This window comes from Ctenopharyngodon idella, chromosome 5 (genome assembly GCF_019924925.1).
Source record: "Ctenopharyngodon idella isolate HZGC_01 chromosome 5, HZGC01, whole genome shotgun sequence".
NCBI lineage: Eukaryota > Metazoa > Chordata > Actinopteri > Cypriniformes > Xenocyprididae > Ctenopharyngodon > Ctenopharyngodon idella.
In genome coordinates, this window is record NC_067224.1 from 38,211,312 (window position 1) to 38,283,400 (window position 72,089).

The following is a 72,089-nucleotide window of genomic DNA, read 5'->3' on the forward strand; positions in this document are numbered from 1 at the left end:
TTTTTTTTTTTTTTTTTAATGTGCCATTGCTACCATTAGCACACATCTGTGTATCAGACCACTTAAATAGGCCTAGCTCATGAACGATTAGAATCGCTTTGTCTGTTTGCCCAAAGTTTCTTTTTCCAAAATAAAAATGCAAATGGTGATTATAGCCTAGGTTAATGGCTGCTACGCACCTGTGGACAGTTGCATAAACTGACAAGTCTTAAAAGTTTTTTCAAGACTGGTCCTGACTTTTTTTTTTTTTTAAATGTCAGTTACATAAAAAAGTAGATTGGAAAAGTAACTGATTACTACCTCTTGTCAAACTAGCCTACTTAAGACACAGTCTTAACACAGTGACTAACTTTTTGCAACTGGCCCCTGATTGTACACAAGCTCTTTATCAAAGTTGTGTTGTGTGTAACTTTATCTGTACATTTATCCAATAGGAAGATCGGTCCTTTTACTGTATTAATTGATCTTTGAATCTTTCAGTAAATTATCTTTTTGTGTGTGTGTAGTAATTCCATTCATTTGAGTGGAGTTAAACTGAATGGGCAATTAAGACAAATATAAATTATGAGGAACATGATTGATTTTTGTGAAAGTAATTAGCTCACCTCCAGAGCCTTTCGTTCATTTGTCACGTGATAATTGCACGTTTATGAACGACCAACACACATAGTTATAATGCTTTACCGCTGCAAAAAGTTTAAATTTAAATAGTAGGAATGTCGACGGTCGTTTTATTATTATTATTATTATTATTATTAGTAGTAGTAGTAGTAGTAGTAGTAATAATTGTGCAGCCCTAACATGGATGGTTCCGTAACCATAGTAAAAATCAAAGATGGCGACGACCGTTATACTGAAGAAGAGAAGAGAACAACAGGAGTCGTCGCGGCTTTTTTACCTGAGCAGAAAACTGAAAGACAGACTAAAACCGTAAGTTGACGAACAGTTCATATCTCATTCACTATAAGTTACAGAAATCACACATGAAAACGTGCAAAACACACGAGACACGCATGACAACAAGTTGTCAAAAGTTCTCACTCGCTGTTCAGTTCAAATAGAAGGATTCGCCGAAAATGTGCTTGTGATTTCTGGGAGAAAAAAAAAAAAACGAGTATGAGTTGAGTTGTAAATCTGTGTGTGAATGTAGCCTGCATTTCAGTAGCTTTACAAATTTGCACAAGGTTGCAACTTCTTAAGTCTTAAAGTTCAATATTAAGAATCATCGTGTGTTTCATTAAATGACGAAGAGCATAACGTTTTGATGACAGTTGCATTCATAAATGAGACCCAGATTTAAATGTACGTTTAAACCAAGTAAATGTGTTAAGTCGTTTAATAAATTACATAGTGTTAAACATATTTAATTATTCTCATTAATCAAAGATGTGAATGCCATTAATTAAATATTCTATGAGCGTTTAAATGGGCACATATTTATATTATGCATTCTGTGTTCAAAAGGCACGTTTGCTAGAATTTCACTTAATCACATTGGCAATGCATTTAAGGTGACAAATGATGCATCTTTTCTTGTTGAAGTGCTGCATTTGCATTTCTTTCATTGATGATAGTGTTTAATGCATCACATATTTAATGCATTGATTTGGCTAAGCAATTGAGTTGTGTGCAGAATAATAACAGCAGTGTACCCAGGGGGGTCTGAAGTCTGTTTCTAAAGGACAGATACAACTGCTGGTCAGACCTGAGTGCTTTCTAACTATAGCATTTTATCAGTGCTTTCTTTTCCAGCGAGCACTTGTTTGAGTTTGCTGTTCCCGGCATTGACTCTGAGCAATGGACTGCAAAGATCCCATTTTAAAAATAGAGGAAGAAAAAAGGTTTAAATGGAAAAGAAATCATTGTGACACATTAGTTGGTTTTACAGCATGCTTTGCTGTGTTTGTGCCTTTTCTAGAAGCTTATTGGCTCTTGGAAGAAAAAAACAACAAACCTTATTGAAAGAAGAAAAGCCTTGCACCAGGCAGATGTTCACACAATCATGTGTTACTGTATCAAAGAGAAGGAATTCTAGTGTTGTTTTTTAGTCAAACTTGCTTGGGCAAATTGTATATTTTTAAGTTGTGAAAACAAGACAGAAAAAAGGAATACATGGCCTTTCTGTGCTTCCGCATGTTTGGAAGCAGTTATTGGTTTAGAATGTTGACAGTTCAAAAGTCTGGGACCACTTTGAAAATCAGGGATTCAAAATCTTATTTAAACCAAATCATTATTAACCTGAAGTTAAACAAAGTAATGTTATGACATTGATGGTTAAATGATATTTCAGATACTGCACTATTTGTTGGGTGACATACCGAATATTAAAGGGGACCTATTACGCCCCTTTTCACAAGATGTAATATAAGTCTCTGGTGTCCCCAGAATGTGTCTATGAAGTTTCAGCTCAAAATACCCCACAGATCATTTATTATAGCTTGTCAAATTTGCCCCTATTTGGATGTGGGCAAAACACGCCATTTTTGTGTGTGTCCCTTTAAATTCAAATGAGCTGCTGCTCCCGGACCCTTTTCCAGAAGAGGGCGGAGCTTTAACAGCTCGCACTTCGGTTGCTCAACATCAACAAAGCTGGAGAATCTCACGCAGCCAAAATGACAATTCTCAGTCACAGTGTTTAGCCTTACATTGTTCAAACCAGAGTCGCACACTGATAGAGAGACTCAGGAAGAAGTTACAACTTTTAGAATGCAACTGGATGTTTCTGAATGGCTAGTGGATACATTTATGTAGTTGCTGTGGAGTTGATTCAACTCATTGACTAGCATGTGCCGTCATGTTAATCTTTTGTGTAAATCCAGAGTTGAACTGACCCTCGTTTGTGAAGCAGTCTGGCGTAAAATGACGGTATGGTAACAACACTCTACTACAACTCTTCCTCTTCTCTAAAGCAGCCCAACATGGCCTCACCCTCTTAATAATAATAATAATAATAATAATAATAAAATGCATTTTCACATTGATCTCAGACTTTTGGACCCCTCAGTATCTCTGTACAACTTTCCATGCAGTACTGATCTGTTGAGACACGGCTGGTAGTTTATGTCTGCTGTGGATTATTTTATTGATAGGCTCATATCTGCAGATAGTGTATGATACTTTTAATCTTTTGAACTGGCTTTCTTGTCTTTGTTGTGTAATACTTTTACTGTTTGCGGTTGACCTAAATGTGCAAGGAGCTAATTGAAAATGAACGTTTTGAAAATGCGTGAAGAGGTAAACAGATTTTAAATCAGTTTACCTCATCAAGCAAAATAAAATGAAAACGCAAAAGACAGATATTTCTTTATTTGCAGTAACTGGATTAACTGGAGCACCATGGAAGCAGGATAAGTATTTTTGTTTTTGCTAAAATATGAAGAATGTCAATATGCAGACTGTCAGGAACCTTTCCTTCAAACAATTTGTATTGTTTGCAAAATTGGCAGGCTTGTTCTTCCTACCCACTAAGGAACAATCTTACTCATATAAGCCCCCGTAACATTTGCCTGCTTGCAAACAGTAATTATTTGCTTGGATTATTCTTAGCGCATATTGTTTTCCAAACAGTTTAAGTTTATTTGGCCCTCCCTGTCCAGAGAAAGAGGAGCAGCTTTGACTGGCTTTGGCACCAGATAGATCACACTGGGTGACTGAAGGTAAAAGCAGCTTCAAGGAAAGTTCACAATGTTACGGATTATACAGATAATCCTCCAGAATCATCCAAACAGAGAGGCAGATTTGATAAACGAACATCAACCCAGAAAGCACTTAAGGACAACTTTGTCGATCTCACAGTTCAAAGTGAATGTGATCCATTATTACACCACCAACTGTTGGGCCAGTTAGATGTTTTCCAGAAGAGATTAGCTAGACATTTTCCAGGATTGGGATTACGGAATATGGTGTCATTAACACTGAAACAGTGAGACAGATATACAATGGAACAGTGAGAATCAGTGAATGGCCTTAAACGTAGTGTGACGTCTGTGTGTGAGGTTAAAAGGAAGGGGGGGGGCGCAATCACTTTTTTTTCCTTTCAAAAAAGATGAGCTCTGGGCGGTCTTTCATTAGGAACATGGCTGCTGCGTGATTTAATCTGGCTTTAATCTCTGGCGCATATGGTCCCCTCCATCAAGGACAACATGGAGATAGATGGCGGTGCAACCATCAGCATGTGTGAGTCTACTAAAGATGACAAACATGTGTTGTATTTTGTTTTTATACTCTTTGATACAGCACTGTGCTTAAAGAAAATTTGCTTTCACGATTTAATAATAAAAATTGGCCACTATTAAAAACTATAATGAGTATTTTGTGATGTATTCAGTATTCACAATCTGCATAAAAAAACAACAACACATTTTTGGATATAGGATTGCTAGTAAATTTTACGAAGAAATGGCAAATATTGAATTAAACATGAAATTTGGAAGTAGAAAGACTGAAATAGTATTTTCTTGTACAACATACTCAATCAATGTTTTATATAGTTTGTGTATATCATTATTGAATAGTTTCTGATTCAAAATAACTGAAGATTTAAACATGCATTGCAGTATTAGTTTTAGTTGGTAGGTTCAATTAGTTTCGACTAATTCAAATTCAATGAATCAATTCATTTTAGTAAATTCAGACTCTTAATGGAACAATTTTTTTTTTCTTCTAAAATATAGGTACATATTTGTTGTATTGGTGTGTATGTAGGCTAGTGCCTGATAGGGATGTGAAGCCGAATACCTTATAGATTGGTGCAGGTATGACGACAAAACCTGGAAGACTAATTCACCACTGGTTCCCTCTAGATTTCCCTATGGGGTTTTATAAAGGGAGTTTTCAATTTATGAGTAAAATAAAGCCTGTGGTAAACATAACTTGATGATACTTTGACGTTCGTTCTACAACGTAAACTGCACCAGTGTCTCTTTAAGGCAAGTCATTTCACTCGGTGGCCATCTTTGAAACATCAGGCAGCTATTTGAGTCATGCAAGTACAGCTCGTATCTCTTTGAATAGGGAAACATCAAATTCTCCAAAGCTGTTTACCAAGCTACGATTAAATTTCATATTTGAAATCACCAATGAAATCTGACAATTGTCTCATAAATTTGGTTTCTAAATGCTCAAATCATGACACACAATTTTACTTATTCTGTGCTCGTGAGCACGCATTCGATTTCAATACCCAGCATATTGAAAGCAGCTCCCTGATGCCTGCAAATATACAATATATTTACCCAACTATATAAGTGTGAGAGAATGTGAAAGCATTAAAAATACTTTTTTTTCCTCCCATCTCATATATTTTCCATCACCATGTCCCTTTAGGGGCTCCGTAGAATGTGTTTTTTTTTTTTTCCGGAATAAGGTATGAAATCAACATTGGTGTAGTTAGCTTTGAGGTCATTTACAGTAGCTAGTGTACTCGATACATTGACAGTTCACTTTTACAATTTAAAATGTCCTCTTCCAAGAGGAAATACATAGCAAAGAAAATGGTCCCTGAGAAATGATTTAATGAGATATTTAAATATCATCCTTTTTTGTGTTCATTTAGTGAAAAACTATGTGGAAAAATGCCTTGATCATTATTTAAAGTGTGCTTAGGTTGGACCAAACAATGTTTCCTCTTAGCAGTTAAGAGCAAATATAATATCAAGACTAAAAGGCTGGAAAATATTGAGATTATTAATAATTTTTGAGCTGAACAGCCATATTAAGAGTTGATTGTGCTAGATACTTAATGTTTAATATTAATGTCAAGAAAAAATTAGATTTTGTTCTGTTGAGAAACGCTAAATTTCAGATACAGTATTAGAGAGAAATTGATCAGGTGAGAAAGTTTAAGGGAGAGACAATAGTGTATAATTTACGCCAAGTCATTTAGCGTTGTCTAATTGTATATAACACTTGTTGTTCTTTCAGGCAATGACTATTCCACCACATTTTACTGGCAGAGAGACAACTGTCATCCATAATAACCAAATAATTCATGAATTATTGGCTATTGGTCATTGACTAGATTCCCCTGCCATCACAATGATTGACAGCAGAATCAATAAACTAAATTACCAGGTCAGAAAGACAAAATAGCAGCTTTTGTACCTTTGAAGACATCATAACTTTATACTTCATAAATTTAAACTGCACTGAAGTTCATTTGATGTGTAATTCGTGGAATCCTGTCATTTGTCAGACTGTTTATGCCAAATCAGTTTGATGTTGTGTCCCGTGGCATTTTATAAAACATGGAGGAGATTTTCATTACTTTGATGCAATCTGTGATTACTGAAATTCTTAATGGAAAAAAAAAAAAAAAATGTATTAGTCTCAGACAGAAGCTGTCTGAAGTTGGCGCTAGCAATGAAGCGTGAGCGTTAAAGCAGCTTGAAACTTTGCTTTCAGACTGTTGTATTTGCAGAACTGGCAGTTGTTTTAATGTTCACCGGCACACAACTACAGTGGCAGAAAAAGGGTTGCAGAAAATGTCAAAGGTGGACTGTTGTGCTTTGAAATGAGCAAGATTCGGTTTAGCAGTGCAATCAGCACCTGTAAGGACGTCTGCAAGAGCATCATTGATCCTGTTGTTGCTGAGGCTCCTGTTTCAATTAACTGCCTTGAAAAGAGCCACACATCTATTTTATTATGTGTTTGTGCCCTGTAATGACTGTTTCAGTGTGCTAGGGTGCCTAGTTACATAACACAAGCATGTAATCATAAAGAGGGTTATCATCTGAAAGAACTTTCCAAAATCCCACCAGCCTACTGGCATTACAGTGCCGATCTTCTTGAATAACTCACAGGCAGAGCACGTCAAAAACAAATTTCTTGGAATCACCAATTCCAAGATGTTTCTCTGTAGCCTCAGAAATGTTTTATGATATTATGATGCATAACTATGGGTAGTCTGGGGTGGGGGGTCTTACAGTACTCAATTTTATATAATGTGATTGTGAAGTATCTGAGAGAAGTCAGTTTTCAAATTTGCCTATAAACCCAACCAAATGCAAAATCCTGCTTTATGCACATACTGTACAACACCACTTGGTGAATGATTATTGGTGCGTCCTAAGAGAAACGTCACAATTACTATCGCTAATACTTTATTAAGCAATCAGACTTACATTTTTTTTTTTTTTTTTTTTTTTTTCCTGGTGACTGAAAATACAGGCAAAAAAAAAAAAAAAAAAAAAATCCATTAAACTTGTATTATAGGAGGAATCCAAGCCATATTTAGAAACTAGAATTAGACATGATGATAGGCTCTTAACTTTGGTCAGTGATCAGCCACTTAGCAGCCATCCAGAATGTGCTAAAACCACTTTAGATCATGGGTCTGTAGATCTTTTTTTTTTTTCAGAATGTGTCTGTGAAGTTTCAGCTCAAAATACCCCACAGATCATTTATTATAGCTTGTCAAATTTGCCCCTATTTGGGTGTGAGCAAAAACACACCGTTTTTGTGTGTGTCCCTTTAAATGCAAATGAGCTGCTGCTCCCTGTGCTTTCCAGAAGAGGGCGGAGCTTTAACAGCTCGCGCTTCGGTTGCTCAACAACAACAAAGCTGGAGAATCTCACGCATCCAGAGATTGTCAGTAACGGTGTTCAGCCTTGCATTGTTCAAACCGAGTCGGACACTGATGGAGAGACTCAGGCATTGTCCACACGTACATGGGTATTTTTGGAGTTTTTTTCTCCTTAATTTAAAAAAAAAAAGGGCGGCACGGTTTTAAAAAATTCTTCATCCACATGAAAACGCAAAAACTCGCTACGAAGCGGTGTCAAAAGCCATGTTGGCCAATCAGAAGCCTGGAAAAAAGTTTATTACCGGTTCCAATAGGCTAACAACATTGTAATTTTATTAGGCATTTTATTAATATTATTATTATTATTATTATTAATTCCATAAACCAAAACAATACAATGAGACACATTCATTCAAAGTAAAAAACAAAACAAAAACATTGTCATAAGCAGTGATCTGCGTAGTATTGCATTCTGACACCTCCACATCCCACTTGTTGTTCTTAATATTTTTATCAGGCTAAATTATATTTTTATTGAAGCACCACCCATCTTGCTCAGAAATGTCCTAAAACTTCAGCACTAACTGACAGTTTGGTTTCCCTCCTCCATTAAGTGTGCCGTGTCACTGATGTCAGAGCTTTCATAACTGCCAGCAAAACTGCCACCAAACCACTTGTTTGTTCAGTCAGCTATGATTTCAGATGTTCAGCGCGGTCTGTCTACGATGGTGTTCCTAGACATGTTGACCTTTTCAAATGCTTGTTTGTTTGTTTGACAGGCTTGGTCTAACGATTACGGATCTGGGCTGGTGACGAGAAAAAAAAGGTGCCAGTCTTTGAACCAGGTTTGGACGAGTGGCGAGCTGCACAGGTACTGAGGTCTCCATAGATACAACTCAAGGTTACTTGACATTTTTTTGCAAAAATAGTGAGTGTACATCAGATTCTTTTATCACTGTGACAAAGTGATTACGTTTCTTTGCAAACAAGACACATTTTCTCACTCAAGACTGATTTCTGCTCAGTCTTCCATCTCATTTAATGCTTTTCCCCCCTTTTGCATCAGTAGTTTTTTGAACGTTTTTTTTTTGCTGAGTAAAGTTAAGTAACCTGTCTGGCTTTTGTAGTTCCTTTATATTGTATTTTCTATTAAAGTTGTCTTGTTTATTTATATAAGCAAATATTTTATTTTTAAATTTAAAAAAAGCATTCTGTGTGAACGACTCCTTACCCGAAATTGCTGCTGTTCCAATTTCATGTGAATACTATAACTTTGATAGCTTGTCCAAAAAGATCACTTTGCATATATAAAACTCAACAATGATCAAAAAGGATATTGGATATTTACTTTTATGAAGAAAATGTGAGTCGTGCTTGCCTGTGCAAAACTCTTCTAAATGTGTTTTGAATGGTTGCTTGGATACATTTTTACTTTTTGTACACTTTTTGCTTTTGGAAATATTAAAGGTGCAGTAAGCGATTTCTGAGAAACACAGTTGATATTTAAAATCAACCCAAACAAACACACTCTTTTCTTCATTGCTCCGCCCCCAAAATGCTCAAACACGCAATGCAAGAGTGAATATCTCTTTATTATAGCTGAAACGAAGCAAAATAATGCTTTGCAAAAAATAAAGTGAAGACAATGAACGAACAACAAAGAAAAACAAAAAATGAACATACAGTACACGAGAGTATATACAAGCAATAGTTGGTTAGTCACCAGCAGCACACCAGCTCCAGACAAACAATGATACACAAAACTGTTACTATAGCTAACATTACAACAACAGCATATCTTGGTTGCTGGAAAGCATATCAGCATATCAGCGCTGGAAAGCTTTTTCTAAACTCTCGCAGTTCAAAACGCTTACGCTACGTCCTACGGCTTCTGTATTCAACTTACGAAACAAAAGTTTAATTTTTCTTTTCTTAAGTTGAATACGGAAGGCGGTCTGGTGGAAGCTAGTTATTTTACTTTATAACGTGTTAAATTGGGATATTTTCCTTACACAAACGCATTGTTTCACTTCAGAAGGCCTTTATTAAAAGATTAGTTCACTTTCAAATGAAAATTTGAAATAAATATGTGCTCCACACGGCTCCAGGGGGTTAATAAAGGCCTTCTGAAGTGAAGCGATGCGATGCGTTTGTGTAAAAAAAATATCCATATTTAAACAAGTTATGAAGTAAAATATCTAGCTTCCGCCAGACCACCTTCCGTATTGAAGTTATGAAGAATGGATGTGGATGGAGACACTTTCTTCAGCTCATACTCATTGATCCCGCTCACTGCCATTATAAAGCTCGGATGCGTCAGGATATTTATTAATATTTCTGCGATTATGTTCATCAGAAACAAGAAAGTCATATACACCTAGGATGGCTTGAGGGTGAGTAAAGCTTGGGCTAATTTTCATTTCAAAGTGAACTAATTGTGGAGTATGTTTATGATGAATGGATGCACTTTTTTTAAGCTTCAAACAGGTGGTTTCTGTGCACTGCCATTATAAAGATTAGGAGCATCAGGATGATTATTAATATAATTCTGATTGTGTTCGTCTGAAAGAAGAAAGTCATATACACCTAGGATGGCTTGAGGATGAGTAAATCATGGGGTAATTTTAATTTTAAAGTGAACTAATCTAAGTTGAGGGGTATGGCTCAGTGATTTTCAAGAAAATAGCACTTTATATCAAACAGGTTGTCTACCCCTGGTTTAAAGAAAAGCTTTCAGAAAAGAGGCTTGGAAGTGTACAGTTAAATGCCAGCACAGGTCACTTTCTCCTTGGTTTTGTGTTACACCATTTTTTTTTTTTTACTTTAGTGAAATACCATAAACCATCCCGGGGCTTCACTGAGCATATATAGGAGTTTGTGTTACATTTCCACTGGGCTTCTTTGTTGTGGTTTGCAAAATGGGAAAAGAATGAGGTTAAGACTGTAATTCTGTTTCTGCCTCATCTCTTGTGCATTAAGAGCACAGCATGTCCGGCTTTATCCGGGTCTGGTATGGTTGTGGCAAGACTGTGCTCACTGAGTCAGGGTGTTTCAGTTCAAGGTTGCTCATTGAAACCAGATAACATTCCAATTTGTTGCAATTTCTGTCCAGAATCCTGAGTAGTTTTCTTATTCTGTTACAGTAGGTGTTCAAATCACCAGTTTTGCCATAGAGTTTATCTATCTCTCTGCAGCTATTGACTATTTCAGTAACTAGTAAGGGATAGTTCTATCTATCTATCTATCTATCTATCTATCTATCTATCTATCTATCTATCTATCTGCTATCTGTCTGTATGTCTGATATCTGTCTGTCTGTCTGGTATCTATCTATCTGTCTATCTGTCTAGGAACTGGTATCTATGTCTGTCTGTCTGTCTGTCTGGTATCTATCTATCTGTCTGTCTGGTATCTATCTGTCTGTCTGGTATCTATCTATCTGTCTGTCTGGTATCTATCTATCTGTCTGTCTGTCTGTCTGTGTCTGTCTGTCTGTCTGTCTGTGTCTGTCTGTCTGTCTGTCTGGTATCTATCTATCTGTCTATCTGTCTGTCTGGTATCTCTCTATCTGTCTATCTGTTTGTCTGGTATCTATCTGTCTGTCTGTCTGTCTAGGAACTGGTATCTATCTATCTGTCTGTCTGGTATCTGCCTGTCTGTCTGTCTGTCTGTCTGTCTGGTATCTATCTATCTGTCTATCTGTCTGTCTGGTATCTATCTGTCTGTCTGGTATCTATCTATCTGTCTATCTGTCTGTCTGGTATCTATCTGTCTGTCTGGTATCTATCTATCTGTCTATCTGTCTGTCTGGTATCTATCTATCTGTCTATCTGTCTGTCTGGTATCTATCTGTCTGTCTGGTATCTATTTGTCTATCTGTCTGTCTGGTATCTATCTATCTGTCTGTCTGTCTGTCTGTCTGTCTGTGTCTAGGAACTGGTATCTATCTATCTGTCTGTCAAAGGGCAATCGCTCACATATACGTGTCTATATATTGTCCTCTTCTGTTCAGTAAAGTCTGGAGGATTTTATAGTTGTCAATAACTGTTAAAATAATCTTTATGTATCATATACATACTGAAATGAGTTTTTGGTTAATATGTCTTTATTTCCGATATTGTTAACATTATTGTTTTTCAATTTCAGTTAACTCATCCTACACGATTCCAGCGGGGGCTTAGAGACGTGTTCATAGCAGGATGTATTTGTCCTCTTTTATCTCTCTGTTGGTCAGGAAGGCAGCAATTACAGGTTTTTCATATATTGTGTGGGCAGCGCAGACAATCTCTCGTCTCTTCCTCTCAGTAAATGATGTTATCCTGAACCAGCGTAGCACCCCACTGTTCCTGATACGGCCAGTAAATTTCATTAGAAAACAGAGGAAGGATCAAAACACCTCGGAGTCTGGTTGAAGAACAGGCTAATATCAGACCGTGTGTGTGGACTCATAGAGCCGTGTCCTCAACAGGCTTGATGTGACAAGCAATTTGTCTGTCCACACTGAAAGAGGAATATGGCATCCAACAAAATCACAGCCAATCAGAACAGCCAATCACTCACAACCCACTGCAGCTGAAGAGCATAACTTACATGACTTCAATGAGGATTCTCTATAATTTTAAAAAACGCCCACGCACTAAAGTTGAACTTAGTCCAAAGAGTTTCCGATGTGGGTGGGGCTACTTGGTATGACATTGCATAAAAAGAACCTGAAAAACATCAAGCCATAAAAGCTCTCTCTTGATCAGCAGTTGCCAACTGACGAAGTGTATCATTGTAGCCAATCAAGAGGGAGCTTTTATCGCTTGATGTTTTTCTTGTTGTACAATGTGATATGTTTTAGAAATGCACCAATTTTATCATCCTTCAGGCAAAAATCACAAGTCTGATTACTTGGAAAAGTAATAGCACACCTCTCCTCCACAAACATCAGGTGTCGTTCATGTTTGTAGCACAAACAGTGCAGGATGAGTTTCATAATTACAGTTACGGATTTGTTTAAATCCCTACAGCAATAGTGATGCTTAGTGATGGACAGATTGATCTTAAAGTATTGATTCTTTTACTAATGAATCAAGAGGGTCAATCCTCACGTAAAAGTATTGATCCAAAGTGTATTTTTTTTTACTAGTGATTTTATTATTTATTTAGCATGAAAATGAATGCATATATTAAGCTTCAATGTAAAAACATGAAGTGCAATCAAGCAGAGAAAGCAAAGAATATTGACTTTATTTACCTTAATAACACTAGTAAATGTGACATTTTATTTAATGTTTATTTCAGTTTAAAGCTGCTTAAAGATTAATTATGTTGTGTAATTGTTCTTAATAAATTATAAACAAAATCAGAAGTCTATTTAATTTGCATTTTAGGCATATTAAATGTTAAAAATAGCTATAATTATAATCATTATATCACAAAAACTTTCCATTTAATAGAGGTATTGATATCAAAATAAGGGCAATGTTGCTCTTGATAGTACATGGTATCATATTGAATCATACAAAAATAATGTACACTACTGTTTAAAAATTTGGTGTCAGTAAGATTTTTTGAAAGAAATGAATACTTTTATTCAGCAAGGACGTATTAAATTGATCAAAAGTGGCAGTAAACACTTTGAACTTTCTATTCATCAAATAATCCTGAAAAATTTGGTTTCCACAAAAATATTAAGCAGCACAATTGTTTTCAACATTGATAATAAGAAATTCAAATTGGCATATTAGAATGATTTCTGAAACATCTTGTGACACTGAAGACTGGGGTAATGATGTATTTAATATTTTTTAAAATTACATGTTTACATTAATATCTCCTATTTCCTATTCAATATATTTTATAATATTACTATATTTTTGATCAAATAAATGCAGCCTTGGTGAGCATTCCGAAACATTAAAAAAAATCTTAACGACCCCAAACAGTATGTATTAACTACAACTTAAAAAAAAAAAAAAAAATAATAATAATAATAATAATGTTAATAATGTATAAGTATTTGTGATATCTTTAATCAAAACTTTACTTCATTGCATTCCCACATCAAGTGAACATTTAGGACAACTGCATCAAGAGGAAGTGATTATGCAAAGGTTTTTCACATTTTGGTGCAGCTAAAAGTGACAATTATGTGAGATTAACAATGAATAAGCCCATGACAATAAAAAAAATAAATAAATAAATAACAAAAGCCCGATTTGAATGCAGGCACATTCTGAATCAGCTAAAAACAGCTATTGAGATGCTGTCGCACAGCCCGCTGAGGCCTGCCTAACCTCTATGGAGACAGAGATAGCATTACTGCACTACAATATCAGGTGTCTGCCCTCCATAATGCCTGTTATGTATTAATCCTTTCCATTTTGAGCCTCTCTCATGGACGTTTAGAGAGAACGGTATTTGTTACGACACACGCTGAAAGCTAACTGGATGTCCGGGGATTAGTGCTGGAGAGGAGGCATGGGAGAGGTCTAGATATCCACAGTTTTGGCACATCAGATGATGAGGCTGATGGCACGTTAGCACGATGCTGTGCTCCTCGAGTGTTTACTGAGAATGCAGATTAACCTGCATTTATTTTGTAATTAGATGAAGCAGTCACAATAGAAGGGGATTAATGCAAAGCTGTTCTACTTTGTTTTTGCTAACGTCGGTATGTGGGCTAAGTAAAGTTATGATGTAATATGAGTTGTGAAAGAGAGCCAAGATACAAGCCATAACTGACATTTTGGGTGGCACTAAAAAAAAAAAAAAAAAAAAATCCTACACCAAGCATAAACGATGGTCCTTCTCAACAAAGATGATCAGTTTCATTGGTTAAATTGGCTCTGATTTAGTTTCATAATTTAATTACAATTTAGTTTACAAAATAAAATGACAAGCTAACATGACAAAAATGCAGAAAATGACCAGCTTATAGTGATGTTCGATTCTTGAACGAATCATTCTTTTGAGCCAGTTCTCAGGAAGTAACCGGTTGAGCCGGTTCACTAATCGAACTGAATCGAACTTTAGTTCCGGGTTGATGCTGCAAGACGCACAGCTGAAGTAGCACGTCCGACTCAAAAAGAACCGAATGAGCCGGTTTAACCAACTGTCAAAGTTTGCCGAGGATTACCGAGGATAAAAAATGAACCGAATGAGCCGGTCCAACTGACTGTCGAAGTTTGCTGAGGATTACCGAGGAGTCTAATGAGTGACTTGACGATACAATGCAAGCCTGAGGCACGTACTGGAAATGAAGACTTCAGATGCAAAAGCCTCTAAGTGCCATCTGAAATTTTCTTCTAAAATGAGCATTTTTATCAAGCTTGTATGTTTAGGTTCAGTAATTTCACTTTAATGGCAATTAATAGGTAATTTTCATTGCCATTAAGGTGAAATAACTGAACATAAACATACGAGCTTGATAAAAATGCTCATTTTAGAAGAAAATTTCAGATGGCACTTAGAGGCTTTTGCATCTGAAGTCTTCAAATATGCTTATTATGACTACTGTTATTAAATACCATTTTATTAAAACCTGCAAAAACCTTTTTGTTGAGAGATGTAAATAAATTTTACAATGGTTATTGTACATGCAGATTATATTTTAAGTTGTTAAGCGAAATCAATGAGTTTATAAGACATGTAGAACATATCCGCGTTTGTGCATTAAATGTGTGCTGTAGTTGCGAATCTTATCCGAGATGTAAGCTAGCCTACTCAATATTGGTCAGTCATATCCAACATAAAGGATCCACGAATGAAACTGTGACCACAAGCTCCATTAAGTGAATAAAAGGCAATAATGAGCAATATACGTTAAAATAACTTTTTATTTTAATGTTTCAGTATGCGTTGACACAAATGACTTTATTTGAATGTTTCTTTGATATAACATGGCAGTGAGTTGTTAGAAAAGAAATGCATAGTGACATCATTGCATGATGACGCAGGAACCTATGAATCTGCTGTTTGAACCGGTTCATTAAGCCGAACTGTCCGAAAAGAACCGGTTCGCGGAAATGAATCAGACTTTGCATCTATACCAGCTAACATCATTCCACTAATCACATCATCAGCAAATGGGAAAAGTGTGAACAAGTATTAGTCAGGTATAATCACTCTATCATTCTGATTGGGTTATAAAAGCAGACTGCAGAGCAGAAATGAATAGTCTAAACGAACGGGTTCACTAAATTATAAATCCATGTAACATCACAAAACATTGTACCACAGAGCAAAATCCCCAGAGTTAAATCAACTCTGCTCAGAGTACATATGGTCCCTCTCTATATAGTGTTAAAGTAACACTGAAGCAGAGTTAAAGGTAATGAGATAATTAAGTTATTAATTAACTGATGATTGAGCATTAGTGATGAACACCTGCTGTTAACAAGCATAATCACTGAAGGGAAATACAAAAACTACAACTGACTTCCAGCCACAGCCTAAGATGAACTCAACTGAAGATAAAAGACATCAGATTTCTCAAGATCTGATTAAACAACTCCACAAACAGCATATTATCTCATTAACTTTAACTCTGCTTCAGTGTTATTTTAACTCTATGTAGAGAGGGACCATATGTTATCTGAGCAGAGTTGATTTAACTCTGGGCATTTTGCTGTGCACAATGGTCACTGTGATTTTTGCCAAGTAAGACATGTTCCTGGATCAACATATTTTGTTGATCCTGGAACAACATTCCTGTCCGAAAACATAGTCCTAACCCTATCCCTACCCCTAAACCTATCCGTATCCATAACTTATCCCTAAAATCAGAGGGAAATGATAGGTGAATAAGACTGACTGTATAAGCACCTAACCCTGGTTGTAAGCATACAATTGACATAAACTCTAAATTTGTCTCTCAATTCTGATTGGTTGATTGGAATGTTGTTCCAGGATCAACAAAGATCTTGATCCAGGAACATGTTGTACTTGGTGAAATCACGTTCACTGTGTTACAATGCTATATGTTTAAAGTGCAGATGAGAAAACAGAGAATGTGTGAAACTTTTTTCAGCACATCAGTCACAGCCTTTCCTCTTCAAATGTTATGAAATGTGGTTTACAGAAGTTGTGGTGAAAGGACCAACCCACAAATACTCCAGAGTTGATGGTTATGATATAGTTTTCCTCCTAAAGCAGCTGAAATCATTCCCTACTGCCATGAGAGTGTCAAAATAGCAATTCAGTCAGAGCTTTAGTCTGAGAAACATTCAGCATGACAGCCTAGAAAAGAACAATCCTCCCTATGCAGATGTTCGATCCTTCATCACCCGCGAGATAGTTCTGACAGCAGCATCTATGGAAGAGCTGCTCTAAACAGTGTGATTACAATAATTACGGTTTAGAGAAACCATTTAATGCTTTAAATGAGTGAAAGAACAAGAATGATAGTGCAAAGACAGAATAAGAGATCTTTATGGGCGTAACAAGATGCAAACATCACGGTAATCCTCTTTTAACAAGATGAGTGATCAAGTCTTTTGTCAGGTTGTCGAAGGCGGACAATCAATGGCGGTAATTTAGCCCCCCTGCAAGTGCCAGCGGCCCGCACGGCCTGCTCATTTATTACCAGCACAGAGCAGGAGACAGAACCCGTGCCTACAGGCCGAGACTGAGAGAGAGAGAGAGAGAGGAAAATGAGAAAAGGAGTGTGCAAAGAGAGGACTGTGTTAATGAGGAGAAAGAAACCAGAGGAGAACATGTTTCTGCCATTTTGCCTTGGTCAGATAAATGGCAGAACACTAGTCTTTTCTTTCCTATTGTGACATATATCCGAGTGAAATGGCTTCTCAAACAAGAAAAAATATAGGGCAGGACTTGATTTTGGCCATGGGGAATTGATTGGATGGTTGTGGTTTGCTATTGGTTGATCTCATGTGAGTGACAGGTTGTCCCGCCCTCGTGCCTGTAAACATGTCATCAGAGAAGTCCAAACAAAAACAAAATATATTAATATCACAATTAAATCTGTTTACAAGATTGTAATCTCATCACTATTAGGTGCTCAGAGGGGTTAGAGATTTGAACAAACCTGTAACCTTAAGTATTAAAAATATGTATGTAACTCTGTGTGAGTTTTCTCCTGTTAAGCAAACAGATCAATGTTTTTCTCCTTATGGAACAGTACGTCATTCTGTAATCTCTGTTCTAAAATCTAGTGAGCTTCCTCACAGTTAGCTGCCTTCTAAGGGAGCATCCTAACTGATATGGAACCTCATAAGTGACAGATTTGGAACACTCTACATAGGCAGCAACTCTACAGGCCACACAAATAGCACACCTCATGGGAGACCCGACCCGCTATCGCCTTAATTAGAATTTGACATCAGCATGTGTGATAATAAAAATGCATAGCACGCAGAAATATTGGAGTAAAATAATCAAATTTTGATAGCACTGAACTATTAGTATCAATACTAGTAATAAATGATTTTGTTTTGCGTATTTGTCATCACTATTTCTCTCATGTTTTCTGCATCTAGGATTTATTTGCAGCATGCAGGGATTAACATGCCTACTTTTTGGAACAGCCTACTGTATGATGAACATGGCCATAGACTTTTTGACCTGAACCAGTAAGTAACCAGCATGATTTCTGAAGGATCATGTGACACTGAAGTAGCGATACTGAAAATTCAGCTTGGCATCACAGGAATAAATTACATTTTAAAATATATTTAAATCTTTTGTAATATTTTACCATAACATTTAAAAATCTTACTGCCCCCAAACTTTTGAACAATAGGTAGTGTATATTCTTCTGTTAATTCCGGAGATAAGCAGAATTAGGATGCTTATTGGCTGTCGGCTGAAGAATGAATTCAAGACCGTGTGGTTTAACATTGTGCCAAACCACGTGTGACACACTAAAGCAACAAGCGGTAAATCCTATCTCTTCCATGTTAATCTTGAGTTTTTATCCTAACCAGCTTTGACAAGCAATGTGCGATGACAAGACATTTCAACACGATCTCATTAGTGTTCGTAAGTATTCTAATGGATTTCTAGCACACATCCTTAGAGTATCATGTATGGACAGCATTAAAAACATAAACCTTATATTTACAGTTGTAAATCAATGTTTGAATTCCACATAAAAACCATTAAGATATCATCATAAATATAAAGTCTCTGAAGTTGTACATACACAATATGTATATAAGGGTTTTGTTTTGGAAGATCTGCATTTAACACATTTACATGTATTCATTTAGCAGATGCTTTTATCCATATTGACTTAATTGAGGAACATCACAAGGACTTGCTTTGTCGTATTGTACGAATCGGTCTCTAAAGAAGCTTAAAAGTGCATATTTGCATTTTAAGTTGGCATGAAATGAAAATTCACCCTATGTATTTTCTAAATGCATGTTATAAAACCGTTAATCCATGCACATGTTTCATTTTTTAAAACAAATTTGCCCTCATAATGTTTCATCAAAATGTCATAACTGGACCTTTCTCAGGTTGCATACCATACCATATTCTTCAATGCTCTCAAAGATCTTTCACTACTTCAGTTTCATTGTGACTTTAAGTACTACGTAGAACATTTAGTTGCTGGCTTCTTTTTATTTTCAATGCATTGTGCTGGCTAGCCCCACCCACATTGAAATCTGATTGGTTTAAAATCATGCTCCAAATGTCTGTATATTGAACATTAAATGTTCCCATTGGTTGAGATTTGGTTGCTTTCAGAGAGGACAAAAAAAACTTTTTAGAGACAGTTTAAAGCCAAATAAGATCATAACAAGATGTAATTGAACTGTATAATAGCGAATGAAATAAAGTTGAACACAGTAAATGAGACTCTTAATGTAATGAAGGACCAATTATTTTGACCAGTGTCTGGCTTCCCATTAAACAGGGTAAAAATAGCCCAATATTATTTTGCTTCTGCAGACCTGTCAGTTGTTTTGCGGCTTTGATTCATCATCTTCTTTTCAGGCTGACTTTTCAGGTCTTCTCAAAGCCGCCCATAGCATTAGGATGAGGATCAATCAACTTCCATTGATCCAGAAAGTGACAGGAAGTTCCTATTCATTTTCAGAAAACTGTTTGATCAGTGGCCTTAGAAAACCTTCCATGCAGCGCTTTGGTAAAATGTGCCCTCCTCACCCTTGCTGTCTCTCCGCACTCAAATTTCCCAGCTCGTTCATAATGCCTCATGATTCCTTTGTGTTTCTCTAGCACTGATCTGGGCTTCTATGTAGGTCAGTGAAAAGTTGTCAACGTTGCAGGAAAAGGTAGATTCACGCCCATCCCCTGCATCACAAAAAAGGGAAATAAAAACATATGAACATGTTCAAAAAGGCAGTGACTTTTTTAACTGTCAAAAGATCTTTATTTAAAGGGGACCTCTAATGCCCCTTTTCACAAGATGTAATATAAGTCTCTGGTGTCCCCAGAATGTGTCTGTGAAGTTTCAGCTCAAAATACCCCACAGATCATTTATTATAGCTTATCAAATTTGCCCCTATTTGGGTGTGAACAAAAACCCTGCTCAAAAATAATGTTTTCAAACAGGTTTTCCAGAACACTCCCTCCACGCCATTGGTTGGACAAACATGGAGTGGAGCCATGGTTGAGCCACCTCATTAACGCTTTTTGGGAAATTCATCAGATGAATGGCTTACTTATACTATTAAACTGGGATTTTAACATGAGAAAACAAAACATCTCAGATTTAATAGTCCTAAAAATAGGCTAAAATTATGTTATTTAAGCAATAGTTTTTGTTTGTGTCCCTTTAAATGCAAATGAGCTGCAGCTCCCAGCTGCTTTCCAGTAGAGGGCGGAGCTTTAACACGTTGCGCTTCAGTCGCTCAACAACAACAAAGCTGGAGAATCTCACGTAGCCGAAATGACAATTGTCAGTCACAGTGTTCAGCCTTACATTGTTCAAACCGGAGTCGGACACTGATGGAGAGACTCAAGAAGAAGTTACAACTTATAGAATGAATCTGGACATTTCTGAATGGTTAGTGGATACATTTATGTAGTTGTTGTAGAGTTGATTCAGCTCATCGACTAGCATGTGCCGTCATGTTAATCTTTTGTGCAAATCCAGCGTTGACCTGACCCTCGTTTGTGAAGCAGTCTGGCGTAAAATGATGGCATGGTAACAACACTCTACTACAACAACTCTTCCTCTTCTCTAAAGCAGCCCAACATGGCCTCACCCCCTTTGTTGCGTGTTCTCGGGGGCAGAGTTTATGTAAATTTTGGGGTTTATGATGTCACCAACCCGAGAAGAAGCTCGTTGTAGTCCCTACCAGCTGTTTGTTGTAGTCCTTAAACAGAGAATTCTGTAAAAGAAAATATCTACCTTTGCATTGACATTTCAGCGCTGTAACTGCAGATGTTGTTTATGCTCAAACAGCAACACCACACTAACTAAAGTTAAAAAAGTGAAATCATAATCAACTACCCCTTTAAAGTCGTGATGAAACAGAAATAGCAAAATATTTTTTTCTTAAAATAAATATAAATATAGATATTGCTAGTTCTATCCATAAGTTTTTAATTGGATGGGGATAGATTTTAATTTGAGATTGCATTCGATTTTAAGAAAGGGTTGGGGTTTAAGCAGATGTCCAGCACAAGAGAAAAGTCTGTTGTTTCACCGGAAGATCGTGTTATGACATTGAACGGAAGATCGTGACATGACAAAAGAAAAATGAAACATGCGTGGATGAAGTGTCGCATTTAGAAAATTTCATGCCAACTTAAAAACAGTAAGCTAAAACAAACAGTGAGAGTTAGGAGAGTTAGTAAAATTGCAAAATAGTTGAAGATGTCATTTTTGCTCAAAAATAATGTTTTCAAACAGGTTTTCCAGAACACTTCCTCCACGCCATTGGTCGGACAAACATATAGTCCCTCCCCAAATCATGCCATTGGTTGAGCCACCTCATTTACACTTTTTGGGAAATTCATCCGACGAATGGCTTACTTATACTATTAAACTGTGATTTTAACATGAGAAAACAAAACATCTCAGATTTAATAGTCCTAAAAATAGGCTAAAATTATGTTATTTAAGCAAAAGTTCAGGAAAGTAGGAAAAGTAAAAAATACAGATAAAATATCGTAGATAAAATACAGGTTACAGGTTTTTTCAAATACAGATAAAATCAACCCGATCTCACGGCAATTCGTACGTATTTTACAAGGTGACTAATTCGAATGAATTCGTATGAATGACCTACCCCTAACCCCGCCCCTAAACCTACCCGTCACTGGGGTTTAGACAAATCTTATGAATTCGTACGAGTGAGGTCGCAAAATGCAAAAAAAAAAAAAAAAAAAGTCTTTGATTTTGGTTAAAATATAACCTGTTTTTGTGTGATTCACTCTTCTAAGCAAGTGTATGTGTTTGTGAGAGAGTACAAAGAACGAGAAATACTGTATAGATGGATGACACTGGTTCAGTGACAAAGTGAGAAAGGGAGAGATTGAGAATGAAATAACAAACAGAGATAATGTTTGACCGTCCTTCCATTACAGCAGTCTTACTCTCCAGCCAATGCTTCTGTAACCTAATAACAGTGCGGGCATTATTACAGCATTAGCACGCACACAGTTAAAGATCAGGTTTCTCCTCACCGCCATCAGAGATTCCCAGTCAATCGGCCGTTATGAAAGCTCTCCACCCCTCGGCCACACTCCCTTAGCTGTCTGTCCATAGCTGTCCGTTATCCCATTAAACAGCTGTCTGCCCTTTGTGTCTGCTCCTTAAAGCCAACAGGATTTCCCTGTAAAAGCCAGCCAGCCCAAACGTTGTGGGGCGAGCACATAACGCCCCTGTGGAGAACTGATCCATACCCTGAGGGATGAAAATTAAGCCAGAGAGTTTCTCAGGGGAGGCTGGTCACCGTATAGAGCTCAAGCAGTTAGTCACATTGCATTACGTCCGTTTGAAACGCGTCTGACAGCCTCGGTTTCTTTGAAATTGAAGTACTAATGCAAGTTCAACCAAACTTTTAACTAAATCCAGTTGCAGTTAAAGTAGCTAATGGCAGCTTTTGCAGGTCTCTGGAAATGCTTGTCATTTGATCTATACTGTCGTGCCTCATATTTTTTTGTGAAAGCTCATCACTTGCAGATATAATTTAGATGCTGTTTTCAGTACTGCTAGTTTCATGTGACGTCACGCCCTTATAGGAATGGTTACCTGGAGGGCAAAACAAGGCTTTCCTTCATTGCCCGCCAGTTATTTTTACCAAGTTTGTACTACTGTAAGTACTAACGTAGTAAGTAGTGTTGTCAAAAGTACCAACCGCGATTCCAGGTCGGTACTGAAACTTTAAAAATGTGACGCTTTGAGCACTGTTGAGTAGATTTGTTTTCACGCGCTCATCAGATGTCTGTGATTGGCTCATGTGGATGTGAAATGGGCTGGAAAAACTGGGCCCTACATAGGATAATATCCGTGTTTTCACTGTTATATGGTAGGGGACGCTATTACACATCTCTGGATCAAAACACAGGCAAAAAGAAGAAGAAACAAATGATAAAAGCAATGGTTATGCACGTTGTAGTCTTTGAAGAAAAAAAAACAAACAATTTTCTTAGCTTTTTGTTCAAAATGTTTTTGTGAAAATTATCAAAAACGTTGGCGGTTGCTGGCAACTTCTTCTCAAACTCTGGCGGGGAAAGAGTTAAAAGACCATATTCATTAAGCAACTTATTGATGATGAATACTATGTACAGGCAAGAAGATGAACCCAGAATATAAACAAAACATGATTTCTCAAAAAACATTTCTCCATAGAAATGCATTATAAAGAAAACACTTAACCATTTAGCATGTTGCATTTATATTCAGGGCTCATCTGCTCACCTGTTATATAGCATAGTGTGCATCATCAATAAAGTATACTGAATTTTGGACATTAAGGCACTTTAAGTGTTTTTCACGTTAAGTGTTTTAGAATGTCCTGCTGTTTTTAGTGATTGAAATACTGCAGCAGGTGCTGTGTATGGATCACAAGTGCCCAAAACTTGCATTTTGTTCCCATATTTTTGTTTTTCTTCTTTTGAGAGGTAATCTAAATATCCGTAGATTGAAACAGATGAAAAATTGACAGGCCTCTGCTGCAGTTCTATGGACGTTTTGCCTTCCAGGTCTCCAGGCAGAACTATGAATACCTGGTAAGCATTGACAAACATGATAATAATGAGAATATACACTGCGTGAATCATAATGATTTGTGAGAATGTTTTTCCACAAAATGCACTGCAAAAAATACAGTGCTATTGATCTGTTTTGGTCTATTTGGGTTTTGCTAAAAGCACTGTATGTTTTAATGAGTTACAGTAGCCTACAACAGAATGTAGTTGCATTGCGTCACTACTCATTTGCATTAAGTTGCTCAGATCGGTCACATTGCCAACTGCCAATACCCAGTTTCTTGCCTTTGTAACGGCAGGCAAAAAGTTCCATTGTTTATTGTCAATAGTGTAGCGATGAAGTATAAAGCACACCTCACACAGAAGTCACTTTAAAACCAAGCAGCTTTCTTTTGTTTAGCCTGGCAAATTCAAAATGGCAACTTGAAAATGAACAAAATCTGCGTGGGGAACTTTTCTGCCCTCACGCAAAATTCCTGATCACTCAGATTCCTTTAAATCCTTCTCACATTTCATTGTACATTAACATTTTTAAAAACGATAATATAAAAACTAGATTTACAATGTAAATAACACATCATCACAGTCTGTGAAAAGGGTCCATTGGAATGACTGGATTTCACCCACGAAATGTCACAGAGCAAAGGTAAATGTGACCTCACAGATGCTCTCTGCCTGTCAGTCATTTTGCACTTTGTGATTGGTGACATTGTATTGGCTGTCTTGTCTGTGGAGGGTGGGGTTTCCGAGAGAGAGCGTGTAATCTGCTGAAATCGCTTATGGCACTATTCATGAACAAAATAACAAACATGATAGAATGCTGTAGCTCCTATCACATACACGCGCACTCTTTCTCCTTCACTCACTTACACTTGCTGAATGTCAGAGAGCTGACAGGTGATCAATAACACATGTTCATTGAGAAATGGAAGTAAATGCCATTGTGTAAATTTATCTTTCATCTCTTGTCTCAGGGTTGGACAGTGGTTAGGAAAGAATAAAAATGAGAATTTGGCTTAAGCTGCTGGTGAGCAGCTTTGTTCATTTAACAAAAAGAACCAAATAAATAAATAGGCCTATGTGAACATTAAATATTAATTTGGGGTGAAATAATTTTTTAGTTTTACATCTAAAGCATCCACTAATAAAATTAGTCCATTACAATGTACAAAACAGTAGGGATGCAAAATGTCAATTGCGTTTGTATCGAACGAGAGCAGGAGATTGCGATGTTACGAGAGATATAAAAGTAGCGCCAGTTTTATTTGGCTGAAGTAAAAATCCTATTAATTTAGTGCATAGGGGAATTGATTTTTAATAATGACTTGTAAACCTTTAAAGACCAAGAATAAAGAATAATCCATCAACCCGCATTATTTCAACAAAGTCCGCATGAACTGGAAGTTGCGACTGACTTTACTTCCATATTGTGACGGATTTTCAGAGTGAAACGAAATATTAAATGAGAAAAATAGTGGACGTGGCTCGTTTTTTCCCTCTGGGAATTGATTGGATCTTGAATAGTTCCATTCAGTTTGTTGTCAAAGCTGCTGTCTGTTCGCCGTCATGTTAACCTCAGCTAATTCCAGCCGCTGAACTTGGCATTCCTGCCGTGTTTGTGCTTTTTTCAGGATTATTTCATACAGTTATCAAATAATTGTATGATGGCTTGCTGTGTGGTTTATGGTCGAGACAGATGTACGTCTGTGTACATGTGCACACATGCGGAAGATAAACATGTTGTTGGATCATCTTGGCATTGGCTGAAAGTTTTGTCTGTCAGATTTACTACAATGACAATGGCTGGAGAATATGCCTCTCCCGACACTACAAAATCCGACAGCTCTGCTTGGATATTATAACAAAAACTGCTGCATAATTTGTTGAAGAACAATGGAGAGCAGATCGTTCAGAAGAAATGTGATGCAAACAATGGACAATATATCATTATTTCATGGATTTAACGCTTTTGTGGACAAAAAGTGCTGTTGGATGTTTTTCAATGGTCGCTCATGGACATTTTACCCAAGTGCGACGGATTGGATTCATCTCACGATTGCGATTTCATTACAAAGATATGAAGTCCTGTTTTGATTTTGCTTGTTGTCATTTACACACCCAACACAAATGACAATATTACTGTTGCTGGAGCATCTATATCGTAAAACAGACACCATAGATTGACCGTAAACCTTTAGAACTTTCAAATGATATAACTTGTTATCTTTATTAATATTTTAGATAGTATCTAAGATAGATAGATAGCTCCTTACCCTCAGCTAGGCGGGTGTGGTTTCAGCAACCAGGCACCTCAGCTCCACCCACGTCCCGCCTCTTTGCCCATTTTCAGTTATCCGGGAGTGACACGCGGTGATGCTCTGCCAAGATGGCGACGGCCCACTTTAGGCTTTAAAAATGCTCTTCAGAAAACTACGGCTGACGTCACGAACACAAAGTCCATATTTTTTTACAGTCTCTGGTTCTAACCAAGCCGTCAAACTGACGTCATCAGAGAAGGAAGGCCATTCTACAGTGGAAATACATTTTCAGATGTTACGTAACATTCAGATGTTACGAAGACAAAAAAAATAAAAATAAAAAAAATGGTGGATTAACTTGCACGGATTAATTGTTTACCACAAGACTAGTAATGTGTGCTAATAAAGTAAATTGGGTCAATTTTGATTTTATGCCATCTTTAAGTAATTGTGTTCAACAGCAGAATTACTGGTGAAAAAGTACATTACCCATGATTCTACAGAGAAATTTCCACCGAGATAATTGCGCCAAAAACACTTTAGTGCCTTCTAAAGTTTCCCTACACTCTCAAACCACCTAAATAGTTGTATGCATGTTTTTCAATATACAGGTGCTGGTCATATAATTAGAATATCATCAAAAAGTTGATTTATTTCACTAATTCCATTCAAAAAGTGAAACTTGTATATTATATTCCTTCATTACACACAGACTGATATATTTCAAATGTTTATTTCTTTTAATTTTGATGATTATAACTGACAACTAAGGAAAATCCCAAATTCAGTATCTCAGAAAATTAGAATATTATGAAAAGGTTCAATATTGAAGACACCTGGTGCCACACTCTAATCAGCTAATTAACTCAAAACACCTGCAAAGGCCTTTAAATGGTCTCTCAGTCTAGTTCTGTAGGCTACACAATCATGGGGAAGACTGCTGACTTGACAGTTGTCCAAAAGACGACCATTGACACCTTGCACAAGGAGGGCAAGACGCGAAAGGTCATTGCAAAAGAGGCTGGCTGTTCACAGAGCTCTGTGTCCAAGCACATTAATAGAGAGGCGAAGGGAAGGAAAAGATGTGGTAGAAAAAAGTGTACAAGCAATAGGGATAACCGCACACTGGAGAGGATTGTGAAACAAAACCCATTGAAAAATGTGGGGGAGATTCACAAAGAGTGGACTGCAGCTGGAGTCAGTGCTTCAAGAACCACTACGCACAGACATATGCAAGACATGGGTTTCAGCTGTCGCATTCCTTGTGTCAAGCCACTCTTGAACAACAGACAGCATCAGAAGCGTCTCGCCTGGGCTAAAGACAAAAAGGACTGGACTGCTGCTGAGTGGTCCAAAGTTATGTTCTCTGATGAAAGTAAATTTTGCATTTCCTTTGGAAATCAGGGTCCCAGAGTCTGGAGGAAGAGAGGAGAGGCACACAATCCACGTTGCTTGAGGTCCAGTGTAAAGTTTCCACAGTCAGTGATGGTTTGGGGTGCCATGTCATCTGCTGGTGTTGGTCCACGGTCAATGCAGCTGTATACCAGGAAGTTTTAGAGCACTTCATGCTTCCTGCTGCTGACCAACTTTATGGAGATGCAGATTTAATTTTCCAACAGGACTTGGCACCTGCACACAGTGCCAAAGCTACCAGTACCTGGTTTAAGGACCATGGTATCCCTGTTCTTAATTGGCCAGCAAACTCGCCTGACCTTAACCCCATAGAAAATCTATGGGGTATTGTGAAGAGGAAGATGCGATATGCCAGACCCAACCATGCAGAAGAGCTGAAGGCCACTATCAGAGCAACCTGGGCTCTTATAACACCTGAGCAGTGCCACAGACTGATCGACTCCATGCCACGCCGCATTGCTGCAGTAATTCAGGCAAAAGGAGCCCCAACTAAGTATTGAGTGCTGTACATGCTCATACTTTTCATGTTCATACTTTTCAGTTGGCCAAGATTTCTAAAAATCCTTTAAGTAATATTCTAATTTTCTGAGATACTGAATTTGGGATTTTCCTTAGTTGTCAGTTATAATCATCAAAATTAAAAGAAATAAACATTTGAAATATATCAGTCTGTGTGTAATGAATGAATATAAAATACAAGTTTCACTTTTTGAATGGAATTAGTGAAATAAATCAACTTTTTGATGATATTCTAATTATATGACCAGCACCTGTATATAGATAGATAGATAGATATAGATTTATTGTCAACATCTTTATAGTCTGAAATATCACACTGCTGGATGCTGCAATTGACCAATCAGAATCACATATTTCAGAGAGCCGAGTAATAATTAACGACTTTAAACAAAGAGACACACGTTTGACAGTGGAGAGATAATGACCTTGAAAATCCTGGCAATTATTGTTAAAACAACACTGAGATGGAGGGACAAAACAACATGTCAAATTAATTGGGATTCTAACATCCCTGCAATGGTAAGGAAAGATCTGTTTTCATTCTTTCCTGCCAAATGAAACAACCTGAGGTGGTCTTCATGGACCCCTGGAGTGATTGCAATTCTATCAGTTCATCTTCAGAAATGTTCTGTTTTTCAGGAAGTGTCACCATATTTGGATAGTAAGCAACAGGAATATATTCATAAACAAAACCCTGCAGAGAAACATTTTCATGATGAAAGCCAAGTCATGGTTGAAGGCTGGTAAATGTGTTTTTTAGCACAAAAGCATTCAAAGCCACCGTGACTTTTCCGCATTTCCACAAGGTCTATATGACACGATTCAAGCCTGTGTGGCTTTCATGTACAATTGCTTCTTAATTCCTTCTACAAATATGTGGAGCATGTTCCTCGCTGGCGAGGTTAATTGCGTTACTTGTTGGGGAAAATGTGATTTTTACACATGTGGTGTAAGAGGACAGGGGTCGGGCAAGATGACAGGTCTCGGAGCTGGTTATAGCTCTGTACATTCAAGCACGCATCAGATGTGAATTAAAGCAAGTGGCTTTCAAGAGCAAGTAGCATAAATGGATGTCCTTGATTTAATGTGCAGCATAACAGTAGATGAGCTTTTAAAGTGTGACTTTTCCTTTCTCCACTGACCTGCAAAGACTTAAGGAGATCACCGTTTCAGAGTGGCATTAAGGAGGAGATTGTTAGGCATAAATAGTAAACAGTACCTTCATGACTATCAAAGGCTTTTTGTGTCCCTTTATGTTTTTATCATAGCATCTGTTTTGATTCACTGGGTAGTGCTCTCAGTGGTGGCTTTTTAAGTGACTGGGTTATGTTCGCATTTGAAAAGAAAATGTATTCTTACTTTTAGTAGGTATGTGATGCTGCTACTGAACTTGCAAGCCCATTAAGTCCATGAATTCCCAGTGTCACCAACCTTAAAAGTATCATTATCCTACTCCGACCGTGCACTTTGCTACAATTTGTTACTTTGTTGACTTATTGTCAAACTTATTGTAGCACTAAACAATTCAACTGTTCTCATCAGACTTTAATCACAGAAGACTTTGCTTTGACGTCGTTAGATGAGTTCTTCTGAAGTGCAGTAGCTGCTGAAGGAGGAATAGCGAGTCATCAATATTGCGGGATGTTAGAAAGAACTCCCACTCCCGTATTATGGATTGGAGTCATGAATGTAGGCTATTCCAGAAGGTAGGCAGAATAATTATGCCACTTTGTAAGATATCTTATTTCAGACAGATTCTAAGACAGCATAGTATAATCTCTGTGGTGAAGAAACAGATTTTTGTGTAGCATTCTTATTTAATATATTCAGTGTCACTTGATCCTTCAGAAATCATTCTAATATGCTAATTTGCTGCTCAATAAACATTTCTTATTAGGGGCCAAGCCCCGAAGGGGCTTAACAGCTGCAGAATGATCTAAACTAAATTTATTAAACATATCATGCGGTGCATTTTTATAATAATTCTTAATTTTGAGTTCATTTTCACAAGAACTACTGAACTTCGGCAAGTGTGTGGACACACAACTGCCCAGTGGTGCAACAAGATGAGTGACAGGCACCTGACCCAGAGATTGTGGGTTCGAATCCTGTGTGGGGCAACTTTATACAATTGTGTGTAATGTCCATTATCCAATTATCCAAGTATGCATTGTACTAATCTTTATTTCTCTTGAATTAGACACAAGCATTCTGTTTCAGATTGTACACCACTGTTTTCAACATTGATAATATTAAGAAATGTTCCTTGAGCAGCAAATCAGCATATTAGAATGATTTCTGATGGATCATGTGACACTGAAGACTGGAGTAATGGTGCTTTGCATCACAGGAATAAATTCCATTTTCAAATATATTCAAATAAAAAGCAGTTATTTTAAATTGTAATAATATTTCACAATATTACTGTTTTTACTATATTTTAGATCAAATAAATGTAGCCTTGGTGAGCAGAAGAAACTTTGAAAACTGTGCCCCAATGCTAACAAGTCATAAATTGTTTCTATAATAATTCTTAATGTATAATTTTTCTATTTTATTGTACTATATACTATGCTATGCACCAAGTGAGCCAGGACCACCAATAGAGTCAAAGATGCTGACATGTGAATGTATGGAGAGCACAGCTGCCACGGATAAGTAGAGACTCTCTCTCCCTCTCTCTTGCTTTTTCAGTCTTTCCTTGCCAAGCGCCCACTAATTAGTTGACAAAATATTTATAATTACGTATAATAGTAGGTCTGACCTCTGCTGATGTATGCACATACACGCGCACAAGTGCACAACTTCAAGGTCCTCACAACGTTGCCGCATTAATCTACTGTTAAAATACTTCAGCATATGCATGAGAGACTTCAGCGAGTGAAGTAAAAGGCTTTCAGCTTATTCCTAAAGCATCAGCCATGGGAAAGTGGGATTTGCTAATTGAACGGAAGGCTGATGCACATAGGCACTTTTCCTGTGATGATGAAGTTTTAGTGAGATGCTCTTTAATCTCTAGAATCTGAATAGATGATGGCCCTCCTTTAAAACTAAAAAGAAACTTTTCCGTGGATTAATGTTTGATTTGCTGTAATCAAATATAGTGAAAAGAAAAGACATTAAAAGATCAGGTTATTATTATCCATTTATTTGTGTGTGTGTGTGTGTGTGTGTGTTTGTTTGTGTGTGTGTGTATATATATATATATATATATATATATATATATATATACACAAGTTATAAAAAATGCCTATATGATGTTATTTATCTTAAATACAATCTATTTACTATAGTGTTAATGATTTGTTTGTGACGACAAATACTCTTTACCCTATTACGGTACACAGACCATATAATATCACATTTCATACATTTAGGTCAATCTGTGACCAGCCAGTATCTTTACTGTATCCACTGCCACACGGCAACAATGCAATGTCACACCACAAGTTGGTGCCTGGGCCAAAATCAATATATTGATCAATTTATCCACAGCTAACTCTAAAACACGGACTTCAGAAGTTATATGGTGCTGTTTTTATGTGGTAAACTTGAATAACAGGGTTTATTGTATTTATTTTATTCCTGTGTGAACAGAGAACATTTGTCATCATGTGCACTATACTGCTCAATTTTATTACACATGAAATTCGATTATCAACACAAACACATATTTTAAGTAAGTCTATTACATGTGAAATAGTATTCAGACACATAAGCCACACTTAAAATGTATGAATGTCTTATGAATGTATAACAAAATATCAAACCATTCAGAGATTATTAGGTATGACTCAAATGTTCAAACATTTTCTGGGGCCACTGCTCATTTGACATCCAGAAATACACATACTCCTACATAATCACAATAGAACAATATTATTTCTTATTATCATGTATGGAATTATATTCTTATTGACACCGTTATGAGACGTTTTGTGTGTAATTGGTATTATAAATCAATTGTTAAAAACGACACAAGGTATAAGGAGGATAATGAAATGTATGTTTGAAATTATTTCTGTGGACAATACATACAACATAACCTTGGAGCATGTTTTTCAGAAGTATAAGTGAAAACAAAGCATTTTACACCTCCAATGGTTATGTGGTAAAGAATAAAAATAGCTTTACATAGATGTCACCTAAAGTAAGAATCTCACTGACAACAGTCTGGTTGAATGTCTCAAAAATAAGCACTCATGTTTCAGTCCTGGGTGAAGTCGTATCTGCAGCAGACTGAGGTAAATACGGCACATGCTCAGACTTTGCATATTTGACACCTGTGTTGCAACTCCAATTCCACAGCTACTAAAATAAAACACGCTTTTCACAAATGTTACAGAACACTCCTGAGGTATGAATACTGGCCTATTTCTTAAAAACCTATACTTGAGCCTTAAGTCAGCACATTTTGAGCATTTAAAGCTGAAGTGTGACCTTTTTTTCCCCCAATGTTAAAACACTTTCCTTCTCTAGCTGAATATGCAGACAACTTTGAGTAAATCATTCATATATATCCTCCTGAAAAGTTTCCAGATTCGGCATTTCAGAATCACAAGAGGAACATTTGAGATGCTGTGCAATGATATTCGTCTGATGATATACTATATTGCCAAAAGTTTTAGGACGCCTGCCTTTACGTGCACATGAACTTTAATGACATCCCATTCTTAATCCGTAGAGTTTAATTTGGAGTTGGCCCACCCTTTGCAGCTATAACAGCTTCAACTCTTCTGGGAAGGCTTTCCACAAGGTTTAGGAGTGTGTTTATGGGAATTTTTGACCATTCTTCTAGAAGCGCATGAGGTCAGGCACTGATGTTGGCGAGAAGGCCATGGACCTTGCTTATGGACCTTGCTCTGTGCACTGGTGTGCAGTCATGTTGGAACAGGAAGGGGCCATCCCCACACTGTTCCCACAAAATTGTCCAAAATGTCTTGGTATGCTGAAGCATTAAGAGTTCCTTTCACTGGAGCTAAGGGACCAAGCCCAACCCCTGAGAAACAGCCCCACACCATAATCCCCCCTCCACCAAACTTTACCAAACAATGCACTTGGCACAATGCAGTCAGGCAAGTACCGTTCTCCTGGCAACTGCCAAACCCAGACTTGTCCATCGGATTGCCAGACAGAGAAGCGTGATTCGTCACTCCAGAGAACACGTCTCCACTGCTCTAGAGTCCAGTGGTGGCGTGCTTTACACCACTGCATCCGACGCTTTGCATCGCACTTGGTGATGTAAGGCTTGGATGCAGCTGCTCGGCCATGGAAACCCATTCCATGAAGCTCTCTACACACTGTTCTTGAACTAATTTGAAGTCCACAAGAAGTTTGGAGGTCTGTAGCTATTGACTCTGCAGAAAGTTGTCAACTTCTGCACACTGTGAGGAAATTTCACGAATGGACTTATTGCATAGGTGTCTACGTATCACGGTACCATGCTTGAATTCACTGAGCTCCTGAGAGCGACCCATTCTTTCACAAATGTTTGTAGAAGCAGTCTGCATGCCTAGGTGCTTGATTTTATACACCTGTGGCCATGGAAGTGATTGGAACACCTAAATTCAGTGATTTGGAGGGGTGTCCCAATACTTTTGGCAATATAGTGTATTTTATAGGCAAAGGAAAAGCAGTGTTATTTTAGTTTTTATTATAGTTTTATTATTATTTTGAATTAGCTTTTTGGATTTTTATCTCAATTTTCATTAAAAATATGTGGTTCTATGACACTAACAAAACACTACTCTGTTTGTTTGAACATCCCAGCCAGGAGGTCAAAGGTCAGGATGGCATCGAGATGAACTGGAATCCTAACAGATGGCTCTCTCTCCTGGCATTATAAACCTCCTTGATCCCAACCAGCCGATACACAGCGCGGTCTCAACCAATGGGGTGAGTTTAGGGCAGGACTATCTGCTTGAACGACCAATGACAGACAAAGGGGAATGTTTGGGAAAGTTGAAAACAGTCATTAGGTTTGTTCAACTTACTACTCATCTGACTTAAAATGCATAACGATTAGAACTTTTGTCCGTCTTGAGATGGTGTAGACGCCATGTGACTGTTATGTATGCCATCAAAGTACCATGAGTGATTCGAGAGCAGTAGGCTGGCATATTCTGCTGAAATTCAAATGTGATAATGTACGTTTCATTTCTGACATGCGCTGTAAGTGGTAGACCAATCACAATAGACTGGACCATCTGACCAATTAGAGTAGAGTAGGCTTTCAGAAAGTTTAGAGAGACTGAATCTTCAAGTGAACTGTTTTCAGACTCTTTGAGAAATTAGGTGATGTGCAATGTATATTATGAGAAAATTGAAATGTTTTTTGACATTGGATGCAATTAAACCTATTGTAGGAGACCTCCAAAACAAAATTAGGAACATTTTAAAAATAATAGGGGCACTTTTTTTATTTATTATTCAACAATTCACAAAGAAAAATGAAATGTTCAAGGTTAAGTTACATCAAACATTTCCCTTCATCACAAGCTTCAGTCATTTCAGCAACATTGGTTAATTAAACTGCACAATGTTCAGATCGACCTGTAATCATAAAATACAGTCACATTTATACACTTAAGCCGAGCCATATAAGCATTTCAACTGGAGGAGGTGGAGTATAACTGTGTATATTTCCTGCACACATGAAGATGGATCTATAGCGACCGTAAGTATAAAGAGGACATATTCCAACCTGTTAAGCCAATAACCTGCTCATATTTCTGGTGTGGATTTGGCGCCTCAGCAGAAACCGCTCCTAGAGGATGTTAATGTTGACACAGAGAGCTTTTTCTGCAGAACCTGAGCCTGTCTCTCTCATAGGGAGCCGCAGAGGAAAGTGACAATGGATCGATGCATGTGATTAATTAACTTCTAATGAGTTCATCTGAGCGGCAGGGCCCGGGAAAGTTGGACATGTCCTCGGCATCAAGTTTGACCTACCTTACTTACACACCTCAGCATCCATCAGCCCTGTCCCTGTCTCCCGGTCTGTCTCTGTCTGTCTGTCTCCCTCTCTCGCTTTGCAAACTAATCAATACTCAAAAGCAAACCAGTAGGTCATTGCTTCTTATTTGGTGTCACATGGGTTTTCCCCTTTGTCTCTGAAGCATGAGCTTGTGGTTACTGTAAATACTGTTGTTGTTGTTGTTTTTTTTTTTTTTCTTCTTAAAGTCAACTTAAAATCAAAATTGACATTTCATTTATTTCTAACACATTTCTGGTTTTATTGTGCATGATTTAATAGTAGTGAATGCTGAATCACTAATATAAACTCAGAAATAAATTAGCTCCTTGCAGGTATTTTATAAAGTAGATTAAAGACAATATGTAAAATTTTTAGATGAAAATATCCAAAAACCACTAGAACTAATGTCATTTAGCGACACAAGTCATCCAGCTTTTTTTAATAAGACATTCTAATATTGATCTAGATTACTGAAAAGTGCAACACGTCTCTCATAGCAGCCACCGAGTGAACGCACAGAGTAACGTTATAACATAACTTTCAACACACTCAAATGTATTTAGAATGATTGTTTTAACCATGTTAAACAGTGCTGCGTTACCCCACATACGCAACGGAAAGAGCGATAGCTGCCGAATGCAGCATAAGCATAATAAAAGCTCCGCTGGACACCCGCGGCTCTCGGCCCGCCCTGCCTTATACCACATTAACATTAATTAAACTTTAATACATTAGCTCATCCATGAACATGATTTCTGCCCAAGTCTGTAAGATTCCTATCCATCGGCTGTGGAGGTGAAGATGACAACTCCCATGATTCCACGCTCATTCACGGCGTCATCAAGCTACGCCTTTGTTTTGAATAAGTGACCTCTAGTGGTTAAAATTACATATTGTGCCTTTAAAATTCCCCTATTATACTTTTTTCAGATATTACCTTTCATGTAGTGTGTAATAGCTGTTTGTGAATGTAAAAGGTCTGCAAAGTTTCAAAGATCAAAGTGCACAACAAAGTGTTGAACTGCCTGAAATGAGTCGTCAGTAATTCAAGTCTTACTTCCTGCACGAACCTACATAGGTTTGTAACAAATTTGCATAATTCCATCCTATATGGGCCCTTTCCCAAATGGAACCCTACCGATCTTCCTCTGAGTCCACACTTTTGTGACGTAATGCCTCTTTGACTGTCGGGTAGAAGTCTGCTGCAGAGCTCGCAGGCTCGGCATAAGTGCAAATCGAGGGCGTTTATTGGCCGCAAAGGGGGCACTCGCGAGAAACCTTCTAAAACATAAAATGAAAAATGGGACACCCTACGGTCTTGTGGGCTTAATGGACATGTGCATGCGGTAGCCATTGTAAAGCCCAAAGTATACAAAGTTCTGCGATTTTCGTCATCAGGAGGGTCCGTGGACGTCCGCGTGCAGCCCCATTTTTGTGTCCACGTGGATGGTGTGTGTACAACAGCGCATGTGCGAGTGACATGAGCTTATGAAAACAAAGTCCACTTGATAGCGCGTACATGCCGAATGTGTCTTTCCCTCACTCATGGCCAAAAGAGTATACTTTGAAAGGCAGAACGTGGAAGTATACACGGACCTGAAGTCCACAAGACCGCAAGTGCACATGAAGAGTGTCATTTGGGACAGGGCCACGGTCTTCATTGGCTGTCCACGAACAACATCTATGACCAGCCTTCAAACACTGTAGTTGTAGCTGAGGCCTGGAAGAGTTTGGTTTGTGTTGACATGTTGAGAAGACGCTGTTTTCAGCATTGTGAAAGCAAATCCACTTTGCACGCACTTCCAAAAGATGAGGACTTGGGCTCAAATTTATATGGTAAAACCGATGCCATCATTCGTATCACTGCATATAAAGTGCTAAGGAAGCCTCTGGAGCTGAAATTCAGATATGGTAATAGGTGTTTCATTTCCGAAACACGCTGTAAATGGTAGACCAATCACAACAGACTGGGCCATCTGACCAATAAGAGCAGAGTAGGATCTCGGAAAGAAGGGGTTTAAAGAGACTGAATCATTGATCAAACTGTTTTAGACACTGTGAGAAAAGAGGTGATGCTGCAATTTATGTTATGAGAAAATTAAAGTGTTTTTTGACCTTGGATGAATATAAACCTATTGTAAGAGATCTCCTAAACATAAGGAACCATTAAAATAGCATAATAGGGCACTTTAAATATAAGCTGAGCTATAAAAATGAGTGACAATAAATAAATAAAAATTCAAAAGAAAGCTGTTGACATACATTTTGATCCAACCTACAAAATAAATGTGAGATTATGTAAAGTAAAAATCCAGGCAGCTATTTCTGCTCATATGCTGAACGTTAAAGAGACCAAGAGTGGGTTTTAATTTGTCCTGAGGTGAAATTAATAAATGGCGTACCATCCATCATTGACTCGGCCTCTATTGATCCAGTGTGGTCTCTCTTTTAAACTAAATTATATGTGAAAAAAAAGCCCTCTGAAGTAAGCAACACACTCTTGGGCAGAATTAATAGGGACGTCTCATGGAACACAAGTCACGACGATAAACAAAAATCAGGAAGTTCATCATTTTTAAATGTGCAGTGAGGTTTAAATTCTATCTTATGTATGATCATTTTCAATCCTGAGTAGAGATAAGGATAAACCTTTACAGTACTGCCAGAGAAAATGTTATGCATAGGATGAAATCAGGCAAATTGAGCCACATTTTGACATCAAAAAGTGTCCCAATTTATCAGAATTAACTGTAGGCTACTCTGTATATTGAAATATAGGCTAAACATTGGCCTTCAAAACAGCACCATTGCCACAAGGCTGCTTTATTTTTAAAGGAGTCAAAATACTTGTTAGATGCTATTGTGAATGGCAACCAAAACCCTGCGTGAACAGGCATGGTTTTTATTATTATTTTTTTTCCTGTCCTCTGTGACTCACAGCAGAATGCCTGCAAGCCACATCGGTAGTCACATTAGCATTGATTATATTCAGAGCCGTGAAACCGGGCGACATGCAGAGCAAGCTTTACAACACGACGCGGTAAAACGTTCTGAACTCTCCTGAGATTTAAGTGAGAAGAAAGAATGGAAACAATCGCATTTCAATTACACAGACCCTCAGTGTGCGACACGCTCCCCGTGTGAAATCAAACCCGGACCACGAACGCCAGAATTAGTGTTAAATAAAAGCGGCAACGAAGACGTAAACATGTTTGTTCAGAGTGCCCGTATGACTCACGGATCTGTATGCGGTTCTGTCAGTGGTTCCATTAACACTGACCCATAAAATAGCTCGACCATGAACTATGCATTTTCTGATGGGTACGGGAAGGCTATTCTTACACGCATTGAAAGATTAATGACAGAACACTGCATTTGTACGCCTAAAAAAAAGTTGAAAAGGATAAAATCTGAGGGTAGTGATGAATGGAGCCTGTGAGATTGCCACATTATTGGAGTATTAAATGTTGAAGAGTAACATCAACATTAGTGCACACGCATACACACGTCAACAACCTCTTCACCTTCCATCACAACCCAATCCTCTCCATAATGGAGTACTTTTAAAAGTCTATTTGTGCTTACAAATACATCTTCATTAAATATGTTTATTACTTTTTTCCATTCTGCTAGAAGGGTTGCATGAGTAGGTCACCACATCTAAGTCAATGAACCCAATAAATACAAAAGCAGCCTATGCCAGAAAACCCATCTTCCTCTCCTCCTCCATGGCTTTGTTTTGGCAACCTATTGCTAATAATTTTATTTAAGAGGCAAGTATGTTACCATGTCCTAACAGGCGCAATGCAGGAGCTTTTCTAAAAACAATATAGTCAAATGCTGCTCATTAATATAAATTATGATTTTTAATCTCATTAGTAGTATTTAGTGATCTGTTAAAATGCTGTTTAGTGTCCTTATACTTTACTTTAGATCTTCAGTTTATTTGTTTTTTGTTGTATATATTTGTTGCAGATGGTTATAGGACTTTGCAATGGGGAAAAAAACAAAAAAACAAAACATGTTTTATACATATCTCACTAATTATGTATTTCCTCTGAAATGGTTTAAAAAGTTTTTTTAAAAAAAAGTATATATTGACTCATTTTTGTTTTCAGCTGAATGTTTTTTAAGTCTCTTAAGGCTGCATTTACTTGATCAATGTACAGTAAAAACAGTAAAATTCTGAAATATTATTAAAATTTAAAATAACTGTTTTCTATTTAAATATGAAATAAATGTTTTTCTCCAAAACACGTTGGCCACAATTATTGGCACCCCAGACTAACAACCTCCTTTTGTCAAGATAACAGCTCTGAGTTTTTTCCTATAATGCGTGATGAGTTTGGAGAACACCTGACAAGAGATCAGAGACCATTTCTCCATACAGAATCTCTCCAGATCTTTCAGATTCCCAGCTCCATGTTAGTGCTTCTTCTCTTCAGTTCGCTCCACTCATTTTCTTTAAGGTGCAGGTCAAGGGACTGGGATGACCATGGCAGAAGCTTCATTTTGTGCTCAGAGATACAATTTTGTGTTGGTTTTGATGTTTGTTTTGGATCATCCTGTCCTGATGGAAGATCCAACCATGGCCCATTATTGGATTTCTAGCAGAAGCAGCCAGGTTTTGATTTTTTATCTGTTGGTATTTGATAGAATCCATGATACTATGTATCTGAACAAGATGTCCAGGACCTCCAGCAGAAAAATAGGCCCACAACATTAAAAATCCAGTGTTATATTTAACTGTGGGCATGGGGTTCTTTTTATCCATGTGTGCACCAAACCCATCTGGTGGGTTTGCTGCCAAAAAGCTCTTTTTTTAGTTTCATCTGACCATAGAAGCCGGTCCCATTTGAAGTTCCAGTCTTGTCTGACAACTGAATATGCTGGAGTTTGTTTCTGGATGAGGGAGGGGGATTTTTCTTGAAACCCTCCTGAACAACTTGTGGGGATGTAGGTGCTGTTTGATAATTTTTTTTTTAGGCTTTCTGAGACTCAAGACTCAACTAATCTCTGCAATTCTCCAGCTGTGATCCTTGGAGAGTCTTTGGCCACTCAAACTTTCCTCTTCCAGGCAGATTTGTAACATCTTTAGTTGATTGGAACTTCTTAATTATTGCCCTGATGGTGGAAATGGGGATTTTCAATGCTTTAGCTATTTTTTTAGCTTTACACTTTAGCTATACACTTTCTATTTTGTGAAGCTCAACAACCTTTTGCTGCACATCAGAACTATATTCCCCTATAAAAAGATTTATTTTTACAGTCATCTTTGATCATATTTACCAAGGGTGCCAATAATTCTGACCACCACTGTATATGCATTTTAATACATGAAAAATGCATACTTAGGACTTCTGTGAATAAATATTAGACAAAAAACAAATATATTGTGAATAACCAATATCACCTGTAGACATATGTGATAAATTGAAAACAGTATACTGTAGTATAGACCAGTAAATGGTGAGTGCAGCTTTTAAATTGCGTATTAAAGAAAACAAAAGCTGAAAACAGAAATCTTCCTCAGCAGAACTGGCAAGATTGAATCATCAGGTTCTCCATGTCAGATAAACAGCATCAGACATCAGAGAGCCATAATTTACTGATCAACAACACTTCAATTCATTTGGCTTCGCTGGAGCTAAATTGTGCTGTCGATGTGGTAAACAGTACATCCAAGTGGTTGGATAGAAATGTCAGGGACATTTAGATGAAAATTAGGTAGAGAACCCAGCAGTGTTTTGTGTCATGTTGTGAATTATTTGGTCAATTCATTAGAGCTATTCTGGCCACATCACATTTGTAAGAATAGCACTCAGCAAGGGCGGATGTGTGTTCGGCGCTTCAGAGGGCTTTCTCTGCCACTCGGTTTGAAGTCTGTCAGGCGTACGGCATAAAAATAACACATCTGAAAATCTGAGGGAGCCCTAAAAGGTGTTAAAAACCATCACAATAATCTTAGTGAGGCCAAATTCTTCTTTAAACCTTAAATGTTTGATAGAACATGGACAGACACATCAGGTTTCAAGTAAATAATGACCATTTTGAATGCGTTCCGTCAAATAAAATGTCAAATTGTGGCATTTCCAATGTACTTTCAAACTAACAATGTTTATGCTCTTTTCTCTGCAACAGCTTGTAACCAGATTGTGTCTTTTTATCTGCACTAAACACAAATTATAAATGTTTAAGGGGCTCCAGAGCAGGTCAGTTTGATTAATAGAGCCAGTTGAGGTGACTGTGGGGTTCTAATGTAACAATCGGACAGTCAAGGCCATATTGAGCAGATGGTAATGAATCATGAGCTAGCATGGGCTAAAATGCAAAAGGATGGTCGTCAGGACAGAGAACATACTGTAGGGCTAGAATTTATTTTCTACTATGAGTTTGACACTTCCGTTTAAAGAAATGAAGACTAATGTTCAGTAACAATAAGTTTGACCACATTATGACTGCTGTAATGTGTGAATTATTACATGTTGTTCAGGTCATTGGAAGGACATGCTGAGTGGATTATTTTCACTAGGACTGGTGTGGCTGGGCAAATCATTTCAACCATAATCCGACAGTTGTATGAGTTCATACAGCCACGAATACACCAATGATTTCCCTCAGCGTCTCCCATTCTGAGCAAAAGAACATCGGTCAGCGCCCAGAACTGCACCCAGCAGATCACAAGGCACTCTTACCGTGCTGAAAGCTGACGCTCTTTGTCTATTATATATGTGTTGACTCTGAAATACTTTACTTGAGCAATGAAGCCAAAAAAAAAGGGCCTGATATACAAATGTATCAAACTAAGTGCCTGTCAGGAATCCATATTTATATATTCCTTCAATAAATGTGTCCTTTAAGTAAACCAAAAATATTACGCCGGGGAGGGAGCGGCGGCAATCGCTGGCACAAACCATTAATTTCCTGTGAACGTGGCCCGCAACACGCTCAGAGGAGTGGGGTGACCTTTTCCACGTTCAAGGTAAGTAGAGACGAGAGATACAGACAAATGAGACACTAGAGAGAATGGAAGAGAGAGAGAGAGAGAGAGAGAGAGAGAGAAACATAAGAACATCCTCAGTGTACTGCAAACTTTTACAGTTTCTAAACTTCTAAAACACACTACACTTTATCATTTAACATTATCATTATCATCACAACATTTTTTTAACCCTGGGTTAAGCAACACAATTTCACAATATTACCGTTTTTACTGTATTTTTGATAGCCTTGGGGAGCATAAGGGACTTATTTCAAAAGCATGGGGAAAAAAAATAAAAAAATAAAATTGTAGTTGTGTAGGCTGTAGGGAGTACATGTATTCACACTGAACCCTTTCGGTACAGGACTTCCGGTATGGTGCACATGTGTACTGAATGCATTACATTGCAACAGTATGGTCTCCTGTTTGGGAACACTTCATTTCCCGGTGAATTACGACAACGGACAAAGACAGGTTGACAAGACAAATTATGTCTTGATTATTTAATGTATGTTTAAATAAATCTGTCATGAAAATGACAGGCACTGTGTTTAATTGATTTTCAACAACGAATTGGAGTAAAAATATAATTTTTATAATAATTAGATGTAGACGTTAATGCAAAAACTGCTTTATGTGCAGCTTACATGTTTGCATACAATTTATTTGAGTGTTGATTATTATATCTTTAAAAAAAAAATAAAAAATAGAGATTAAATTTAGGTCCCCAAAGCGTGCTGATCTATTTTCACAAAAATTTATCACAAAAAGTGATGCTCTATTTTGATCACTTCCATAGACATCAGTGTTTATATCCAAAATATAAACTTTTTATCTCCGTATTTCTGTCATAATATGAATATTTCTAATACAGAAATGACAATACTGTGTGGCTGAAAAGATTGGTTTCTCTAGGGTCAGATTTCAATGTTTCGGTGTGGTTTTGTGAAATATTTAATAGACACAGGCAAATCGTTGTCATTTAGGAATGAGATTGTGTGAGTGTTTGAATTGAGATCTCGATCTTTTACTGATTAATCTTGCAGCTCTAAAAGGTACACTAATGATTTTTGCTAATTATTTTATTTTTTAGTGTAACTTTCCAGGGTTGTGAGTACTACATTCTAGACAATTAGTGTGCACAAAGTTTCATCTCCCCAAAAGCAAGTATGTGTAAGATTTCAAAGCATCACATTGGGCTATACTGGGCTATACTGAGGTCTGCTGTGGGTCATTCTGCTCTGCCGCAGTGCATCCCTCAAAAAAACCTCTGCCTGCATACTGTCATGTGAGAAGTGCATTTCATGTATGTTTGGTTAACTATATCAAATGACTTCTGAAAGGCACTGCAATTACAGCATTGACTACATACAGAGTCTGCCTTAATTGGGTCTGGGTGTATTGACCGTCGTCCCCTTGCTCTCCCCTCTACTGCGGTCGATGCCGCAGCTCACTGTCAAAGACCAGGTTGCCTCTCTAAATCCACACCTTAGCCTCATGGGTCACGCACAAGGCTGCTTTTCATCTAAGATTCATAAGATAAAGACTCGGGAACATGGGTAAAAAAAAAACACACTTGCACTATCATGTGTGTTAGTCGCTCTCCACTGCACTACTGGAGTCTCATATGTGTCCTTATCCACTGATGCTACAGTAGCCGTGTTTTGCAACTGTCATGTGCTGTAGCCTATCCGATGTGTCCAAAGCCTGTTTTATGTTTCCATGCAGCGTCAAGCTCCAGCATTTTAGCATGAAGAGTAGTATTTTTTAATGTTTGTCCTCTTTTATTTGTAGGGGCAGTGAGAAAGAGGACTGATTGGCTAATAGGATCGAGAGGATCCTATTTTCAAAGGATATTTTTGAATAAAGTGAACACTTTCTTTTAGTCTCTGCTACACTGAAAAAAAAAAATGGTGTAAAAACAATTTTCACTTAGAAATTGCTAGTAAATTTCTTTGGAAGCTTGTTTCCGCCACTGATTAAAAAATAAATAAATAAAAAAGGTATAATTGCAACTTTTTATCTCACAATTATGACTTTTTTCTCAGAATTGTGTGATATAGTCGCAATTGTGTTATAAAGTAGCAATTCAGACTTTTTTTCTCAGAATTTTGAGATTATATCTCACAGTTCTGACTTTATAACACAACTGGGAGTTAAATCAGAATTGGAAGTTTAAAAAAGTTTAAATCTAGAAGTTTATATCTAGCAATTGTGAGCTTATAACTCGCAATTCTGACTTTATATCTCACAGTTGTGAGTTCATAACTCTCAATTCTGACTATTTCTCGCAATTGTGAATTTATATCTCACAATTCTGACATTATAACTCGCAATTCTGAGATTATTTCTCGCAATTGCGAGTTTATTTATCGCAGTTCTGAGAAAAGAAGTCAGAATTGTGAGATGTAAACTTGCAGTTGTGAGGGGGAAAAAAAGTTAGAATTGTTAGATAAGTCAAATTTTTTTTTTTTTTTATTTAGTGATGGAAACAAGCTTCCATAAATTTCACAAATAAATACAAAGTGGCAGCATTGAATTAAATGTGAAATTTTGCAGAAGAAAGACTGAAATAGTGTTTTCTTGTAAAAGAAAAAAAAAATAGCTCTCTTAATCTTTTCTTCAATTATTTATTTATTTTATTTTATTTTTTTTTACAGTGTAGTGGTCGTTAATTGCTATCTATCTATCTATCTATCTATCTATCTATCTATCTAATTATTTATTTATTTATTATTCAAAATGCTTTCCATAATTTTGGCACATAAAAAAAATATTATCTGGTCTGTTGTTTCTCCCCTACTTTAGAAACATTCCCACAACAAAACATGCTAATAAAGATTACAAATGAAGAAAATGGCAGAAATAATTTAAAATGAAAACAAAGCTGGAGGGAGATGTTAGTGACCATTTGGGGAGAGGAATGGGAGATAGCAAAGAAGTCTGATCTGATATTTTCATTCATGGCATATATGAAGTTTCATTCCTGCAATATGAAACATGGGCTCTGATTACACATATTTAATTTGAATGCAATGAAACATAATTTTCATTTGGTACAAACAAGGCCAGATAAATCAATTATACAAGCATATCATGTCTCACATTCACACAAACAGCCTTGGCAGCCGCTTGATAAACCCAGCTGAATATAGGAATTATGTGAATATTTGAAAGTCTTTGCTGTCCATGTGCTCAGTTAATACTGTTTAGCTGCAGATAGTTTCATATTCCTGTTTTAATTTGAACATCAAATTTGATGCCTTTCTGTCTTTGAAAAACAAAATACAGCTCACATAAACATGATAGGTGGCACTTTCCACGAAAATAGTGTTCAGTTACTTTTTTAATACGAGAACAAATTGTTCTTTGGCATTGAAATTGTGATTTTGGTCAGTGGATCAAGGTTTAGCTTGATGAAGTTAGTTCTTGCTAGTAGATGCCATAACTGGTTCTAAAATGCATCTTTCTTAATTGACAGCCATTCAAAATTAGCCCTATATTCTGACAAAATCAAATGTTTTCCAAGCAACACAATTATTACTAATATTTCATTATAATAGTGGATGTTTTACCCCTGCCCCCCTTTTCTGAGGGCTTATAAAAATATTAAAATATTCTTTAACTTATGAGAAATATAATCAATGAGCAATATATTTTAAAAGTATTTATTAATCTTTGTTAATGTTAGTAAAAATCTTAATTGTTCATCGTTTGTTCATGTTCATACAACTTTAGATTTAAAAAAAAGATATTAGTAAATGTTGAAATTACCATTGACTAAGATTATAGAAGTATTGTTCATCGTTCGTGTATATAGTTATTCAAAATAAACTTTAAATAGTGTGTACTTTAACAAAGGAATAATATTATTGTAAGAAAAGATAAATTACATATAATAAATAAAAGTACATAATACAATTAAACTTGTTGATATATTTGTGGTCTATACATAAAAATACAACCATACAACACTTGTGGTCATACTAAAACATAATCAAGTATATTAGAGTCAGATGGCCATTCCAAACCTTTAGTCTTATAATTAGTTAGAAGGTAGGGTCAAAATATGTAATCATAAGTTTCCAAATTTTATAAAACAGTATTTAACTTTTTTCAATATTTTGAAGTACTGTAATTCTGTTTATATGTGTATATCGGGATCGCACGCTATGAGGCGTCTTTGTGCGAGCGATTTGGATCTGTCAGTCAGCGCGAGTAAGATCAATTTGTTTACATCAGCATGAGTTTGAAAATCACGTTTCACTGGTTCAGACTCATGCCATCAAAAATTCGCTATAAATATTCACAAAGTTGGAATGCTGTGAAACTTGCCAAACTTATGAAAACGCGAGTGGTGAAGCGAGCAGAGAAAAACAGCATTTTTTATGGACCAAGGAAAGGTACTCCTCTCAAAAACATACAAATAAAGATTCTTTTAGATGCTTAATTGCTTTTTTGGCTTGTTTTGCCTGTAGCTCGAAATTAGCCCATGCGCATTCCGACTGATTTTGCCAGCACGAATCACACATTTTTTGCTTGAACACAACAAATTCAGGGTTTCAAACTGTATGCATGTCACAAATTTTACACGGTTGCAAAATTGCATTCCTAATTTAAAATGAACAGAAAATAAACCCCCTAGTGTGAACGAACATCTGAGGGTTAAGCACCTTCTTTCACTGGCCTTTTGTTAAAAAACAAAAAAACAAATTATTTATTTATTTATTGAGATTTTCAAGCTCTATAGAGTGGTTCAGGGATGACGTCAGAACCCAGAAGACTAATTCGCCTCTGGTTCCTTTGAGATTTTCCTATATGGGGTTTCCTATATGAAAAACCCCATAAAATAAAGCCTATGGTAAATATAACTTGACAATACTTTGATGTTCTATTCTACAATGTACATTGCACACACTCAACACCCCTAACTGCCTTATCTAGTTAGTTATCAAAAATGTACATTTTCAAAAATGAACATAACTGCTTCAAAATTTGCGCTATGGGTGTGTGCAAAGACTATAGATATAGAAAGACGGTTCACTCCTATTACTTGTGAATGGGAGAAATTCCCCCATGCAAATAGATAGGACTTGGGTCTTGGATGCCCGAAATAGCTGCCCGGAGGCGTTGCAAATATGGCCGCAGTGAACAGTTTTTCTTTGAAAGGGACTTTGAAAGGGTGTATGTGATTTGCATTCTAGAACAAAACGTCAAAGTATCGTCAAGTTATATTTACCACAGGCTTTATTTTACACATAAATCGAAAAACCTCATTATAAAACCCCATAGGAAACAGCAGCGAATTAGTCTTCCATGTTCAGACGTCATACCTGTACCACTCTATTTTGCGCCTTTTCCATGAAAAGTGCCAGGTGCATGTGGCCTCTGGTCCTGCTGGGAATAACTTGCTTTTAGCTCATAAGGTCATGTAACTGGAATACACTGGATACTGACTTCTACCTCAGTCAGTCCTCTACAGATGATTCAAAACAGATTCCTGAACTCCAACATGCCTTCGTACTAGAACACAGTATTCAATCTCTGTGACCTCTCTGAAGTGTACAATAGGTGACTGTTTTTGTTGGTATTTCGTTTTTTTGTACAACAGCATCTCAGAGCATGATTGCAGGTTTATGGGTCTATCTATCTGGCCGTGATAGTGATAACTATGATAGAGGACACTTCATCTGCTCCAATATGTAATTTTTTTACTCTTGTCCAGATAGATGGATGTGGTGTGGGTTGTTTGCAATAGTCTATCTGCTTCTTTGCACAATAGGCATGTGTTTTGCCAATACAGTATTTGTGCCAGGTGAATTTAATACATTGTGTTTGCTGATTGTATTCATTTTGTTCCGTTCCTCCATCATTCTCAGCGACCTACAGGATTCATATCTCTGAGAACAGAGTCGCTGTGATGCTGGAGTGGTACTTCAGGTGTGTGCAGGAATATTTTGTGTTATTTAGAATGCTGGTTGCTGAAGACTACACTGAAAAAATGAATTGTTGGTTTAACTTAAAAAGGTAAGTTACCTGGTTGCCTTAATTTTGAGTTCATTGAAACATTTTTAGTTAATGAAGGCGATTGGTTTAATCAACAGAAACTCAAGATGTTATGTTATCTGAACCACATTAATTATCTAGTTGATTTGACAAAAGAAAAAATGTGATGATAAATCATAAATACATTTTTTTTTTTTTTTTTTTTTTACAGTGTAGTAGTCATTGTTCTACTATAGGGTTTTGTGATGTTGTGATGCCTTTTAAATTCCTGCTGAATTTGAATCAAGGAAATATATAATTATAATTCAGATTTGAATTTGAGGAAGCATGTTTGAAATTAGATTAAATTAAATATAACTCTAAAACCAAAACCATAAAAAACTAATTTTTATTACTTGAAATAAAATGAACATTAACTGAAATTTAAAAAAAAAAAATATACAAACATGCATATTTTATTGCAGCTAGTTGCCAATTCAAGATTTCCTATTTAAGTTTAGTTTAACTTGATTTACTAAAATAACTAAAACTAAAACCAGAAGAAAAGGTAACACTAAGGTCTCATTTGTTAACATTGTTTAATGCATTATCTTACATTAACAATTTGCAGTATATATATCTGCTCAAAAAAATTAAAGGAACACTTTGAAAACACATCAGATCTCAATGGGGAAAAATATCATGCTGGATATCTATACTGATATGGACTGGGTAATGTGTTAGGAACAAAAGAATGCCACATCGTTTGATGGAAATGAAAATTATCAACCTATAGAGGACTGAATTCAAAGACACTCCGAAAATCAAAGTGAAAAAAATGATGCAGCAGGCTAGTCTATTTTGCTGAAATTTCATTGCAGCAACTCAAAATGGTACTCAGTAGTCTGTATGGCCCCCACGTGCTTGTATGCATGCCTGACAACGTCGGGGCATGCTCCTAATGAGATGACAGATGGTGTCCTGGGGTATTTCCTCCCAGATCTGGACCAGGGCATCACTGAGCTCCTGGACAGTCTGAGGTGTAACCTGGCGGCGTCAGATGGACTGAAACATAATGTCCCAGAGGTGTTTTATTGGATTTAGGTCAGGCGAGTGTGAGGGCCATTCAATGGTATCAATTCCTTCATCCTCCAGGAACTGCCTGCACCAGGAGGAACCCAGGACCCACTGCACCAGTGTATGGTCTGACAATGGGTCCAAGGATTTCATCCCGATACCTAATGGCAGTCAGGGTGCCATTGTCTAGCCTGTAGAGATCTGTGCATCCCTTCATGGATATGCCTCCCCAGACCATCACTGACCCACCACCAAACAGGTCATGCTGAATGATGTTACAGGCAGCATAATGTTCTCCACGGCTTCTCCAGACCCTTTCACATCTTTCACAGCTTGAACCTGCTCTCATCCGTGAAAAGCACAGGGCGCCAGTGGCGGACCTGCCAATTCTGGTGTTCAATGGCAAATGCCAATCGAGCTCCACGGTCCCAGGCAGTGAGCACAGGGCCCACTAGAGGATGTCGGGCCCTCAGGCCACCCTCATGAAGTCTGTTTCTGATTGTTTGGTCAGAGACATTCACACCAGTGGCCTGCTGGAGGTCATTTTGTAGAGCTCTGGCAGTGCTCATACTGTTCCTCCTTGCACAAAGGAGCAGATACCGGTCCTGCTGATGGGTTAAGGACCTTCTACAGCCCTGTCCAGCTCTCCTAGAGTAACTGCCTGTCTCCTGGAATCTCCTCCATGCTCTTGAGACTGTGCTGGGAGACACAGCAAACCTTCTGGCAATGTCACGTATTGATGTGCCATCCTGGAGGAGCTGGACTGCCTGTGCAACCTTTGTAAGGTCCAGGTATCACCCCATGCTACCAGTAGTGACACTGACCCTAACCAAATGCAAAACTAGTGAAAAACAGTCAGAAAAGATGAGTAGGGAAAAAAATGTCAGTGGCCTCCAACTGTAAAACCATTCCTGTTTTGGGGGTCGTCTCATTGTTGCCCATCTAGTGCATCTGTTGTTAATTTCATTAACACCAAAGCAGCTGAAACTGATTAACAACCTCTTTTGTATGTATATAAGTAAATGAATAAATGTTGAAATTGACATGAAGACTAATAAATGCTGCAAGAGTGTTCATTGTTAGTTCATATTAACTGTTAGCAAATGAAACCTTATAGTAAATTGTTACCAAAGAAAACTTAATTTCCCAGAATTCTCTATTTTACTTACTAATATTTTAATTAACTTATATAATATTATATTTTATTCTATAATCAGTAGATTCAATTTTTTACATATTTTATTTCCTTATTAATATTTTATATTCATTTTATATTTATATTTTATTATTATATTTTATTTATTTGTATGAAATTACACTGGAACATATTTTACGGTGCTGTATAACAAAAAAATCTGTTTTGACGGCTTTGTTAATTGTTTTGACGATGTTGAACGTTTAGAGAAATGTATCTCTGTCATGTTTCTTGTATATCAGGATTATGAATGTGTCATAAATTGAAAGGCAGCCAATTCTTAAATTCTGAATTTCACCCAACAATCTTGTCCTAAATTAGATTCAGATCACAGTCAGGCTGGAGTCAATCCAGCTGAAGCCGAAAGAACATGATGACAGTATTTACCTTATAACATATTTATGAGTCATAAATCACATCAGAGGAAAATCGCAGTCTAAGTAAACTGCTTTAAATATCTAACTTTTCACCAAAAGTCACAACGCATTAATATTCATGACAGAGGTTTGTTTGGGTAAAAGATGAAACAAAGTGTCCTCTCATAAAAGGGAAATGAATTTTAAATGTATTATCAGCAGTCTTTCGGAAAACATTACAGTCAGTCTGCTGTCTGCCGGCACTCATAATCTTATCTTTTTTTTCTATTGCATCATATTACGATGCAGCTTTTCCAACAGAAATAAATAAATAACTGAATAAAGTAGGGTAAAAGAACAGAAACACATGTCTAGGAAAGGACTGCACGACTATAGATCTGAAAACAGTTCGAAACAAACACAAAAATTTTATTTGGATCTGATACTTGACATGTTGCATAATGTTATCATGCAATGAAAGTTATGTAATTTTTCAGAGATAAGAAGCGACAAAGTTTTCTAATCGCTTGTTCAGAACGCTCTTCTGGTTTTGTGCTATAGTTAAGTGGTCCATTAAAAGCTGTTTCAGTGGAATGAGGGACTAATGGCATATGTTTACACCAGATTATTGAGCACAACATTACCAGACATACCACACCAAGATTCACGGCTTATAGACTTTTGCCAAAGATTTGACAAATCCAGGCTTAAAGCAAGCTTGACAACTGAAAACTTCAGTCATTTATATATTTTCATTACTGTTTGGTTTCAAAAGCAAAATGATGGGTTTGATTATTTTGTAGGGTTGAGATTGAGCGGCAGACGAGCAAGCTGATGAGTACATGTTGAAATGAAGGCAGAGAAAGCTGTCAGGGGAAATGGTCTGTGGGGGTAATCAAATTGTCTTCAAAACCCATCAGAAATGATTAAACCTCAGATCCAGTGAAATTCATTAGACGTGCTTTTGCATTCCAAAAAGCTATCTTCTCCAAACTATCAATTTAGATCAATATCAATATTTGGATACTTGCATTATTTATAGTAAACCAATTATATTCCACATCTTCCACTAGATCTGTGTTTCCAACCTCATCAGTTCATCACAGAAGAATATACTGTATACAGTTCTCTTAAACCTGTGTGTCTTTAATATTTCTCATTTTGTTCCTTTGAGTTTGCATGTCCCTATACATTTATCTAAAATAATATGAGAGAACTTGTGTTTCCAGAGTGATTAGTTGCATGGCATTTGTGGTTAAGGCGATGAACAAATCAATTCGATTATATATTTTAAAATTTTATTTATTTATTGTTTTAATTTACATGCAATTATGCATCACTTGTGATGTAGGTGATAAACAAACAAACAAATAAATAAATAAATATAATGTGTGATTTGTAGTTTAGGTGATAAATAAATGTAATTATTTATTGTTTTAATTTACATGCAATTATGCATCATTTGTGGTTTAGTTGATAAATCATTTTATTTGTTTATTTATTTAAATTACATGCAGTTATGTGTCATTTGTGGTTTAGGTGATAAACAAACACAAATAAATAAATGAAGTGTCATTTGTGGTTTAAGTGAAAAAATAAATTTATTTATTTATTTATTTATTTATTGTTTTAATTTACATTACATTACATTATGCATCATTTGTAGTTTAGGTGATAAACAAACACATAAATAAATAAATGAAGTGTCATTTGTGGTTTAAGTGATAAATACATGTATTTATTTATTTATTGTTTTTTTTTTACATGTAATTATGCATCATTTGTGGTTTAGGTGATAAATAAATAAATTTTAAAAAATGTGTTATTTGTGGTTTATGTGATAAATACATGTATTTATTTATTGTTTTATTTTACATGTAATTATGCATCATTTGTGGTTTAGGTGATAAATAAACAAACAAACAAATAAATAAATAATGTTTGATTTGTGGTTAATGTGATAAATACATGTATTTATTTATTGTTTTAATTTACATGCAATTATGCATAATTTGTGGTTTAGTTGATAAATAATTTTGTTTATTTATTTATTGTTTAAATTACATGCAATTGTGTGTCATTTGTGTTTTAGGTGATAATAAATGTTTATTTATTGTTTTGATTTACATGGAATTATGCATGATTTGTGGTTTAGTCATAATATTATTCATTTATTTATTGTTTGTTTGTTTGTTTTAAATTGCATGCAATTATGTGTCATTTGCGGTTTAGGTATAAATAAATGTATGTATTTATTTATTTATTTAGTTATTGTTTTAAATTACATGCAATTATGTGTCATTTGTGGTTTAGGTGACAAACAAACAAATAAATACATTTATTTATTGTTTAAATTACATGTAATTATGTGTCATTTGTGGTTTAGGTGATTTATTTATTCATTTATTTATTTACATGCAATTATGCGTCAATAAGACCACAAGTGTGTATTACTATTAAGAAATGAAAACGAGTCCATTTTAATTCCCTATTGAAAGCGAATGGAGAAGGTAAAAGCTTTTCTTGAGGTCACAGTGAACAACCTTCATTACCTCTGCTTTATAGAAACAAAACTGTCTAATGTAGGATTTGAGTCTCTCTTACCTCAGATTCTGAAGCACTTAGTACAGTCTGCTTCACTCTGGTAAATCACACTGCTAATAGCTTTCACTGGGGTCATTATGTTGAATCTACATATCTAACAGACTGAATGAAATCTAACAGACTGAGTCAAGGACATTTTCATTCACAATAACTTTTGCATTCTGCACCACATCTGTTGTAGCACCTGAAACAGTGAGATGCCACTAATGTTCAGGTAATTATATCTACCTCTTGTTTCTTTGTGTTTGAGTCTAATGCACTGAATCAGTGCAGCCCCACACAAGGTTTGCTTTGTGTGTACATCTATAGATCATTGTGTACTTTGTGACAGCTGAAATGGAGATTATTGATGAGGTGACCAAACAGGTAGAAAAGAGCTTTTATTATCTTGACTACTGCACTATTATGGGCACCCTCGGAGGGCAACATATGGTATTATGTTTGCATGCAACTTCTGCATATCATTCAAAAATGATATATGATGATCATAAAATATGCATGCTTGTCCCAGACCATTCCATGGCCCATTTCATCCATAAAGATATTACAAAACATCAATTATTTTGCATATTTATTTTGTTTCTATGCTGAGCTGTGTGCTATAATGCACTGCAAGTTGCTTTGGATAAAAGTATGTGCCAGATGCATTATTGTAAATGTCTATATACACAGGGGTGCACATAAGTTTTTCAGTCTGGTTCTCATGAGAGCACCTGGAGATTCGGGTTGGTGCTCACACTGCACAATGTGTGATCCATTAAATATAACCGAAAAAATAAAATGATTAATAATAGCAATATTGCACTTTATTTAGTTAGTTTTTTAAATAAAATAAAATAAATAAAGTGATAATAATATTATATTTTAAAATAAAAAAATTAGTATTAAATAAAAATACAATTATTCTATTGTACGCTTAAAAATACAATGCTAATATTTACTTTTTTATTTTATATATGAATTTGAAACATTTTCAAACCTAAAATCAGCAAGCTTTTATTTTGGCGGGTTGTCAGGAAGTAAGGATGTAAGAATGTTAATAATGAAACTTTATTGTAAAGTGTTAACATCATTTCTTAATATCATCAATGTTCAAAGCTTTAGCCGGGTTTTAGCCAAGCGTGCCACACGAGTCCTGAAAAGTGAAGCCAAAGCGTCTCAGTCGCCCCCAGGTGGCTGGATGCAGTATAGGTCATAAACCCCGCCCTCTCCATGTAATGTAATGGGACGTGAGACAAACAAAACCATCAATTTGTTTTCTGCAAAGATGTTTTTTGTTGTTTTAGGCAGTTTTCATCACACTGATGTTAGTTAAAGTGTTCGTTCTTTAAATAAGTTTGGTTTTAGTCAGTTATTTGACTTCTTTGAGTTTTGCATCATGATTGACAGCTCCTCTGAGCGAAGTAGTCACCAATGGACTTTTTTCTGGATCTTTGGGAGGAAATTGGAGCTTTAACTTTAATTTCTACATTTCCAGAACTTTTTATTTCACACCGACATAATGAGTTGTTCTGCTTTATTAACCGATTCTGCGGGAGTGTGGGCGGGACCTTGATATCGCGGCTCCAATTCGGGCTCCAAGTTCACTACTGAGCAGACTTGAGACTCAAGATGTCAGCGCCATATTGGCACATTGGCGGCTTCACTTACTACAATGGAAGAGTGTGAAGGTGCTTCGTCCATCTTTTTTTTACAGTTTTAGCACTGCCGAGTGAAGCATGTCAGTGAATGTCGCAGTTTTGCGTTTTGCTCTGAAACCAACAGATTTCATATGCATTCAGTTCAAATGGAAATCTTATACAGTGTTACAGTTAGTCAATCTAAAACGGTGATTGTGCATTAACAGCTGTCAACCATGTTGGTGTGCAAATGAGCAGCCTGAACATATTTACCCAGCGCATTTTTTATTTTGGTCGCACATGTGCACCACTTATGTGCACCCCTGTATATAAGCAAGGAAGTGCACTAAACCACAAATGTACTTCTGTGTTCAAGGACACATTTTTGAAATTACACTATGGGTCTTGTTTTATTGATAAGTAACACTTTACAATAAGGTTATTGTAACCTTATTGTAACCTGCTCCACATGTGAGTAACATTGGTTTTGCTGTTTCACAGAACCAAGATATGCTGTTGTTGTAATGTTAGCTATAGTAACAGGACTGTTTTGAGTGTCATTGTTTGTCTGGAAATGGTGTGCTGCTGACAATATGGCCGTTTCCACCTGGCGTTAAGATGCGTTTTAGTCAATCGGATCACAAGTGGATGACGCTAAATACAGGCATAGTCGAAAACGCATTCGATCGAATTGCTTTCATGGTGTAAACACTCATGTGGCTGAATGTGTTCAAACAGCCACAAAAAACTGCCTACTCTCCGCCTACTGACCTAATGCATAAACATTGTGGAAAGCACGCTACCCAGACAGGATTTAAACTTTGTCGACTGAAGACCTTAGTTTGGTTTGAAGACGGGTATGCGTCTCCCCCCATCCACTTATGATCCAATCGACCAAAACACATCTTAATAACAGGGCCTATAACAACAAACTCTTATACTGTATATACTCTTGTGTACTGAATGATCCTTGTCATTTGTTCACTGTCTTCTCTTTATTTTCTGCAAAACATTATTATGCTTGATAAATAGCTATGATAAAGACATGATGAGACACCAACTCTTTTCATGTTAATGCATTTTGGGGGCGGAGCAATGAAGGAATTTTGTTTGGGTTGATCTCAAATATCAACAGTGTTTCTCAGAAAACGCTTACTGCAACTTTAAAAGACATTAACTTGATTATGAGCTTTATGTACACTGACTTCATTTAATCAGCCAATACAAAATCAAAATTGGCCCTATTTACAAAATGAATACACATTCCTGATCTCATTATGAATGATTTTTCTGTGCATGCCATTTCAAAAGGGAAAAAAGTCTGTCTTTGTAATTGTTCATCAAAAGGTACTTGCTCTGCCTCTATCCACATTTATTTCAATATTCATTAGATATTCATAAGGAACATGCATTCAAATGATCAGTTCAGGTTTTGACTTTATTATTCCGACACTCTCTTCATTTTTACTGATAACTTACTGATCCCTCGGTGGTGTGAGCTGCATGGTTTGTGATATTTGCAGTGCGAATGTGATCATAATGTTTTTTATTTTTTTATTTATTTTTTTTAATTCAGATTGCAATTTTTTGATAGAATTCATCTAATAATGGTGAACTGTAGATGACACCCATCATGGATCAGCTCAGGACTTTTACCTCCAACCCAGATGGCCAGAGTAATTCATTAATCAGTAATTAATCAGTAATTCATATCATTCAGTCATATATGAACATCTGCTCAAATATGGCCCGAGCTTTACAAAACACTTAAAATTAGGTTTGTTGATTACTATAATTAATTAATGATTTTTTTTACTTTTTTTTTTTTTTTTTTTTTGCATTAAGCAATTAATCTCAAATTTGAAAATATATAGTTCAATGTATTCAGATCATATTTAATTATGGAGTACTATAAAGTAGCAATGTTTTTTTTTTTTTTTTAGACCATTTCACTCATAAGATTCCTTTTAAAGCTTTGCAAGCTAAATTTCATAATACAAAAATTGTAAATTACTTTTGTTGAAGTTAATTTGTAAAAAAATTGCTACATTTATTTTAATTGAATATGCTCTTTCTGGAATCATTACAAAATGGGTTGTGAACAAAACTTAATTTTGACTTTAAAGGTGCAATGTGTAAATTTTAGGGCGATCTATTGACAGAAATGCAATATAATATACATAACTATGTTTTCAGTTGTGTATAAAGACCTTACATAATGAACCGTTATGTTTTTATTACCTTAGAATGAACCATTTCTATCTCATACACCGCGGGCCCCCTTACATGTTAAGTCGCCATTTTGCGCCGGCATGTTTCTGCAGTAGCCCTAAACAGACAAACTGCTCTAAAGATCGTGTTTGCTTGACTGGTTTCTCTCTGCTGTCTCAGACAACGACATCTTTGTCCTGTGTTGGCCAAGGTAGCTTCTCTACATTGCAATTCGCAACCTCACCACTAGATGCCGCTAAATTTTCACACTGCACCTTTAACGGTACTCTAAGTAACTTGTTTTTGTTCAAAATTAACAACATTTAAATGAGTCAATTCTTCTTTCAAAATGTATTTTTGTCTTACCCTGATTCACTATGGTAAACTATTATGTCTTTACATTTTCCTGACGGTATGGTTTTCGCTGGAAATTGCGTACATGTGTCACTCGTGTGTGTCTTGTCATATCCATAATAGAGAACAGTTGCTCCGGCTACTTTGAGGCGTGTCTGGTGTGGGAGTGGCATAGGTTAGTTGTCACAACGAGTGAGAAAGGAGCTAAATCCCCAATCACTCATTTAAAAAAAAAAAAAAAAAACGCAGAACAGAGGAGAGTCTGCTTGCAAAAACAAAACAAGACAGAGCTCGTAATAAAACAAGAATCAACATTGGCTTGGATTTTCAGAGATGGCGATGTTTGTAATGTTGTAAAAGTGACACAGAGATGCCATTTTTATTACTCAACAGTTATTGTACAGATAAATTGCCATGTGTAGCTGTTTAACAGAGTTCATTGTAAAGCATTATCTATTGTGAAGGGTCATTTCATTATAGTTGTTGTAGCGCTGTGCTGGAATTTATTTTCAAGGAAGTACCGTGTCTATTAATGGGTAAAGCTACAGGTACGTCTTCAGCTAGTCAGCTTGAGATCCTTTCCATCTAAACTGGTTATATCTCTTAATCCTAGTAGTGAATGTTTTGTGAGAAGTATGATAACCATATTCATCCACACAGTCACACAGAGCTGAAACACAACCAAAACAATGTTCTTCTGCAAAGTGCATGCGGTTTTGTTTTTTAACCGCTAGAGGGCCAAAAGTTACATAGTGTACCTTTAAGTTTATTAAAACTGATTGGTCTTAAACATTTATTAACCCAAAAAGTTGGCAACCTTACTTTTAACATAATCCACAGAAAGAATATCCAGCATTATTAGTCTACAATGAATGAGTGTTCATTAAACAATCAGTCAGACAACAAGCAAACAAACAGATTAATATGCATCTGAGCAGAATTTGCATTGCTATTGTGCTGTTTACTGTAAATGTTTAAACAGGAAGAGTCTCAAAACACTCAATAAATATTGGGTCTATCATTCCTGTTATGCTTCTGTCTTGCAGTGTGACAGATACAATGTTTAACCTGTAAATTTTTCATACAACCACTGCAGTGACACATACTGAGTCATATCTGAACGACTCGCAGGGCTGCTGCTGGAAAACTTCTCTGTGTTATTCACCAGTCCATCCAATTACAGGCAGCGCTACTTTGACACGTAGGGCTACAGAAAGCCCAGGTGCAGATGTGTTCCATTACTTTAAAATGACACTTTTGAATGTCTCATCCTTGCTAGCCTTGAAATAACATTTCCGATCATTGCTGTGAACTTTCCCGAATTGTTTTAAAACATACCAGAGGAGGAAAATGAATTGCTTTTCAGTTAGCTCTTCAATGTGCTTTAGTTCCAGAGTGCTGCAGTAATGCTTTGCAACAGAACACTAATTGTTGGTCCTTGTGTTCCTCACATTCATGTCTAAGCCGTTGGTAAGCACAGAGGGATTAGTTCTGGGTGAGAGGGTCTGGGGAGAGCAGAAACCTTTACAAACACTCTTCTCAACATCACTGCATGTGTTGTTTACCTTATGATGTGAAACTAGATGGTGGATGGAATATTAATGCTTGGTAACTCAATTAAAGGGGTCATATAATGCTATTTTAAAAGTTCATTAGGTGTAATAGAATGGGATAACATGCTTTAATGCTCAAAAACACATTATTTTTCACATACCGTACATTATTGCAGTTCCTCTATTCCCAGTCTGTCTGAAACACCCTGATTTCTACAAGGCCCCTCCTTCTGAAAAGCCCCAGAGTGCTCTGATTGGCCAGCTGACCCAGTGTGTTGTGATTGGCTAAACACCTCAAGAGTGTTTGTTGAAAATGTAACGCCTCTTTCCATAATCATGAGCTTAAAGCCCTGGGTATACTTCATTTTTTCCGTTTTTTTCAGTTGAACGCGCAGCCTTGCAAAGTATACTTCACTTGACTCATGCGCAGTTTTGACAACCCATGTAAATATATTTGTATTCTTTCATGCTAGAGTTGTACAAATGAGGGTACTTTCTAACCTCTTCACACAATCTGTCTATATAGGCCTCCATTGTCGCTGTAGCTTGAATGCGTTCCGGTCTGTTCTGTTTATGCAGGTTTTCTTCGACTACCTTGTGAATCGACAACACCAGGGCACGGTTGCCACCTTGTGGATAAACTAATTACTGCAAAAAAATTAAATGTGCATGTGCGACCTGCGCGTACACAGTAGGTTACAAAAATTCGGCGGTTTGCGTACAGTACGCGCATACTCTTCTGATGACAAAATTCTCATCACGTGCACTGTACCCTGACCCTCGCGTACTGTATGTGTAAAGTGAAGTATACTTTGGGCTTCAGCTTCCAAGGCTTCTAAAGCAATTGTAAACACAGTTAATAATGTCAGCGGTTTTACCGTATCAGTTCAAGCCAATGTGAGATTCTGAAAATGCGAATGATCATGCAGATAGATTGGAACACAATTTAAATATAATATAAAAATAAAATATGAATACAAGTAGTATATGTACAGAGAGTTATTATACATATGTGCTAAGGAGAATCAGAAGGGATAAGGTCAGTACAAGTAGTTAATAATTAAAAATGAAAATAATAATTTAAATAGTGGATTGAATATTGCACAAATGAGTTTGTATGAATTTACAAACATAAAAAATCACCAGATTCAGACTGGATACTTGGGTAGTTTACATATCCTTGACGTTAGTAAATATAAAGACTTTAGCTTACAATTTCTATGAAAGTAATAGGGAATGTTTGAATGTTAGGTGCTGAAACTGGTGGTGACTCTTTCATTTAAGCTAATCATCATGTTTAATCACATTTTTGCCTTTACTAGGTCATTTTAAATGGTCCTGACTCCTGTGGTGTGACAAATGAAAGTATTCCATATAGTCTCTCAATAAATAAATAATGTAAAATGTTGTTTTAATTAGTTTTAGATGAAGTACCTTGTGTCACATTGCAGAACATTTCAACTTCTCCAAAGTATTTCATGCCAACTATCCATTCATAATGCATTGTAATGCTTTGTAGTACACTTTATTATCAACTCAGTGTTATTATAATTATAACCACAGCTATCATTGCTCTATTTAAAATGATAGTTCACCCAAAAATGAAAATTCTGTCATCATTTACTCGCTTTCAAATTGTTCCCAACCTGTATGAATTTTTTTCTTCAAAATATCTTCTTTTGTGTTCAGCAGACAAAAGACATTCATACAGGTTTGGAACAACTTGAGGGTGAGTAAATGATAACAGAATTTTCATTTTTTGAGTGAACTATCCTTTTAAATGTATAATGATTTTAAAATGCATGTTTTACATTATTATATCTATTATAATGCATTGTACTCTTTAAATGTGTAAACATGAATAGTCAAGAATAATTTTTATTTAAAGCATAATGTATTATAACTGTGGATGCAATTGTCTCTCTCTCTCTCTCTCTCTCTCTCTCTCTCTCTCTATCTATCTATCTATCTATCTATATATATATATATATATATATATATTTACTAGTGGGTGCAGGACACTATAGTTCATTTCTGTAAGTGAGGATAGCAAAATAAAGTAAACTGTGACATATTATACCCAAAAATTCTTCATACAGTGGACTACCAGTAAAACTGGTAACCAAATTTGGAACCAAAAATTATTCAGACACTTTGACCATGTTTTCCTTGAGCGTTATCTGACATAATTAAGATAATTTTTTTCTGACAGTTTAACTCTGAGATCTTGTCATATTTTATTAGCCTTTTTTTAAACTATAGTGAATAAACTGTATTAATGAATGAAATGTTCAAGGTGTCTGAATACATTTTGGACTGTGTATATATATATATAGCCTAAAATCTAAACAAGGTAAATGTACTTGGCAAATATATATATATATATATATATATATATATATTGGGCAAGAAAAATAAAAAAAAATTCTGAAGTAAATTAATCTTGGATATTCAGATATTTTTAGTGGAAAACAAGACAAAACACTGTAAGAAAATAAAGGTTGCAGTGTAGCTATAGACCAATAGGCTTCATAATAAGTGTTGCCGTTATTTATTAATCTGACTAAGTAGCATAAATGTTAATTAAATATGCCAAACACACTCTTAAGCGTGATCCCTGTAATTCTTCCTCATAGCAGTTTAACCGTGTTCAGGCCCACCACAGACAGGAGAGGGATTATGCCACTTTGAAAGAGGCCTGTCGACTGAAAGCTGTAATTAAGTTCCAAACCTTCATTGATCTTCTTCTCTTTCTCTCCTCCTCCTCCTCTTCAGTGCTAAATAAATAATGTAGCTCCACTGAGCTAGTATTAATTGGACTTCTCTTACGAGTCTGTGGGGCTCGGGTTGACCTTTGGAGGAATCTGTACGGATCAGTCCCATGGAGCTTGCTGAGATACACACCCCGGGCAATTAAGCGGGAAGAGGGTTTGACAGGGAGTCTGTGAGGGGTCCAGACAGACTTTTGCACTGTTGGTCAGTAAACACATTCGATATTTGACTATGGCCAGGGCAGGCATGTGTGTATACTGGTTTAACCTTCAGTAAAACTCTAATTTTCAAACAACAACACAATTCTCAGTTATTATTATTATTATTACAAAAATGTACTATTTTTATGTCATTTTTCTATTTTTATTTATTATATATTTATGCAAAGATAAATAAAACAGGTTTTTCTTATGTTTCTTATATATATGTGTGTGTGTGTGTGTGTGTGTGTGTGTGTGTGTGTGTGTGTGTGTGTATGTGTGTACCAGGGATTTTTCAGCTATCTGGCAAATTCAAATATTATTTTTCTTGCGTAAAAAATAAAGTCAAGTAATTTCTTATTATTAAGTAACATGTTTGTCTGTGCCATGATGCCTTTTAGATATGGTTGAAATATCTCCAATGACTGAAGGGTCAAGGGACATGCTTATCGCCATATTTTGAGAATAACGAAGGTCCTAGCATGTATCTAGAACAGGAAGTGGCAACATAGAATGTTTTCTGCCATGCTGTTGTATTTCCCTGCGATGAACTGAAAGAGAAATATATGACAGTGGGCAGAGTGAAGGGCACCGCTGTCACACCCGCGCTCCGTTCATCACTGGCTGCTTAGAGATTAATGGAGGCATCTTAAATGACACTTTAAAGAGGTTATCCTCTGGCAGGTCCATCTTCCTCTGCTGTGAGTCACACACAGAACCGCTCTGTGGTGAAAGCAGTGGAGCGTCTCTCTGAGCCCTAATGCTGACTGTTGGTGTCAGTTATCTTTGTTTTTTTGGAGTTTTACTATCAGTGGGGTTTAGATTACATGAGCACAGGGGTACAATTCCTGCAGTCTCACCGTTTAAGTCATTTTCGGGGTTGTAGCTCCCAGATGAGAAAATCCTGGCTTATATTTATCCTGGGACACTTCAGCTGACCACTATCTTTGTACCCTAGAGTAAGATACGAAATGAAGGGAAGTGTAAAAAAAATACATTCTCTGAAACTTTTATTAACTCAAACTGAGTGAAACTCTCCAAAAACTTGCTCAGGTCACATTTCATACCAAAGACAAAAAAAAAGAAAAGAAAAAAAAAGTAGAAACTGCATGAATAAAATAAAAAAAAATTTTGTATTGTGACTGTATTTTCAAGACAATTCCCATTGTCATTATCATAATCCATTCAAGAATTATTTTACACTTTGCATAATTATGCAAACTTACAGTCAAATATTATTATTATTACTATTATTATTGCTAATAATAATAATTATTATAATAATAATATATTTAATATTTATGTAATATTAACTGTTTTTTAAAATTATTATATTTTTATGGAAAGACTCTTGATGGTCCTAAAATCAAGACAATTTCCCTCATAACCATAATATGCATTCAGACATCATTTTTTTATTTATTTATTTATTTATTTTTTATTTGAGTTTTACTTCTGAGAAATTGTATAATTCTCAATGATGATTCTCATTCATTTCTCATTACTGTAGTATATTTTAAAATTGTTATTATCATAAATATAATATATTTCAATGTTATATATACACAATTTTCATGCCCTAAAATAGGCTTTTCTTTATATAAAATAATAATCTCTCATGGAAAAAAAGAATTGTTGGTTTAACTTAAAAAAAGTAAGTTACCTGGTTGCCTTAAAATTTTGAGTTCATTGAAATTAAAATTTGAGTTATACAATAAAGGCGATTGGTTTAATCATCAGAAACTGAAAATATTATGTTATCTGAACCACATTAATTATTAAAGTTGATTTGACAAAAGACAAACACGTGAAAATATTTTTTACAGTGCATATTTGCTTTTGATTTTGGCGTGAAATATAACTTGAACATTTTTTTGACAAGTTTCTGAGATTTACAAGTAATCATGAAGCAACAGAAAAGTGTATTTCTAATTTTAAAATGTATAAAATATGGCCCTTTAATGTTTTTTGTTTGTTTGTTTTGTGATATTGATTTCTTGTGATATTGCTATCAGGGAAAGATATTAGAAAAAGCCGATTAATAGAGGCTGTATGGTTGTATTTTATAATGTTTCATTCATTTAATGCTCGCAATTTAATCAGTTCACTGCATAGAGTAACATTTACACACTTTATGAGTCTTTATTTGTAACAAGTACACTCTTCGTCTTCTTTATTTGACTGTATCACACAATGAGTATATTGTCTTGAAGACTAAATGTACTTTTGCTACAGCCACAATTGGTACATCTCTCTGGACATTAAACTTTATTGAATTTGCATTGTTGAGCTGCTGCTGAGACGGATATTCAGATATTATTCAGATTTGACACTTGACATTACACTCACATTTTCACTCAGCCATTTGCCTGCTATAAGAGGCTTAGAACAGATTGTACTGTCTCCATGTAAACACAAATGCTGTGTTCTTCAGGTCTCTGCTTGTTGTTCTTAGATGTAATCATAAAATCCTTAAGCAATCCCCGGTGACCTCACATCAACGTCTTATGTAAAGCCGGGGAAAGAATAGCAAGAGCTTCTCTGACCCCCAACATCGTTTTCATAGAATTCAAATGGGTTTTAGCATGTAAGAATTTCACTTTTAAGTGTCCTGATGTAATCTAAACATCCGCTTAACACCCCAATTACTGTATATATTCATACACGCTTTGTATTACATGCTAAGAAGCTTTAGGCTTTAGCGTTGAAAAATGAAGCCGGAAAACAAAAGAGTTATATAACAATCAGTAACAGCACAGCACATATCGGAAGTACAGTGCGTGTAAATATGATCTTTCACATTGTTCTCTTAAAAAAACAACAACTGACATTTGGCATGTAAGGATAAACAGGGCCTCTTATTCAAAAGATGATTGAGTGTCAATAGGATTTTCATGACTTGGAGAGTTAAATTGCAGTTATGGAGAATAAAAATAGTGAAATTATGCTTTTATTGAAAGCCCTGCATGTTTGTGCATCAGTGGTTGTCTTTGCCGTTTTTTCACTGCTGTGATGTGGGAAAGCATTGATTTTATGTACGGCTGGCTGGGTGACCTTTTTTGTGTCGTCCTATGAAACATTTAATCAAAATACTGAAATCACTTGTTTACTGTATGGTGTTCGACTGCAGCAGTTGCTGCTATGATGCTATGTTGTTGAGGGTGGCTGCTAGGGCATTGCTATGAGGTTGCTAAGGTGTTGTGAATTTTTTTTTTTTTTTCAATTAATTTTTTAAATATTGCTAGGGTATTTTGGGTTCTCGCTATAGCTTTCTTAAACGGATAGTTCACCCAAAAATGAAAATTATGATTTACTCACCCTCAAGCCATCCTAGGTGTATATGACTTTCTTCTTTCAGCCAAACACAATCGCAGTTATATTAAAAAATATCCTGGCTCTTCCAAGCTTTATAATGGTAGTGAATGGGGCTCGAAATTTTGAAGCCCAAAAAAAGTGCATCTATCCATCATAAAATATATCCACATGGCTCCATAAAGGCCTTCTGAAGTGAAGCGATGGGTTTTTGTAAGAAAAAATATCCATATTTAAAACTTTCAGAGGTCATTCTTCCACCTGAACTAGACTCACGTACGGTGGTAGCCAGAAGCCAGTTATTATAGTTTATAAAGTTTTAAATATGGATATTTTTCTTACAAAAACCCATCGCTTCGCTTCAGAAGTCCTTTAATAACCCCCTGGAGCCGTGTGGATTCCTTTTATGATGGATGGATGCCCTTTTTTTGGGGGCTTCAAAAAAAATGTGCATCCTAAAACCCCCTTAGCTGTTATAAATTCACTGTAAACCACGGCTTCACTGGGCTTATTGCTTTTATAAAACGGTTACCACACAATACAAATATTAACGCCAAAAAAATGTATCAATGCAACTTTCGTGAAGTAAAATCATTAAAAGGCTTCCTTCTGCTGGAAAAAAATAGTCCCTGACCGTGAACAGAAACAGAAGTTACATTAGTACGCCATTAGATGGCGGCAAAGATTGTCTTTATGAATGAGTCTCTCAGTCGCAAAGACTTTTATATTGAAATTTGTTGTGAACACGGAACAAGACGCAAATGTCAATGCTTCGACTAGCGCTGTCTAGCGGGAAAACCCATTAAATGTTAAAAGGACAAGATCGCAGCGGACATTCAAACGGATTTTTAATTTGAACATAGGACTGACCTGAAGGAAAATGCTAAATCTGAATGCAGGTAATACACTCGTGATATAATGCAGTAAGCTTTAATGTACGAAATCAATAGAGAACAAACATATGTTTACGTTGCTAAGACTGACGCAGCAGCATACACATTCAGTGGCACAGCGATACTTATGTAATGAGGTCAACTGTATGTTTTCAGGAAATGTACAACAGCTTCGAACGCGGCTCAACCAATCAGAATCAAGGGCCGGAGCTATCCGTTTTATAATGACCAATTTACACAATTAGTTGATTTGTTATTATGTTGATTTCAAGCAAGTGAGTGAGCTTTACTTATAGAATTGAACTCATCCCCAGTATCTGAAATGTTCCTTCACTCGATCAGCCCTGTCCAAATAAAACCGGAGCTCATTTCTTGTCATGTGTCATTGTGTGTCCAGCAATGAGCAGTGGAGAATAGAACGGAAAATAGAATTATCTGAGCCGGTCAGACACAAGATTGTAGCCAAAGGAAAGCTAGAAAGAACACTTTCCCTAGTGCCAATGAGGAGGAAAGTTCGCTGATGTCTTTGGATTGTTTTGCTGCCTCTGGCATTGGATGACGTGAATGTGTGCATGGCATCGTGAAATCAGATGAATACAAAGCCAATTTAGAGCATTAGGTTTGTCATGGGTCACCCAGCAGGACAATGACATCGAAGAATTTAAAAACACAAACGTGCATTTCATGACATAGATAGACTACTTTGGGGGGCAGCAATGAATAAATATCTAAATCCCATAAAAATAATAAAAAAAAGTCAGTAAATATAAAAATCGCAGATTTAATGTGCACCTTTCCAATCTCATCATTGGAAGTGTTTGATGGGGGTGACAAATATTAAAGTCTTAAGTGTGAATGACTGCTTTTGTCTAACTATAGTTTATTAATATGCAGTTTTTTTTTGTTTTTTTTTGATAAAATGGTATAGAGAACATAACAGACACACAGTAATACTCTAGAGGTAAAACAAGTTTAGCCTAAAAGCTGTCAGTCAATAAGGGAAAGCTAATGTTGGTTTGTGGTTATTGATAATATTATATTATTATATTTATATTTCATAATTCTGAAAAATATTTTTGATAACTTGGGTAAAATTGGATTTGGAATTAGATTATTTAGTTGGTATTTTACCATAGTGTATAGAAAACATTTGAAAAAATTATTAGTGTTACATATTTTGTAATGTTTTATACATTCAAGAATGTCGAGACAGGTCAAAATCACATTTTAAGGAGGGAAACAGTCATTTGGTGTGTTTTTATAACTATAACAAACTATAACTATAACACTGTTTAATGCTAGGTTAACTGTATGTTAGATAATATTTTATCAAACATTATTCAGTGTGTTGACATAATTTCCACTGAAACAGGAAGACAGGGCGGGACATATAGAGCAGCTCCTCCCTTTAAAAAAATAAAAAAATAAAAAATAGCCAATAGTTTTTTGTTTTTATCACAGCTCAGCCAAAGCCATTGAGGTTGGCAAAGCCGCATTTGACAGATTATGACAGCCACAGTCTAAAAGATTCAACTTTTAGATTTAATATGAAACTGTTACTAAAGCAAAACAGTGAAAATTATCATGCTGAGGATGTGTAGTTTGAAAAGAGCGTTATTTATGTTGGTGCATGGCACCAGTGTTATCTCTTTTACTCGTCAGTGCTGTTTATAATGCCGAGTCATTTGATGTGTTTAAAACTATAGCGCTGTTTAATGCTAGGTTAACTTTATATTATATCAAACATATCTGATAGGACTCACAAACAAAAACAATGGAATTTATGCCTCTAATGCTTAAAAAATAAGCAACGAGACACAAAAGTGTATCATTCATAAGACATTAATCACAATGAAGGAAACTGTGCGGACATCGTTGTTTCATTCATCTAGTCCTTTATCTAGACCAACAGCAACTCCAAGAAACTCTATCCACAGAAAAATACAATATAAATGAAGAAATATTGGTAGAGCATAAATCACATAATATAAAATATGCAACAGTTTTTGAAACTCTTGAGTTCAGTGTATTTTTACCCATTTTCTTTTAGAGTAATGCAAAAGTGTAAAAATGGTGACTTTGTGGTGCTTTCATCATTGCTTAGTTTAAGTAAATTAAAGTGATTCAGTCAATGAGGTGTGTAAGACCTGGGGCCTGTACCATGATGGTAGTTGAACAAACTCAGGGTTGTAGGATTAGTTTCGAGTTGACAAAACCAAACCACTCCAATCCGGCTTTGTTGGTACCATGATGCTGATCATCAACTTTCTCTGTCAACTCGGGCTTTGATCCTGAGTTTGTGGAGCGCGTGCACATGAATGCGTGACATCAGCGGTCAATAGCCAATCACATGCCTTGCAACAGAGAGAAACTGTGATTCACTTCTTGCGAGAGAGCCAGCGCGATTCAAAACTCTTTTGCTGAAGGTTAAGAGATTAAAGAAAATGAAGTATTTAAACTCATTTACACTGACGAAAATACTTGTCCATGAAAGAGGACAAATAAAAGAAATGATCTTGCTCTATCAGTACAAGTAAAACTGACGTTAGTTTATATAGTTGATAATAGCAATAGACTCATGTAAGGTCACATCATATTTAAAGTTTATTTACAGCTTATTTATATTACATATGATCTGTATATATTAATATTCATTAATACTAAGTGCTTAATAATAACTGCTAAACTAAAATCTTGTGTGATCGCTAAAATCGCTTGTGTGTAATGTATAATAATATATATCATATAATAATCATATAAATCATATATAAATCATAAAATAATTCTAAGTAATTATCATTAAAGCCAGACAATTTTATTGTTAAATATTTTTTTGCTATATAATGATCTTTAATTTGGAGGAAGAGAAACTGGGGGAGTGACTTTATTGTGTTGGATGTGTCAGTGTCAGTTTGCTCACATCTGATTGGCTTCGAGATCTCTAAACCAGAACATAACCTGCCCAGGAGCAGGTTAGCTGTGAAGTGTAAGTTACTATGGTGATGAACGCCGCTAAAAGCCAAGTCACTTTCATGATACCTAAAACCCAGGATTGGCGCAAACTAATCTAATACCTACCTGGCTAACCAGCTAATCCGCCTTCATGGTACAAGCCCCTGGAGAAAACTATAGAGTGCAACAATCGGGTTCCGGAAGTAAAAACCTACATTACCCAGGATGCTGTACAGAAAATTACACCAATCAGAGAGTCGAAAAAAGCAACACGCGGCAAAAGATTTTGTTAGCTCCACCCACCCCCATAAAGCACATAGATGCGTCATTAGTGGCTGTTTCTATGTCCCGCTATACATATACTGTCCGCCATATTGGAACGGTCAAAACCGCTCCGTGAACATTCAAGTTGACTGAGCGTCTGTAACTGTAGTTAGACGCTTGCATGAATATGTATATCTGCAATACTTTAGCAGATGATTTTGCTAAACTAACACAATATCCACGTGTAACCCCTCTACCCAGGTCCTACTCGCCCCGCTCTGCGCAGGCCTCGAACCCGGGTCTCTGGCGTGGGAGTCGGACACTCTAACAAGGAGGCTAAAGGCTACAGCCTCTAGTGTCAGTTGCAAGAGCATCTCGTGAGATCAGAGGAGTGAGGTTTACTCGCACAGCGTTACACTTGCTCAAAATACTTTAATGTGTGTAGGCTATATATATATATATATTTTGCAATAAACTTAAGTATATTGTTTTTTATATATAATCAACATTTGTAAATGAATAATTTCATATTTCCCCATTGTTTTTAATTTGATTATGCTGTTTGCAAAGCTTCGTGCGACTGTAGTTCTTTCTCTCACTGAAGCCGTTAAGTACCTTTGTCTTTTTGTGCCAGAAATCAGGTTTCGTGACATTTATATGTGCATGATTTTGGGGAAATACATAAAGCTAAACCTGTGAACGCTTTATCTGCTAAACAATATAAATACAATAGGCCTTTAGGTTTATCTAAATCCAGATGATCACTTATATTATTGTTATATCATCATATCACCCAACCCTAAAACTTCATATCATCATATCACCCAGCCCTAAAGCAATAGGTCTATACAGTATAAGGCATTATAGACATAACATTATGACTTTCTGTTAAGCTGCTTGGAAACAATGTGTATTGTAAAGCTGTAATAAATTTTATTTGACATTTGGTCGTACATCAAGATGGGATAAAAGTCAACACAACACTGCAAATCTACATTCGCTGCCTGTATTCCAGTTGTTTCTGTAAATTGTAGCAATCCATTTGCTTTTCTTTCCTGTAGCTTTCGGCAGTCTGTAAAATTATACCTCCGATTTCTCATTGAATCTATTTGTACAGTCGATCGCAAAGCTCTTTCTCATTTAATTTAACACCAACGCGGCCACTCAGTGGGTGTAACCTCAGTGACTCCCGCCTGTGATGTCACGTGCATACGTTCTATTCCAGTATTTAGTTAGCATTTCATTTATCTCAGTGGGAACTGCTGTTTACGAGACCTGTTTGGAAACCGTCATTCTATTTATAGCTTTGTTTGTTGCCGCTAATGGCAAAAAAATTGCAAACTGCACAAATAAGTGTAATTTTGACGATCAAATATTTGTGATATTTGTGTTTTTGACCAAAAAGCAATGAATACCGCTCAGCGCTTATCTCATGTATCTTTCATTATCCATGTTTCAGTCTTTCAGTTATGCATATTTGTAGATTTGCCTTCTTTGTGTTTGCATTGCTGTGTATTTAGTGATTGCAGGTGAAACCATAATTGCTGTTCTGTGTTGTGGTCTGATGTATAGAGCTATAATTTTCCACCTGCTCCAAGCACAAAGTGTTTCTGTGATGGAAAAGATTTAATAAGCATTTATTTTGCACTTCCACATCAGTGTCACCACACGTTTCGTTGTGACTGAATATGTGTTGCAATGCTTTCCGTAGCAGAACAGTGAAAATGAGGGCTTTTTGTGTTCCATCTATTTTTCAGTCTATGTATTTGCATTGGTTTTTGGCCATTGCATCAAGCATTTAAGCTTAAATTGCTTCTGTGGTTGGAAAATCCCTTATTACGGAATTTATGTACGGGTCAGGGGGCATGATTAATTGCACTTTTTTTTTTTTTTTATTGTATAATTAATCTCACTAAATTAATGCGTTAAAGTGACAGCCCTAGTAAACATTCAGATGAATCTAATTCTCTTCCTAGAAACATAGTTTAATCTAATGGATACTAATACTGGAGAACACTATCTGGGAAGAGAAAGAGAAAAGACGAGTAAACAAGACAGAAGGAAGGTGAGGAGAGGCTGTTCTTGTCCTCACTTTATTCTAAGTCCTGAGATGTCAGAATAATCCCAGATGGAAAAATGGACCTTATTTTACCTTTAAAAAGATTATTTTCTCGGTCAGGAGATTTATGCACTAATTCTAGGAAATCTGTATGTGATACTATTACAGCAAGGCTGTCTTGGCTTGATTTCGTTGACATGCAATAGTAAAGTAAAAGATTAAAATGAACTCATTACTTTAATATTCATTGGATACTTTGTTCTAAGACTCTGAAAAAAATTATAGTTAAAGCCATGACCTTGCTTTTTGGGCACTGGGCAATGGCGAGAAGCTATATTTTTTATTCTCTATTCTCAGAAAAAAAGGTACAAAAGCTGTCACTGGAGTGGAGTGGTATTCACTCCTTAAGGGTGCATATTAGTACCTTAAATGTACATATTAGTACCTACAGTCAAACCAAAAATTATTCAGACATTTTTTATATTTTTGATATATTTTTACTAGTGGGTGCAGGACATTATATTTCATTTATGTAAGTGAGGGTGGCAAAATAAAGTAAACTGTGGCATATTATACCCAAAAATTCTTCATACAGTGGACTACCAATAAAATTTATAAAAATTTGGAACCAAAAATTATTCAGACACTTTGACCTGACCATGTTTTGCTTGAGTGTTATCTGACATAATTAAGATTATTTTTTTCTGACACAGTTTAACTCTAAGATCTTGTCATATTTTATTACCATTTTTTTAAACTATAGTGAATAAACTGTAATAATGAATAAAATGTGCAAGGTGTCTGAATAAATTTTGGTTTGACTGTAAATGGTTCATATTAGTACCTTTTGAAAGGGTACCACCCCAGTGGTTCTTA

General features: G+C 36.3%; 1 long non-coding RNA gene across 1 annotated transcript; it reads left to right on the top strand.

Annotated features, from left to right (window-relative positions):
* Positions 1–625: 625 nt before the first annotated feature.
* On the top strand, positions 626–35,212 carry LOC127513701 (uncharacterized). The gene is made up of 4 exons (XR_007930472.1): positions 626–930; positions 8,302–8,393; positions 33,619–33,744; positions 34,681–35,212. It is a non-coding gene; the product is annotated as an uncharacterized LOC127513701 (long non-coding RNA).
* Positions 35,213–72,089: the final 36,877 nt, after the last annotated feature.